The sequence below is a fragment of the Oncorhynchus nerka genome, linkage group LG1, assembly GCF_034236695.1.
Source record: "Oncorhynchus nerka isolate Pitt River linkage group LG1, Oner_Uvic_2.0, whole genome shotgun sequence".
Lineage (NCBI taxonomy): Eukaryota > Metazoa > Chordata > Actinopteri > Salmoniformes > Salmonidae > Oncorhynchus > Oncorhynchus nerka.
Genome location: NC_088396.1, coordinates 28962398 through 29029741, shown reverse-complemented (window position 1 = coordinate 29029741; position 67344 = coordinate 28962398). Strand labels below are relative to the sequence as shown.

At 42.3% G+C, this 67344-nt stretch overlaps 1 protein-coding gene across 2 annotated transcripts; it reads left to right on the top strand.

Moving 5' to 3' along the window:
- Positions 1-7220: 7220 nt before the first annotated feature.
- Positions 7221-27987, top strand: LOC115128933 (insulin-induced gene 2 protein-like). 2 transcript variants are annotated; one of them, XM_029659073.2, is made up of 7 exons: positions 7221-7455; positions 12445-12723; positions 12830-12923; positions 13493-13617; positions 13993-14159; positions 15091-15190; positions 26568-27987. In XM_029659073.2, the coding sequence occupies exons 2-7, from the start codon at positions 12550-12552 to the stop codon at positions 26622-26624; spliced, it is 717 nt and encodes a 238-aa protein (XP_029514933.1). In that variant the 5' UTR covers positions 7221-7455; positions 12445-12549; the 3' UTR covers positions 26625-27987. The 2 variants fall into 2 exon arrangements, with proteins under 2 accessions (XP_029514933.1, XP_029514940.1); XM_029659080.2 differs by lacking the exon at positions 26568-27987 and adding an exon at positions 15311-16460 and having other exon boundaries at positions 7230-7455.
- The last annotated feature ends 39357 nt before the right edge of the window (positions 27988-67344 follow it).

The window sequence follows — 67344 nt, the reverse complement described above, 5'->3', positions numbered from 1 at the left end:
CAGGACAACTGAGGTTTGGAGGAATACGCAGATTTAAAGAGGAGTCCGTAATTTGTTTTCTAATAATCATAATCTTTTCCTCAAAGAAGTTCATGAATTTATCACTGCTAAAGTGAAAGTCATCCTCTCTTGGGGAATGCTGCTTTTTAGTTAGCTTTGCGACAGTATCAAAAAGGAATTTCGGATTGTTCTTATTTTCCTCAATTAAGTTAGAAAAATAGGATGATCGAGCAGCAGTAAGGGCTCTTCGGTACTGCACGGTACCGTCTTTCCAAGCTAGTCGGAAGACTTCCAGTTTGGTGTGGCACCATTTCCGTTCCAATTTTCTGGAAGCTTGCTTCAGAGCTCGGGTATTTTCTGTGTACCAGGGAGCTAGTTTCTTATGAGAAATGTTTTTAGTTTTTAGGGGTGCAACTGCATCTAGGGTATTGCGCAAGGTTAAATTGAGATCCTCAGTTAGGTGGTTAACTGATTTTTGTCCTCTGGCGTCCTTGGGTAGACAGAGGGAATCTGGAAGGACATCAAGGAATCTTTGTGTTGTCTGTGAATTTATAGCACGACTTTTGATGTTCCTTGGTTAGGGTCTGATCAGATTATTTGTTGCAATTGCAAACGTAATAAAATGGTGGTCTGATAGTCCAGGATTATGAGGAAAAACATTAAGATCCACAACATTTATTCCATGGGACAAAACTAGGTCCAGAGTATGACTGTGACAGTGAGTGGGTCCAGAGACATGTTGGACAAAACCCACTGAGTCGATGATGGCTCCGAAAGCCTTTTGGAGTGGGTCTGTGGACTTTTCCATGTGAATATTAAAGTCACCAAAGATTAGAATATTATCTGCTATGACTACAAGGTCCGATAGGAATTCAGGGAACTCTGTATATGGCCCAGGAGGCCTGTAAACAGTAGCTATAAAAAGTGATTGAGTAGGCTGCATAGATTTCATGACTAGAAGCTCAAAAGACGAAAACGTCATTTTTTTTTTTGTAAATTGAAATTTGCTATCGTAAATGTTAGCAACACCTCCGCCTTTGCGGGATGCACGGGGGATATGGTCACTAGTGTAGCCAGGAGGTGAGGCCTCATTTAAAACAGTAAATTCATCAGGCTTAAGCCATGTTTCAGTCAGGCCAATCACATCAAGATTATGATCAGTGATTAGTTCATTGACTATAATTGCCTTTGAAGTAAGGGATCTAACATTAAGTAGCCCTATTTTGAGATGTGAGGTATCATGATCTCTTTCAGTAATGACAGGAATGGAGGTGGTCTTTATCCTAGTGAGATTGCTAAGGCGAACACCGCCATGTTTAGTTTTGCCCAACCTAGGTCGAGGCACAGACACGGTCTCAATGGTGATAGCTGAGCTGACTACACTGACTGTGCTAGTGGCAGACTCCACTATGCTGGCAGGCTGGCTAACAGCCTGCTGCCTGGCCTGCACCCTATTTCATTGTGGAGCTAGAGGAGTTGGGAACCACACGTGGCCAAAAACAAAGAAATAGAAAACATAGACTTTTCCACCCGAGTCACACCCTGACCTACCCAGAATAATAAGGATCTCTAAGGTCAGGGCGTGACAGTCCTGCTCCTCACAGCATGCTCAATCAGTAACATGATCCCCTTCTTTCCCCTGTCATCTTTCATTCACGATGGCTGCACGACTTCTCCTCTCAAGTTTCTTATCACTGTTCACTCAATACATTCGATTTGCTCCAGCATGTGATCTAATAGGCTTATGCTATGGAGGTGACGCAGTCACAGTGTGGAGTGGATCATAGTTAATCCCCATTCACATTTACACTTGAATTTGGTATTCAGTATTCATAAACCATCATGCTGGGGTTTAAAGGATTATACACCTCTCCTGATGCCTTCTCAAAGTCTAACAGACCATCCACGCTCACTCAGTTTATTATGATTTATTGTTATGTTTAATACTACAACTCTGGATTTCATGCAATGGATTTTATGCAATGGATAGACCAACCATGTAAATAGTCCCTAATGACAAGTCAGTACCAATAAAAAGTTTGGACCCACCTACTTTTTTCATTCTTTTGAATATTTTCTACGTTGTAGAATAATAGTGAAGACATCAAAACTATTCAATAATACATAGGAATCATGTAGTAACCATAAAAGTGTTAAACAAATCAAAATATATTTTAGATTTTAGATTCTTCAATGTAGCCATCCTTTGCCTTGATGACAGTTTTGCACACTCTTTGCATTCTCTCAACCAGCTTCATGAGGAATGCTTTTCCAACAGTCTTGAGGAAGTTCCCACATATACTGAGCACTTGTTGGCTGCTTTTCCTTCCCTCTGCGGTCCAACTCATCCCAAACCATCTCAATTGGGTTGAGGTTGGGTGATTGTGGAGGCCAGGTCAACTGATGCAGCACTCCACCACATGGTGGTTGGAACTTTTGCTGTGTTCGGACACACCTACTCATTCCAGGGTTTTTCTTTATTTTTACTATTTTCTAAATTTGTTTAACACCAAAAAAGTTTTCAACAAAAAATATATATTTTACATTTGAGATTCTTCAAAGTAGCCACCCTTTGCACACTCTTGGCATTCTCTCAACCAGCTTCATGAGGTATTCACCTCAAATGCATTTCAATTAACCGGCGTGCCTTGTTAAAAGTTCATATGTGGAATTTCTTTCCTTCTTAATATGTTGGAGCCAATCAGTTGTGTTGTGATAAGGTAGTGGTAGTATACAGAAGATTGCCCTATTTGGTAGAAGACCAAGTCCATACTTTGGCAAGAACAGCTCAAATAAGCAAAGAGAAATGACAGTCCATCATTACTTTTAGACATGAAGGTCAGTCAATTTGGAAAATGTTGAGAATTTTGAAAGTTTCATCAAGCGCTATGATGAAACTGGCTCTCATGAGGATCGCCACTGGAAAGGAAAACCCAGAAATTCCTCCACTACATAGGATAAGTTCATTAGAGTTAACTGCACCTCAGATTGCAGCCAATATAAATGCTTCATAGAGTTCAAGTAACAGACACATCTCAACATCAACTGTTCAGAGGATACTGCGTGAATCAGGCCTTCATGGTCGAATTGCTGTAAAGAAACCACAACTAAAGGACCCTAATAAGAAAAAGAGCCTTGCTTGGACCAAGAAACAAGAGTAATGGACATTAGACCGGTGGAAATCTGTCCTTTGGACTGATGAGTCTAAATTAGAGATTTTTGGTTCTAACCGCTGTGTATTTGTGAGACACAGAGTAGGTGAACGGATGATCTCTGCATGTGTGGTTCCCTCCATGAAGCATGGAGGAGGAGGTGTGATGGTGTGGGGGTGCTTTGCTGGAACTCTTAACCAGAATGGCTACCCCAGCATTCTGCAGTGATACGCCATCCCATCTGGTTTGCGCTTAGTGGGACTATCATTTGTTTTTTTATCAGGAAAATTACCCAAAACACCTCCAAGCTGTGTAACGGCTATTTGACAAAGTAGAGTGATGTAGTGCTGCATCAGATGACTTGGCCTCCACAATCACCTGACCTCAACCCAATTAAGATGTTTTGGGATGAGTTGGATGGCAGAGTGAAGGAAAAGCAGCCATCAAGTGCTCAGCATACGTGGGAACTCTTTCAAGACTGTTGGTAAAGCATTCCTCTTGAGGCTGATTGAGAGAATGCCAAGAGTCATCAAGGCAATGGGTGGCTACTTTGAAGAATCTGAAATATTTTTTTCTCTCAAATCTAAAAAATCTAAAATCTAAAACACCTTTTTGGTTACTACATGATTCCATATGTGTTATTTCATAGTTTTCAAAGCTTAACTATTATAGTAAAATATAAAGAAATATCCTTGAATGGGTCGGTGTGTCCACACTTTTGACTGGTACTGCATGTATTTTAATTTAAACCACTTTTGTGTATTTTATAATTTGATATATCAAAGACAGGCTTTGCTTTTATCCTACCTGGGCAGAGCTTGGACTTTCCCTGTATTCAAAACCAAGTGGGAAGGTGGTATTTACCAGATAAGACTGGGAAGAATCCACTTGAACGCCACTCCAACTGGTAATTAGCTACTAGTGGGAAACTCGTTTATCATCCCTGAGCTCCAATTTCTCTAATGCCGAATTCACACGCTAGTCAGAACTAGGAAACTGGGAAATGTTTGACTTGCTAACTGGTTGTAGTTCATCACAAGTTGGACATTTATGAGTTTACTCGTTCCCACTAGCATCACATGCTGACCTCTGACGACATCTACTCAGGAAATTACCTCGATAACAGCATTTTCGGCAGTTAAATGTTTTTTAAAGCATTATATTAATATGGTTTTTGAAAACTGTAATTTAATAACAAACATGATAGCTGTACTTTTAGTTTATGGTTGACGACGGAGCTTGTTGGCCATTAGCCAATCGGTGTTTCTCAACAAGTTCAAAGCATGTAACTGGTATTTTTCGAATTCACAACGGGTAATTTCCACCTTATGAGGTGTGGGTAAGAGGGTGGACAGGAAAAAAAGGGGAAAAGTGGAACATATTATAAGTAAATATGGAATGTTTGTGCAAGCCTTCTGGAATATCTGATAATGGAGAATATGGCAGACAGGAAAAAGTGAGAAAAGTGGAACATGCTTTCAGTGAATATGGAGAGGTGGATCACACAGAACTTTGGAACAGCTACAGAAGGAAATTGAATGTGACGAGAGTGAGGATGAATTAACTACGGTGGGAGGTGTGGTAAAGACCACAAAGTTTGAGCCTCGTCCTGGTGATGACAAAGATGATTCTGACCCAGTGGGAGTGAGATTTTTGGAGAGAATGGATCTTTGCCTTCTGGCAGATCCTTATGTGGTGTCATTTTGGGTGGAGAAGAGGTTGGGAAATGTTGGGTCGGTGCAAGTGAAACTAAGTGGAATCTTGGAATCGTTTCTGCTAACCAGAGGGAGCGTGCGCACTGCACCATGCAACTGGGAACAAGAACTGTGACTTGCTTTCCTCTCTAGAGCAGGGTTCCATTGAAAGGAGTGATAACTGGAGTTGCATTAAGTGTTGAGGAGGATCAACTGAAGTTGAAGATTCCCAAGGTCTGTGACGTCTGCTGTTTCGTGTGACACAAATGTGGTGGAGAGCATGGCAAAACAGAGAAGACACTGTCTGTACTACTGAGTTTTGATGCCGTCTTTACCAGATCAAGTCAAGTTAGGATGTGTCAGTTATCCCGTGAGAGATTTTGTCCTGAATCCATTACGGTGTTTTAGGTGGCAAGCTTATTGTCATGTGTTAGCAGTGTGTAGGAGGGAGGTTCCAAGATGTGAGAAGTGTGCAGGAGGACATGAGAGAAAGGATTGTGTAGTATCGGTGGGAAAAGTTGTGTGTGTGTGTGTGTGTGTGTGTGTGTGTGTGTGTGTGTGTGTGTGTGTGTGTGTGTGTGTGTGTGTGTGTGTGTTAACTGTAGGGGTACCCATGGTGCTGGAGATCAGAGGTGTCAGGTGAGAGAAAAGCAGGTTGAGGTTCCCAGGATAGGAGTAGTACAGAAGGTGTCATATGCTGAGGCACTGAAGAGAGTAGTAGAAGAGGATGGGTCCAGGGAGAGGGATCCTCTTCATTTAAGAGGCAGAGGGGCGGCAGGGTAGCCTAGTGGTTAGAGTGTTGGACTAGTAACCGGAAGGTTGCAAGTTGTTAAGTTAAGTTTGTTCTTAACTGACTTGCCAGGTTAAATAAAGATAAAATAAAAGAGGCAGAGGCCAATGGAGAGTGATAGGAATAACATGTGCTTCAGTAGGGTTGTTTTTGTGGCGTTCATGGCCATGGTCACAGAGGATAGATGTTGTGGTGGTATCTGCAGAGAAGATATTGGGTGTATGAGATTTTACTGCAGAAGAGTTAAAATATGTTTGTTTTTTCTCACAAAGTGTACTGAATTCATACTACAGAATAATAGGCTGATACAAAGACAATGCATGCACCTAAAATATTTGTTTGCCATAATACCAAAGAAGAAGAAGATGAATTTACGCCTTCCCGCTTGATTATGAACATTTTCAGTGGTGAAAAAGGTACCCAATCGTCATACTTGAGTAAAAGTAAAGATAACTTAATAGAAAATGACTCGGGTAAAAGTTAGTCACCCAGTAAAATACTACTTGAGTAAAATTATAAAAGTATTTGGTTTTAAATATACTTAAGTATCAAATGTAAATGTAATTGCTAAAATATATCAAAGTAAAAGTATAAATAATTTCAAATTCATTATGGTAAGCAAACCAAGTGGCACAATTGTCTAGTTTTTATTTATCGATAGCCAGGGGCCAACACTCAGACATGATTTCCAAACAAGCATTTGAGTCCACCAGATCAGAGGCAGTAGCGATGACCAGGGTTGTTCTCTTGATAAGCGTGTGAATTTGACAATTTTTCTGTCCTGCTAAGCATTCAAAATGTAATGAGTACTTTTGGGTGCCAGGGAAAATGTATGGAGTAAAAAGTGCATTATTTTCTTTGAGAATGTAGTGAAGTAAAAGTAAATGTTGTCAAAAATATAAATAGTAAAGTGCAAATACCCCCAACAACTACTTAAGTAGTACTTTAAAGTATTTTTTACTTAAGTACTTAAACCACTGAAGGCTGCTGAGGGGAGGACAGCTCATAATAATGGCTGAAATGGAGCAAATGGAACGATTCCACCTATTCCGCTCCAATCATGATCACGAGTCCGTTCTCCCCAATTAAGGTGCCACCAACCTCCTGTGCGCTGAACATTGTTTAAGAACAACGTGTCGGTTGGTCAGTGTGTACATGAGAGGTTACGTCATGGTACACATGCAGAGATATTAGAGAAAGGAGATGGATACCTCATTGAGAAATGACTGGTGGAACGTTAAACGCCCCACCCAGCAAACTGTCGACCAATCGCGTTGACATTGTCATTTTACGTTACCAGGTTTCTTAGCGTGTCGTCACGCAGTGCCTTCTCAAAGTCAGGGTATGAGTCGAGAAATCTGACTATTTTCCTCGAAAGTGCGTAATAAAACGACTCTAAAGCTATCGAATATTACAGATAACAAGTTAATTGTCTTATATCTTGGAAAATATTTATAATGTACTTTTTGTTGGGGTTTTGAGCTTGCACCCAATTGACTCCCATTCAACCCTTGAAGGACAGCTCTCCTTGTGCCAGAATAGCCCAGAATGCATTGTGAGGCCCATTGATGACGCACGGGCAACGCACACAGTTGCTGTTAACATGATTTCAATTAAGTTTCTCATCTCCTTGAAAGTATCTCTGGTTTTAGGAGCTGATTGGTTTGGCACCTAGCCAGTGCAAAGCCGGTTCATCGGAAGTTAGCGAGAAGGTTAATTTCGAAGCTAGGTCTCAAACTCCTTCCTGCTAACTACATAAAAACATAACGTGGAATGTGTACTTTACAATTTTTGAAAATATACTTTTGAAACGTTGAAGGTAAGATTCCTTATTTAATTAAAGGCAAATAGCTTGTGGATATCAGTCACATCAGCTGACTGACGAAGCTTGCTGGCGAGCTAACTAGTCAGCCAGCTATACTTATCAACAAAATATGATTATCGTCAATCAACTATGTACAAATGACTAAGTAACCAAATCGATTATGTAATATTACACGATATAGTAAGCTAGTAGTTGTTTGTATCCAACATTGTGTTTTGGAAAGTATAATGCCAGCTAGCTACAGTAGTTGGCTGGCTATCTTCTAGCGTTACAATAGCTAGATAGCTAAGGTCATAACAACGAGTTAACTAGGTAGCTTACTAACGTTACGTTGTTCTGCAAATACAGACGCACGTTACGGTTATATCAACTCTCAGTTCGTAGATGAAAGGTTTATGCATGCATGCATGTAGGTAGCTAGGTATTAAAGTAGCGAGCCATATGGCAAACGTGTTCAATCATTTTCTGAGGCTAAGCATACACTACATGGCCAAAAGTATGTGGGCACCTGCTCGTCGAACGTCTCAATACACAATCATGAACGTTGATATGGAGTTGGTCCCCCTTTGCTACTATATCAGCCTCCACTCTTCTGGGAAGGCTTTCCACTGTTGGAACATTGCTGCTGGGACTTGCTTTCATTCAGCCACGAGTATCTAGTGAGGTCGGGCACTGATATGTTAAGCAATTAGGCCTGGCTCGCAGTCGTCGTTCCATTTCATGGGGTTGATGTCAACCCAGATTCATCTGTCGGACTGCCAGATGGTGAAGCATGATTAATCACTCCAGAGAACGCGTTTCCACTGCTCCAGAGCCCAATGGCAGCAAGCTTTACACCACTCCAGCTGATGGTTGTGTGCGGCTGCTCAACCATGGAAATTTCAGGAGGCTCCAATCCAGACAAACAGTTCTTGTGCTGGTACTCAGTAGTGAGTGTTGCACCCGAGGACAGATACTTTTTACACACTACACGCTTCAGCTCTCGGAGGTCCCTTTCTGTGAGCTTGTGTGGCATACCACTTTGCGGCTCAGTCGTTGTTGCTCCTAGATGTTTCCACTTCACAATAACAGCACTTACAGTTGACCAGGGCAGCTGTAGCAGGGCTGAAATTGTATGAACTGACTTGTTGGAAAGGTGGCATCCTATGACGGTGCCACGTTAAGTCACTGAGCTTTTCAGTACGGGCCATTCTACTGCCAATGTTTGTCTATGGAGATTGCATGGCGGTGTGCTCAATTTTATACACCTGTCAGCAACTGGTGTGGCTGAAATAGAATAATTCACTCATTTGAAGGGGTATACCAGTGGCCATGTACTGTGTGTGTGTGGTTTGGTGTATGTAAAGCCAAATTACTGTAAAGTCTATACCTGTCGTATTCGGTGCATGTGACCAATGCAATTAGATTTTCCTCTTGAGTCTATTAGAAATTAACTGTAGAATATGAATATTCTAGTTAAGGCATTAACATAGATTACCACATTGAATCATAATACCCATAAAACCTAGCGGTCAAACAGGGAAATGGTTCCAGTCATTTGTTCCACCATACATGGCTGTGTTCCATGTAGGTCTACCCTGGTGTGAAGTTTTGATAACTGTGTAAATCTCTAGGACAAGGTGACTTTTATCAATATATTCACCTGTATTTACCCCCCCATAAATGAAACGCTAATTAGCTGCCAATTGTGGCTATCATAACTACAAATGCCATAATGATCTGGATGAGACTGCCAAATTGAGGCAATAGTTAATCCAGAGATTCTTACCATCTGTTAGCCAAATGTGGTACGTTTCTTTTAAAATTACATTTCTGTGTACTGTCTTGTGCATGTTTTAAATTGACACAATACCTGTTAGCAAAGCTGTCTGCGAAAGATGACATGCTGGAGCTTACAGGGATTTGTAGTCTTGCATGACGACTCCACTGTGGGGCTCAATTTACTAGCTAGTCAGGGGAAATTCCACAGTAAGAGGGATGCAGCTGGTTGTATGATATTTGAAAAAGCAAACAGTCAGCGTAATTTTTTAAATGAAATATCTCTATGGCAAGATGCATAATTCACCCAGGTTTTGTCAAAATCTGGCTAGTGGTGTCAGATCACGTGTGTATTCATACCTCTTGTCTTATTCCACATTTTGTGTTACAGCCTGAACATGTTTTCTTTCATCAATCTACACACAATACCCCATAATGACAAAGTGAAAACATGTTTTAGATGTATTGAAAAACAAAATATCTAATTTACATAAGTATTCACACCTTTGAGACAATGCATTTTAGAATCACCATAGGCAGTGATTACAGTTGAGTCTTTTGGGGTAAGCCTCTAAGAGTTTTGCATTGTACAATATTTGCACATTTTTTTTTTTTTTTAATCTTCATGCTCAGAGATTTTCAAGCCGGTTTAAGTCCAAACTGTAACTAGGCCACTCGGGAACATTCAATGTAGTCTTGGAAAGCAACTCCAGTGTATATTTGGCCTTGTGTTTTAGGTTATTGTCCTGCTGAAAGGTGAGTTTGCCTCCCAGTGTCTGATGGAAAGCAGACTGAACCATGTTTTCCTCTAGGATTTTGCCTGTGCTTAGCTCTATTCTGTTTATTTTTATCCTAAAAAAAACTCCCTAGTCCTTGCCAATGACAAGCATATCCATAACATGATGCATCCACCACTATGCTTGAAATTATGACGAGTAGTACTCAGTGATATGTTTCTGGATTTGCCCCAAACAACTTTTTGTATTCAGGACATAAAGTTAATTTCTTTCCCACATTTTTTGTTTACACATAATGTGATTTATTATGGATAGTCAGATTTTTGCACAAAGAATGATTTCCCTAATAATCCTGTTTTTATATGGACACATCTGAAATCCAGCTGCCTGATGGCGCTTTCATAAATGCAGGAAATTGCTCCACAAGATAAACGTTCTACCACAGCGACCATGTTATTTTTGGAAAGTATATTTAATTCTGAGTTCGGACATATAACGTTTGTATGTGTGAACTATTTCTAAGATGCATACATTCAGTGGTTCCGAACTCCCTTCAGTCGCGCTACAGAGGGAGGTTTGCGCTACCGGTGCTAGCACATTTGCAGATCAAATAAACAGCTGGAATGCCAATTTTTAAGGTGTTTACATGTCCTAATAATTTGAAAGATTGCTCAGAATCAAGGTGTTTAAATCGGCATATGCTTACTTTGATTTTGACCTTACACCGATGTAAAGATAACTAAGATAAGGAGTTTACATGACTATATATTTAATTATTCCTGCACATGTAAATGTACTCCGTGTTGTTGATCCATCGTCTGTTTTCTCCTATCGCTGCCATTAAACTCTGTAACTGTTTTAAAGTCACCATTGGCCTTGTGGTGAAATCCCTGAGCAGTTGCCTTCCTCTCCGGCAACCGAGTTAGGAAGGACACCTGTATCTTTGTAGTGACTGGGTGTATTGATGCACCACCCAGTGTAATAAATAACTTCACCATGCACAAAGGGAAATTAAATGTCAGCTTTTCTTTTGTTTTTGCCATCTACCAGTAGGTGCCCTTCTTTCCGAGGCATTGGAAAATCCCCCTGGTCTTTGTGGTTGAATAAGTGTTTGAAATTCACTGCTCCACTGCGGAGCCTTACAATTTTCTGTATGTGTGGGGTACAGAGATAAATCATGCGATAAAACACTTATTGCCCACAGTGAGTCCATGCAACTTATGTGACTTATGCACATTTTTACTCCTGAATTTATTTAGGCTTGTCATAATAACAAAGGGGTTGCTATTTATGGACCCGACATGTGCATTTTTAATGAATTTGTAAACATTTCTAAAAACATAATTCCACTTTGACATAATGGGGTATTATGTAGGCCAGTGACCAATTCTCAATTTAATCAATTTTATATTCAGGCTGTAACACAACAAAATGTGGAAAAGTAAAGAGGTGTGAATACTTCTGAAGGCACCCTTGGGACAATCAATGTAATTTTGTAAATACCAGCTCTTTATGACAAAACTTTTACCCAAATTTAGTCAAAATCGGGGCAGTGGTGTCTGATATCGAGTGGATTAAATACACTCATATCCCTTAGCGTGTGTGCCATGTTTCAGCGCTCTGAGTCACAGATCAAGAGATAAACATGCCCGTTAGAGCATCACCGGGTGGTCGATAAGAATGTTTTTGCATATGTTGAGTCTAACAAAAGGTGTTACAATATGAATATCCTTGACTGCTTTATATGCATTTATGTGCCAGACCACACCCCCTTGTGAATGTTTATTGGTCAATAGAAGCTGTTTTAGGTATTAGTCTAGAAAAAATTGCATTGAGACCTTTGTACCTAGATACAAGATATCAAGGTTTGTGCAGATTGGTCATTCGGTGCCAGAAGACAAGTGTTTTTAAGTGTGTTTTTTTTCTCAATTCAAAATGGTGAAAAGTCTGTCTTGGAGGGGTCCCGGTGGCAAATTTGTTCATTGTGAGAGGGACCTATGTACTGAATTTCATGACTTAGGTCAATCAGGGTGATGGGCATGACCTTTCAAAAGGAGCATTTTAAAACGTATTATAGCGCCACCATCTGGCCAATCAGTGTAATTTTGTAATTGCTGGATCTCTATGGCAAGATGCGTCGTCATCGTGCCAGTGCTATGATATTGCCTGTGACTAACGTACGGCTGGATGGAGACAGATGCATTGTGCCCTCCCCAATTTCTTCTTGGGGGACGACTAAACATACAACTCTATGCACAAGGACGACTTTTCATTTTTATTTTTTACAAAGACCCATTTTGAACAGTGCAGATGGTGACAGTTTGGTGACAGAATGATGGTATAAACAGCACAAACCGTCATTCTGTTACCAAACTTTGCATCTGCACTTCTTGCTCACAGATTTCACAGTCCACACCTCTGGGCTGTCTGTGGTTGGTTGTTGGATGTTAGCCACACTTGAATACATAAATATGTTCTTGTGTTTCAGGGTGTTGGTGATGTCAGTGGACAGTACGATCACTTGAGGATAAAGTTAGCGTTTCCCTTTTCTCCTCCTGTCCTGGCGTCCACGGTTGCTCCGGCCCTGGCAGCGATGGCCGACTCTACAGTGGTCAGCGACCAGCAGCCGCCCGGGTCCGGTCAGACTACTCCTTCCAGAGGACCGTACATCACGGTGATCACAAACAGAAACGCCAATCTGGGGATCCGCGGGTTCATGCTGTTCTCTATAGGAGTGTTCTTGGCTTTGGTGCTCAATCTGCTGCAGGTGGACCATGTTTGTTTTTGTCTTTTAATGATACATCTCTTGATCAAGAAAACATTGAAGGTGACAGAGTACTAAAGTAGTTCCTGATTGTTTTCTCTTGCTGCAGGTACAGAGGAACGTCACTCTGTTCCCCCCTGATGTCATCAGTAGCATCTTCTCATCAGCCTGGTGGGTGCCGCCCTGCTGTGGAACCGCCTCGGGTAGGGCGAACACACACACACAGGTTTTTGCCCGCCAGACTTGACTTCTATAATGATTAAATTGTTGTCCCCTGGGTTTGCAGCACAGAGAGTAGATGTAGCTGCTATTCCCTAGTGGACCAGTAGATGGGCACAACAGCCCCAGGCCTGTTTCCCCCTGAGACTGAGACTCCCGTGCTCCACTGAGTTGGAGGTTTCCGCTGTTACTGCACACTGGGCTGTTTGCATCATGCTGTAGCTATTGGGTTTTATTGACTAGTCAAGACCAGAGCAGCACTTCACGTTTACTGTACATAGTTACTTTAACTTGTCTGTACAGTTCTTGTGTATTATTGAACCTATAACTTTCAAAGGGGTCTAACCTGAAATGTTTTGTCAGAATAGCATTGATGCTATGTGATGGGCTGGCATGGCAGCCTTTCTCTCCACAACAATACTAACAGGAATGTACGGCACGGATTGCTGCTGCAGCAATAAAGCTGATTGTTGATCTCTGATCCTCTCCCTATTTCTGTGCCATCTCACCCTGCAATCCCCTTCCTCTCTCTCCATCTACCGCTCTCTCCCAGCAATGATCGGTCTGTTGTATCCATGCATTGACAGTAGGCTCGGCGAGCCCCACAAGTTCAAGCGGGAGTGGTCCAGTGTGATGCGCTGTGTGGCCGTGTTCGTTGGCATCAACCATGCCAGCGCTGTATCCTCTAGGCCTACCTGCCTGTCTGACACTCACTGAATTGATGTACATACCATAATACAAGATGTGCGTAAAAGCCATGGGGCAAAAGCATCCCATGACACTTCCCCATTCAAATCAAACTTTAAGTGTATTTATAATAGCAACACACTTTACAATCAAATTAATGAAGTAAAATAAAATGAAGTAATAAAGGGGATGAATAAAGTGCATAAAACAAAGGATGTGTAAAACAATAAGATTATACCAAGCTAAAAAAGGTGTGTTTTAAAATGTGATATTCTGTTTACAAGAAAGCACCTTACTCTGAGTAGAAACCATAGTTCCTGTGTGGACTATCCTACTACAAGCTCAGCTGTCCTTAACCCCTCTCAGAAAGTGGACTTTGCGAACAACGTGCAGCTGTCCCTGACGCTGGCGGCCCTGTCCATCGGCCTGTGGTGGACATTTGACCGGTCTCGCTCCGGCTTTGGCCTGGGGGTGGTCATCGCCCTGCTGGCCACTCTGTCCACTCAGCTCCTGGTCTACAACGGAGTCTTTCAGTGAGTACTACTACAATACATTACAGTACAATTTACAGGACATGCATATATTATAATAAGGGCTGTTGACTTTAATTAACGCCTTACATTTATTATGCCGTAAAAAAGTTTGCCGCCGTTAATCTCCATTTCTCTTTTTAATCGCACGTGTTTTCGCACGGACCCTATTCCGCATGGACACTGTACTCTGTGGCAGCTGATGTTATGTAGCGCTGTCTCAAACATCCACTGCGCGCCAGCTCAGAGAAACTATTTTTAAGGAAAACAGAATTAATCCATAAACACATTCCCAGATGTTTCTTTAGATAACAGCAAAAACACCATTTGTACAGAAGTAGCTAGCTAGCTATCCAAATGAATGTTTACAATGCAATGGCTGAATTCCTTTTGATTTAACTCTAGCTAACTTCCCACAATGATTTTAATCCAGACTAGGACATCCATTTAATTTAGCTACTGTTTTATTTCACAGGTCTAAAGAGTTAAGAAAATTATCCCAAGTCTAGTAGTAGCAGCTTGTAACTAGTTAATGTTGAAGTAAGCTAAATCTAATAGCTGTATTACATGAACTTAGACTTGGCTGAGCTATTGTCTTCTGTTAGATTCATAACATTGTTGGACAGGTTTAAATGCTCTTTGTATACATAGAGCCAATTTTTTTTTAGTTTAGAATGCCTGAAGCTTTGTGTGCGTGTCAAACTTCAAGAACATTGATCAGAGGGAGTAGGCCTACTTAAACATTGGGAGCATTTTGTTTCCTCAATTACAATCAAAGCATGGTATAAACTGCATTTTAAATGGAATAATCTTTCTTTAGGGACACTTGCAATTCATGATTTTGTTTTTCAAGAGGCAGGAGATATTTCTGTTGATTTTTCATGCTCATTTTGAGATTGTACTATGTTTTAATAGTTATATTGTTTTGTTCCAGGTATACCTCTCCAGATTTCCTGTACATTCGCTCCTGGTTGCCTTGCATCTTCTTCGCTGGTGTGATAACCATGGGGAACATAGGACGGCAGCTAGCCCTGGTGAGGATCTTTTTTATGCTGAATGAAGTTTGTCATAGGTTGTATATATTCATTCAAACCAGAGCTTTTTACTCTGACTATTCAACTGGCACATCACATTATCCCTGTTCTTTTTTCCAGTATGAATGCAAACGTATGTCAGGAAAGACTCATCAAGACTAAAATAACTTCTGGCTATATCAAACTGTTGCACAGAATATTTAAAGAAAATTGCAACAAAAAGCCAAAAGGAGGATGTAAAAGGACCTCTGTATGCAGCGTTGATGGGGATTGGTCAATCATGGCGGAGGCGGAGCAGTCATGCACAATTATGTGCTTCTGTTTTGCTGAGTGCTGTAGGACAAGACTGTTTCGATTGGTTGATTCCTTTGTGCCTCTTTAGGGCCGAGGTGGACGGACAACAGATAGCTTTATTATAAGCATTCAATGGCTGGCCTAATGAGAGGAATAACAAGAATTGCCGATGTCGTGTGTGTGGTAGGTAGGCTCAATCTACAACGCAATCTGTGATTGCAACTCAACAGGCACCAATATTAGTGTCACTCTGCTGCTGTTCAGGGCACCTCAGCACCAGTGGTGTGAAACCTTTGGCTCCATCGTGCCAAACAGACTTACACACAGGATTATCTGAATTATTTTCTTTATTCATCCATTCCTTATATCCTTGATACATTAGTAGAATCTATATACATTTATTTCATGCTTTTAAAATGTACAATTATATACATACATATAGTCGTTTTTTAAAATTTGTTACATGTGGATAATGTCTTTGCTGGCAGTCAAGAGAAGGGGTGAAGTGTTTATTGCTGCACTTATTTGTGACAACTGGCATACAGGGTCCAGTTGGTATTTCAAACAACCTTACCTACACCTGCTTTTCTACACCTGCCCATTTTGGGTCCATTCAATGTTCATTTGAAATTAAAATGACTGTTTTGTAAAAAATAATAATAATAAAATGCACATAGAAGTTTATGGGCAAATTTCACTTCCTGAATTGAAAACCGAATTGACCTAAACCCCGATCAGTTCAAGTCAGAGACCAGGCTAACTATTTCATTGTCCATCCAGCAGGTGCACACAATAATCCACATCAGCAGTGGTTATTGGGTCAGAGGTACTGCTGATAAGCTATTAGTGCTTATTGAGTTCGGTTTGATTATAAAAATATAAACCATCCAAGTTTTCGGTTTTGATTATTTTTCAACGTTAAATGCGTTGTGGGCTGAATGCTGTAAAACAGAATAAAATAGTAAATGTCCCTTGATGGCTGTCCGTTACTGCATATCACCTATTAACATTTCTTCACATTACTTTACAAAAATATTTCAGTTGTGTATATTACATTTGTTTTATTTGATGACTTTTATTTAATTCCAAGCATCATCTCATCTGTATAGAGCTGATGTCTAACAAAATCACTATTAGTAGTTCATCAAAGTAAATAAGACATACTTTTAAGACTGTTGAATACCAACTATCAGGCACTTAGATCATGCATTTTAAGGTAAAGATACCTCCCGAATCAACTGCTATCTATCCCTCTCAATCGCCATTCTCCCTCCATGTCTGCCCCACACTAGCATAGCGGGGGTAAAATAAACACACAAACCTGACAAGGTGGTGTGGAATGGGTCATTGTTGTTAATTACCAAGTTTCTGCATTAATCTATGTAGAATATTTGCCTGTTGGAAACTACAACTCCCTGCTACATCACACAGTTTGGGCTTGATCTGATTTATCTCTAGAAAAACTGCACATTGAGCACACAGACAATAATTGAACTGACTTCTGCATTGAAAAAAAAATAGAACATTTGATTCGCTAAACGGATATAATAAAGTGTTACATTCCTGTATGCAGTTGTTTTTGAATTAGAGTTGAGGAACCTCACTTCTCGTTTCCAAGTCTTATTGGAAATAGAGAGCAATTAATAAGGGATGGCTTCCTATATCTTGAAATTGTGGGATTTTTTAAATACTTTTGGAAAAACTTTACATTCAATATGTAACATGAAGGGTTGAATTAGAGGAGGCTCAATGTTTTTAGAAATAAGTGTCTGCAGTGTTTTTGTAAAATATTAATTTGACTGGATATGGTAATGCAAACAACCTGCCAATGACTGCATAGGGAAGACCGAGATCAATATTACGATAACTAACTTGAATGTCCTAGCATGTCAGCGTTAAAGCTATGGTGAATTTTTCTAGAAATATGATTGAACAGGTTTTATTTAATGCATCTCTTCAGGAAGTGGAGGGATTATCTGGTTGAGCTGGGATGTTTTCATCTCTAACTGAAACACTTGATCATGATGCTTAGGCTATTCTACATGGTTAGATGAATGTGTATTGACGTGAAAATACTGTACCAGTGCTGCAGTCCAAATATACAGTGGCTGCTATGGCAAGGCTGGCCAATCTAACTGGTGTCTTCTGCTAATGTGGATGGATGTCTTCACCAGCCTCCCACAATAACAGGCTTATATAGACATACAAAAGGAATAATCTGGAGTTGAGTCCTTCATTTGCATGGTTGCTAAATTCCAGCATGTATGGATGTCTTTTTCTTGGGTTTTACTGTATGAAGTAAAACCTGTATGAGGCAATTTACTGTGTGAATGTTATTGTTCAAGGCTTACTAGCTAAAACAATAGATGTGATGTGTCATAGCAGAAAGTGGTGCTGTGAAAGCTAAACTCCCTCCTGCTAATGAATTCATTAATATCTATTTATTCCTGACAAGTAATTATCTCCTCTCAGAGACTGAGGGTCAGGAGGCAAGTTTGAGAGCGATCCGATACACTGCAAGGAAGAAGTAAGATGGCTCTTTTCCCAACCATTCAACAGGCTCCTTAGCATGGTAGTGGATAGTGAGTAGTAGAGAGCTGTTGTCATAACACATTCCTTTGAAACCTTCACCTTACATTGCCCACATATTAGCTATTCTCACTTCTGACACCAGTGTAGATGGTATTGAACCCAGTAGTACCATATTACACTGATCCAGTGTGGTACAGTTGTGTCCAACACCCCTCAAAGCAAGACTGCTATTAACTGGTTGTTGCATTTGCTCATCACTTGAAAACTGTAGGACAAGATTTAACCTTGCACACTGAGGTGTTTTCACACATGGCAGGGCACAAAATCCATAATGTCTCAGTGAAATTGAAAGTGTGTGGGCTCCACTGCCACGTCGCCTGTATGTCTCTGAGGAATGACCGTCTAAATCGGAGCAGAATCCTGTTAAACGGTATCACATGAATCACGGGCTCCACAGACATCCATCACGGCTGCGAAAGTGACCACAAATGATCTGTGAACTACTGTATATTGATTACTCATGTACGGCCAGTGTAAGATTTTAATGTTGTGGCCATGTGATAGTGGAACCTCTGACAGCTGCTGCCCTAACTCTGATAGATTTTAATGGTGAGATATTGATTTCTCTGTGGTCAAGGTCTGCCATCGAGTGCGAGATCATTTGTTGAGGAAATGGAGGACACAGTCTATCACTTTGACCGGGAGCACCAGGAAGAAAATTTAAAAACAATGGACAATTGCTAGGCTACACCAGATATTATCCACGACTGAGATGATTGAACAGAGAGCTACAGTACATTGCTGAGAGCTCCTGCAGGGAACTGAAACTCCAGCTAGATAATATGAATACTAGATGTGTTTCTTGAGTGGGAATGTTGCGCAAATCAAGGTTGACGTGAAATCAGCTAGTCAGAGTGCCTGGAGCAGGGAATGAGGATCTCATGATAGGGTCTATATTTTATTTAAACATCTGAGGCTGCTGGAGACTGTAGCAGGTAATGTGTTGTGTTATAACCCAGTGGCTGGATGGTTCTCTCCACCTGCAGCGATAACACACTATCTAATGGGAAGCCATCAATCACACTATTTCACCAGTGTCTCGATCCACTCTTCCCTACCTACCAGCTCTGTAGCAGGGACAGCACAGATAATAATGGAGTTTTGTGGCATATCATAGTTACAGATATGGCATTTAATGGCTTTGCTTAGTCAGCTTCTCTTCAAAGACTCCGAGGAGGCCTTGAACCAAGGGAGTGAAATTATGAAAACTGGCTTTGTCAAGTGGGACATTATAGGTTGATGTTTAGTTCTGAAATCAACTAATTGTTTTGATTTCATTATGCTATTGATACCAGGGCTTTTAAGACAACTACAAAAATATCTGAACACAAAATGAACACATTGTTGGGATGATACAAGTGTGGTTGTCTTACAATATGCCACATCTGTTGATACATGTTACGGTCTTCCATTACTATTATAGTGATTCATTTAGCTATCACCATGTTTTGTGAATGGGACCTGAATGACCAGAAGGGGGCACAAAACTACAGGATTATTACACCAACCTTGATCTGTATCATACTCAATTGCTTTGTGGTCAAGTTTGTGTGTGTGTTATTGTTTCCCTGTAGATCTAGTTTTTATTATAGATTTATATAGGCCTATGTATAGAAAGGTCATTTAATTGATTTAAAATGTCACATTTGTTCAGGGCTACACAAAAAAAAGAGCTTAGATAAATCATACTACCCTCCCTGTTCCACTTTTTTATATATTTTTCTGTAAATATATAAAATAATATAATGTATATTGAAAGCATACATTTTCCAATGGTGTGGATTGAAATATATTAAGTCATCCTCCCCCTCCTCCCTCTCTTTCCTCTCATTGTCATCATCATTATCAATAAATTACACATCCACTCTGGTGAATGGGCTGCTGTCATATAATATAGCTTACCAAAATGTGTTGCTGTTGACACACACACACACACACACACAGGCATAGCTAGATCTAAACATTGCATCCCTGGAGAGATCAAGGAGAGGTTAAAGACTTGTAACCAGACTAATGGCTGACTTCCTCCCTGTATTGTTTTGTGGCCGCTAACTGCCGTTGGCAGGGAGCATGTCTGTCAATCAAAGGCTTTCCTGTATGTGGCACCATGTTGTCATGGCAACTGGGTAGCATCTGGAACGATGTAGGGAAAAGGGGGCCCTAGCTACTCCACCCCTATAGCTGAAACCAATCAGAGGTCTTTGAATGAATTGAATGTTGATGATCAAAGTTGGGTAGCTCTTTGGTGTGTTTTTTAAATCCACCCTAACATTTCACAGAGAATCAGCCCTTAATATCAAATGAATTATCTTTATTAAGGTAAGGTCCCATTCACAAAACATGGTGATAGCTGGGTCTCAGCGTAGCATGGAGAGCCCAGTTTGTTTTGAGACTGACACTGAGCAAAGAGGACCGCACATCAAAGTGAGCACTTTGTGTGAGAGGAACAATATCTGCGTCACACATGAGGGTCTGTGTATTGTGCTGGATGTGAATCCCTGAGTCTCCATGGAAACACAGTTGCTAGAGGCTAACAGGCAGGGATACTTTGACTAAGATCAAGACCAAGGTTAACAGTTTGGGGGAAAGTGGCTGTCCAGCCCCACTTGGTTCGCACATGCACATATGTACACACTTACACACACACATTTACACATATAATATAAATAATAATAATATAAATATAATATAAATCTATGTTTTTATTGAATGTATTTGTGATGGGAAACCAATCACACACAAAACATTCACAATCAAAACATTCACACTAACACTAATGATTATTATTTATAATTATATAAATATAATTATTTAAATACTTTACTAAAATCCCCTTTTCAAGGGAGGCATACCACCATTATAACAGTCAATAATGTTACTGTCTGAGGACAAAGGCTGTATTCTGTAGCTAAGAGACAGTGAGTTTATGTCTAATCACATATGGCATTGTCATCACACAGTGATTTCCTGCACTTACACAGACTCTACAGTGATTCTGTCACGGGGTCAAACAGAATTTTCGCAAGATTCAAAGCACTGTCATGGTCCCCTTGGTGATACGACATCTCCCTCAGGAAAGATCCAAACTACATTTTCAAAGGAAAATAAAGCTCTCCATTGTAGGAAAGGCATGGGTAGCATGCAGGGTAGTGGTTACAAAGCTAGTCTTCAAGCCCAATAGGTCCACATGAGAAGGGATATTGCAACCACACATGACAAACTAGAATTACAACACCATTTCAAATGATTTTTTTCCCCACCCCAGACACTTTGTTTACCCTGTAGATAGTTTTCCATTTCTAACTTCATCTTGACACTTTCATTCCATCTTTGAATTTTCTTTGGTTAGTAATTAGCACAGCCTTTTCATCATGGATTGACATCGCTAACTGTCTTAGGTGTAGCCAACTATCAGTAGCCTAAACCCTTTAAAAAGGGTTCCAAAAGGGTTCTGTGGCTGTCACCATAGGAGAACACTTTTTGGTTCCAGGTAGACATTTTTTGGGGTTCCAAGTCGAACACTTTTGGGTTCTGTGTAGAACCCTCAGTTCTACATGGAACCCAAAACGGTTCTTCAAAGGATTATCCTATGGGGACAGCCGAAGAAACTTTTTTCCATTACTAGATAGCACCTTTTTTCTAAGAGTGTACATGTAAACTCAGCAAAAAAATAAACGTCCCTTTTTCAGGACCCTGTCTTTCAAAGATAATCCGTAAAAATCCAAATAACTTCACAGATCTTCATTGTAAAGGGTTTAAACACTGTTTCCCATGCTTGTTCAATGAACCATAAACAATTAATGAACATGCACCTGTGGAACGGTCGTTACACACTAACAGCTTACAGACGGTAGGCAATTAAGGTCACAGTTATGAAAACTTAGGACACTAAAGAGGCCTTTCTACTGACTCTGAAAAACACTAAAAGAAAGATGCCCAGGGTCCCTGCTCATCTGTGTGAATGTGCCTTAGGCATGCTGCAAGGAGGCATGAGGACTGCACATGTGGCCAGGGGAATAAATTGCAATGTCCATACTGTGAGACACCTAAGACAGCGCTACAGGGAGACAGGACGGACAGATGATCGTCCTCTCAGTGGCAGACCACGTGTAACAACACCTGCACAGGATCGGTACATCCGAATATCACACCTGCGGGACAGGTACAGGATGGCAGCAACAACTGCCCGAGTTACATCAGAAACGCACAATCCCTCCATCAGTGCTCAGACTGTCCGCAATAGGCTGAGAGAGGCTGGACTGAGGGCTTGTAGGCCTGTTGTAAGGCAGGTTCTCACCAGACATCATCGACAACAATGTTGCCTATGGGCACAAACCCACCGTCGCTGGACCAGACAGGACTGGCAAAAAGTGTTCTTCACTGACGAGTCGCAGTTTTGTTTCACCAGGGGGGGATGGTCGGATTTGCGTTTATCATCGAAGGAATGAGCGTTACACCGAGGCATGTACTCTGGAGCGGGATCGATTTGGAGGTGGAGGGTCCGTCAATGTCTGGGGGCAGTGTGTCACAGCATCATCGGACTGAGCTTGTTGTCATTGCAGGCAATCTCAACGCTGTGTGTTACAGTGAAGACATCCTCCTCCCTCATGTGGTACCCTTCCTGCAGGCTCATCCTGACATGACCCTCCAGCATGACAATGCCACTAGCCATAGTGCTCGTTCTGTGCGTGATTTCCTGCAAGACAGGAATGTCAGTGTTCTGCCATGGCCAGCGAAGAGCCCGATCTCAATCCCATTGGGCATGTCTGGGACCTGTTGGATTGGAGGGTGAGGGCTACGGCCATTCCCCCCCAGAAATGTCCGGGAACTTGCAGGTGCCTTGGTGGAAGAGTGGGGTAACATCTCACAGCAAGAACTGGCAAATCTGATGCAGTCCATGAGGAGGAGATGCACTTCAGTACTTAATACAGCTGGTGGCCACACCAGATACTGACTGTTACTTTTGATTTTGACACCCCCCCCTTTGTTCAGGGACACATTATTCCATTTCTGTTAGTTACATGTCTGTGGAACTTGTTCAGTTTATGTCTCATTTTTGAATCTTGTAATGTTCATACCAATATTTACACATGTTAAGTTTGCTGAAAATAAATACAGTTGACAGTGAGAGGACGTTTCTAGTTTATATGAGTTTTTCATACTGACTCTGTCTTTGCGGCACGTCATTACATCTGGTGTCAATTTGAGCTGAAGACCAGAGCACTTCAATTCAACCTCCCTCAGACTGAGTTCATATTTCTCTCTCTCATACATTACAGACAGTACACAGTCTCTATCTATCCCATCCTGTTGGTTTACACGCTGACAGACACATATGACATGCTAAATCACCCCCACCATTAGCCATGGTTGCTGACCAAACGGATGACATGCTAGAATCCTAATCCTGGGTTTGAATTGCTGTGCGCTCCGTGACTAAATGCTTTTGGTCAAACACAAATCATCAGTGTGTAATCCACTTAGCTGTGTGTGAGACTGTGTGTGTGGTCCGACATATCACAGCCTAGCAGAGGTACTAAAGCAGCCATACATGAGCGTTGGTGGTGTGTGGGCCGTAGGTCATGGGATGAGCTAACCCACAGCAGAGAGGAGCAGCCAGGGTCCACTCTAGCAGAGGCCTGCTGCAACTTACAGTGCAACATTTTTTAACAAATTCATAGTTATATTTTCTTAATAGCTCTAAATGAAAAATATGGACAATGTTAATATTGAGGTAGTGGTCTTCTTTCTCACTTAGCGTTACCATGCTATTACTTAGTTACCCACACACAGATAGACATGCAGTGTGTATGTCCTGCATTCATGAATATCTTGGTATTCCTGAACCTTTAAATGTAGACTCAGTGAAATGACTTTGCCACGAGCAGCATCACAGATATTGAGATGAGTGAGATTCTAGACTTCAGTCACACACAGTATCTGCTCATGTGAACAGGTTCGCTTCATACTGTTGCAGCGTGGCAGCTACGGGACCAAAACAGCAGAGAAGTTGAACCTCGCGCTTCAACACTCTTAGCTGTTGCGAAAATCGACCCATTATGCTGTTTACTTTTTACGTCATATCGCTGAGTCTACCTTTAACACTGCGTAATCTCCCATAATCCCCCAGAAAAAAACTATAACTATAACTAGCTTCCATAAAAGAGCTGCATTTACTTAGCCTTCCTGTGTCCACACACACACACACACACACACACATACACAGACCCTCTGATAATGGAGATTAGGGTTATTAAGAGTTTTTTTGTCTGTGGTGTCATGGATACCAAGTGATTACATACCACATGGCTGCTCCTCCTCCGTTCAGGTTCAAACCTCTGGGGTATCTCTCGCTGCCAAAGTCAAATCAATTACTTTCCACATTCATCCCTTATATTGTGTGCAACTATGGTGCGCTGTGCTATCGACTACAGATATGGTGTTGTACACAAAATATTGAAGGTAAAGAAACGTGCTGAAAGGCTTACAGTGGACTTTGAAAGGTCATATACTATTATAAACAAATATTACAGCCATGGAGTCATGACCATATGTGCATCGGTAGATTATAGGATTCATGTTGGGAATGGAGGAGGGGAGTTTCCCCCAGAAAATGTAAAGCACTTTGAACATCTGGTGGAATGTGCTATATATATATATATATATATATATCCATTAACATTATTATGTTTATATTATCTATTGATATTGTCTAAAGAGGATTGTAGGAACTCTGTGGCAGACAGGGCTAGAGAGTAGGTTGTGATTTGTGTTCTCCTGGAAGCCCCATGGAGTCCCAGCAGTGTTTCTAAACCCCGGACATTAAGCCCCGTGGGTACCTCTGTACCCTCAGGAGATCCACTGGTCTTGGCCTGGGGGCCCGAGGGGTTTTAGATGTTCCCTTTGCAGCTATTGCAATTGACCCTGGCTGCCCTGAGAGCACCGGTTCAACAGTGATGTCATGTTACACCGCTGTCAGTGTTGTGAGTTTTTCAATGAGGCTGAGGGCAATAAAACATTGAGCCAGTGAGTGCAAAAGGCCTTGAAACTAAACATATGGGCAAGCAGTTAGGCCTCAACTCTCACTTGGCGCTCAAACACCTTTTGCAGGTCACACAAATCATCAGGCTGAGAGGGAAATTAACACAGGGTCAAAATAGGTAATGTTTTCCAGGAACTAGTTGTTGTGTGGGTGTGTTTGTTATGGTAACGTATGTTCTGTATGTGTGGGACGGCCCACAGGGTCTGAGTCAGAGTTCCTGCTCTAGATCCCCTTACACCAACCAGGTGCCACCGCAGCCACAACTTGTCCACATAAATGTAAGGTATCTGAAGGGAACAGATTGACTGATGTTGAACTGTGAGCTGTGAACTGTGAACTGTGAACTGTGAGCCGTGAGCTCCCCCCCCCCAATGCCTCAAGTAGCACACACTTGTGTAATAAAACTTGTAATGAAAACAAAAGCTTCTAATAGCGAGCCTGAGAATCCTGACAATCTTTACTGATGTTCTTGTGATTTTTGGCTGCATCTTGACCACACCTCGTTGGTTGAAACGCTGTCTACACCCCTCTGAGAAATGAACAATTAAGAATTTTTGGGGAGATAGGAGTGAGAGAATCTGTATAATTGAGGTTGTGAGAGAGACAGGTGATCATCTTCAGTCAATAGATCTTCCATAACAAAGGTGCTGCTCTGTATGTGTAAAAACAGCAGTGCCAGGAGCCTGGGGGTGAGAAGAGACAGAGAGGTCAGAGACCAGGCCACTGATAGTCCCTCAGCAAGCCTCTTCAGCCGGTTAGCTTTGACATAATTAAAAAGATAAACCTTATGAACAGGGCACAGAGATGAGATAAGGCTGTAGTGAGAGGGAGACGTAGAGAGTATAGAGAAGGTTGGGGGGATTGGAGGGGTACCACCAGGGAAATAAAACCCCAACCTGTCAATCATTTTCTCCAGATATGGATGGATGGATAGATGGGGAGATCTGTCTGCTAACTAGGCTTGATCTGTACCTTGACTCACAGAATGTACGGATTATTACAATGAGGTAGCCTACATTTTAAACAAATCGGATAATCTTTGTGCCTGATCATATCTAAGACATACACCCTTCAACAGATGTTGCCAATAACAAGGCATTTGATCAGATAACTTGTACAAAATGCCCGACCACTCAAGAGCTTTGATTCGCATTCTGTTTTGAACAACAACATAATACAGTTATACTGGTGCTGTCTTTTTGGGTGATGACTGATGACTGAAACACACTTATAAGACCATGGGTAATGGGAAAATCGTGATTGTGTGTGTAGAGCTTGGAGATTGGCCACACAACAACTATTGATTTAAATGTAGGCCTATCAATTATTGTCTTGTTAATTTCAGTCTTGATGAGAACTGCTTGTTGCTCTGCTGTCTCTGGGGACATGTGGTGAAGCTCTCCAACCAACTTGAACTCTTCTCTCTTGTTATGTTTCTACTTTATTTAGAAGTCTTGTAACATTGAACCAGGAAGGACCTCCGCATTAGACCAACCCTTTGTGTGAACCACGGATACCATGGCCTAGCTAGCTGATTCAGAACAGGGACGGAACTAGACCAACCGTGGCTGCTACTGCTGCATAGGTAACAGATATTCCTACTGCAAATAATTCCTACCCTTCAGAACACACATATAACAATCTGTTCCAGCTGCAGACGTACCAGTCTCTCTCACTGGAGTGTGTAAACGATCTCAGAGCACATGGTCTTTTCCTCCTCCGGTAATGCCAGCCTTACACAGGCGGGTGCCTCCAGATTGACAGGTAGCTCTTCTCTGCGACACTCGGCTTCTCATATACAGAGTTAAAGCCGTGAGCACGAGGTGCGGTGTGCAGCCTGTGTCTCCTGTGAGATGCTCTCACTTTTTCTGACACCCCCGATTAGAAGGCAAACCTGCGTGGAGAGAATGCCTTTCTAACTGGCACAGTGTTTGTGTGTGTGTGGGTGTGTGTGTGTGTGTGCGTGCATGCGTGGGTGTGTGTGGTGCTGTGAGGTGGAAACACAGCTCTTTTGTTATGGGGTCCGTGGTGCAGGTTGGTTACATGACTACCTGAGGAGGAACGATGTACAGGCTGACAGGCAAACAGTGTTACTTCCTTTTCAGAGCTTCCTTTCGAAATAGGAGTAAATAACTGGGTGCCACACGATGAAGCATATCTGAAGATTTGTCCTAAATATACTGACACATAATACATAGAAGTATGACTGTCAGTCTGCTATTGCGTCAATGTAATTACTCTAATCACTTTTGTCCCTATAATAATACAAAGAAAAGACACCTCCACGTCATAGATGCTTAGTGCTAAATTCCAAACCGACCCCCAGCCCTTACACCCATAGGCACTACTTTAGACCTGAAAGGAGTGGATAGAAATCAACATTGTAGTAATAGCATCATTTTACCTTCTGATTGGCTTGGTAGAAATGCCACCATGCTGCTTCCACCTATTTAATCCTCCCAGATCTATGTTTGTTGGTGAAACAATGAAATGTTGTCACGATCCAACCATATGAATTGAGCTAAATTATAATTTCACAATGCATGGTTAAAAATCTTTCATAAATATGACAACGCTAGGGATGGGGGTATATGAGCAGGTGGGTCTGGGCAGATGAGATGTAGGAATTGTTTGTGTGTCTGTAAATTGTCGTTCGTATATATACGTTTTGTTCTTGGAATGTAAAAAAATATATATATTATATAAAAATGAAATGTAACACAGACAATGTACCCACTGTATGTTAATGTTGCAGCTCCAAATGTCTACATCATTCTAGTGTAATATCTAAATGTATTCTCTGCACACATATAGGACACATGGCACAATAAGCACATGATCATAACCTAGAATACATTTGATGACTTTTAAAAAAAAATATATATATATATATATAAAAAAATTGTCCAAAAAAGAGTTGTATCCCTTCATTGATTTGTTGTTTCTTTGTAAGCACTTCCAAGCTATATTAATCTGAGAGCTGGTGAACAGAAGCAGTCTGTGTAATTAGCAGATGTGTACTGTTTTATAGGCTTGGCACAGCGTCGCTGACAGCAGCTGAAAATCTCTCTCTCTTTTTTCTCTTTCTCTGTGTTGGGAGGTCTTCTTCCCCTTGAGGACAACTGTACCAAAGGAAAATGCCTGGCACAGTGGCACAAGTCTTGATTTGCGTGGACAAATATAATCGGAGCCATTCTACATTTCTGAGTTAGGACTGGAATTACATTCTCGACACTTCTTGTACATGAATAATCCTAATGCTACTTTTTAAATGTTATTTCGTTACAATATTGTCTAGAACAAGGTCTCTGTTTAGAAATGAGAGAGGTATGTTTTTGAACGGTTCATTCCGAGTTCAATGTGTCCTCTGTCTTGTTAGTACTGCTTCTGGATGCGTGTTCAGCCAATCAGTGGACATCAGGACATTGGTTACACCAACACTGCTTCGGCCATAGCTGCCATATTAGCGCCCCAAACTTCAGATTTCACACCAAAGGGTCTGAGGATGACATAGCCAACGCACTATGCAGCCGCTCACCATGACAATACACAATAGCATGGAGCGCTTTATAATTTATCTTCTCTTAGCAATCGCCACTTCCAGAGAGCAGAGCTCCATTCACTGGCTCCGTTGTGAGCCGAAGACTAATGCATTATGAATCTGGATTTATGTTGTTGCTGTCCCTGGTTTGGCAGAGGACACCATATCCAATAACTTATTTTTACAGAGTGGACCAGCGTAGACAGCACAGGAAGGGGAACATATACTGTAAGTTCTCAGGACTTCTAAGGACTTCCCCTGAATAAAATAAGCAATGTCCTTGGATGGATTGCAGTTAGGTTGATAGTGCTATACAGTGGTGAATGACCCTGTTGGGGTGATGATGTATCTGAAAAGATAAGCCATGTGAGAAGACAAAAATATTGGAGTGGAGGTTCTTTGGAGATCTATTGCGCTTGGTCGGCTCCAACATGTTAGTCCTCTGCTACTCTCTTTCACTCACGCTCTCGCTCTCTCTCTCTCTCTCTCACACACACACACTCTGGCTCTCTCTCTCACTCTCGCTCTCTCTCACTCTCTCTCTCTCTCTCTCTGTCTCTCACACACACACTCTGGCTCTCTCTCTCTCTCTCACGCACACACACACACACACACACACACACACACACTCTGGCTCTCTCATTCGCTCTCTCTCTCTCTGCAGACCTTCAAGACAAAGCTCTGCTTCTAATTTGTTAAGGAGGAGGGAAAGAATGTGATTTAGAGCTGTGAAGAGCAGCGTACCATCAACACACTCAAACTCTCAGGGGTATCCTGGGGGTCTTAGGGCTGGTCTGGGGAAAACACACAGGATGAATAAATCACAGAGACATACAGTGTCACATACCACCAATACGATACATCAATGCTCATAGTCCATACCCATTGATTGTGTGTGTGTGTGTGTGTGTTCGCTAACCGTTTAAAAACAACCCTGAACAAACCTCTGACATCATCAATAACCTCCCTTCTGATTGGACTATCGTGTCCATATATATCAGGACCTTCATGCATGGGGTGTATTTGTAAGAATGTTAAATGTGTGTGTATGTGTGTGTGTGCATGTCGACCCCGTATCTCGACAGTGTAATAAATGTTAATGACACATCAAGAAGACATTAGGGAGTCATGGTAGACTGAGTCACCATTAGGAGTCATCTATGAGAGAAACTAAGGGACCAACTGTTTTAGGTGTCATGTCTGCTGACCTATAATGGCCAATCCATCCTACTTAAATGAGACTATTTAACAAGCTCTTAAATCTTTAGTGAACATTGAATTTTAGTTATAGGTGTGGTCCTCAGGGAGAGAGGGGGTGTTAGGGTATTCCCTCCACTGGGTCCTGGTTGATTAGTCCAGGGGCCTCTGCAGGGCCCCTAGAGAGCACTGGGTCTCCCCATGGAGTCACAGTAACAGACTGGGGTTGAATCTCTACAAAAGAGGCCTGTTCTTAGTCTCAAAAGCCAGAGTGAGTGCCAGATTGCAGTTAATTGAAAATAAAATGTTTAAAAAACAAAAGACAGGGAGAACTTCTTGCAATGCTTGTATTTGGCACAGGACTTTCACTTTTGTCATTTTCCATTTTTGAAGGGACAAGAAAAAGCAAAGAATGTCAGGCAGACAACACAAATTGATTGATTATTCATTACAACCTTTAGATCAATAGGTTCATTTTCATTATTCAGATAGGGTAGGTGAGAGAATTTACGGGTATTTCAGAATTGTAAATGTACTGAATCCTTTTCACTAACGTATCATAATGCCTGGTTGTGGTAGAGGCACCAAGCAGCATATTGTCTGGTTGTGGTAGAGACTCCAAGCAGCATATTGTCTGGTTGTGGTAGATACCCCAAGCAGCATATTGTCTGGTTGTGGTAGATACCCCAAGCAGCATATTGTCTGGTTGTGGTAGAGACTCCAAGCAGAATATTGTCTGGTTGTGGTAAAGACTCCAAGCAGAATATTGTCTGGTTGTGGTAGATACCCCAAGCAGCATATTGTCTGGTTGTGGTAGAGACTCCAAGCAGCATATTGTCTGGTTGTGGTAGAGACTCCAAGCAGCATATTGTCTGGTTGTGGTAGAGACTCCAAGCAGCATATTGTCTGGTTGTGGTAGAGACCCCAAGCAGCATATTGTCTGGTTGTGGTAGAGACCCCAAGCAGCATATTGTCTGTTTGTGGTAGAGACTCCAAGCAGCATATTGTCTGGTTGTGGTAGAGACTCCAAGCAGCATATTGTCTGGTTGTGGTAGAGACTCCAAGCAGCATATTGTCTGGTTGTGGTAGAGACTCCAAGCAGCATATTGTCTGGTTGTGGTAGAGACCCCAAGCAGCATATTGTCTGGTTGTGGTAGAGACCCCAAGCAGCATATTGTCTGGTTGTGGTAGAGACTCCAAGCAGCATATTGTCTGGTTGTGGTAGAGACTCCAAGCAGCATATTGTCTGGTTGTGGTAGATACCCCAAGCAGCATATTGTCTGGTTGTGGTAGAGACTCCAAGCAGCATATTGTCTGGTTGTGGTAGAGACCCAAGCAGCATATTGTCTGGTTGTGGTAGAGACCTCAAGCAGCATATTGTCTGGTTGTGGTAGATACCCCAAGCAGCATATTGTCTGGTTGTGGTAGATACCCCAAGCAGCATATTGTCTGGTTGTGGTAGATACCCCAAGCAGCATATTGTCTGGTTGTGGTAGATACCCCAAGCAGCATATTGTCTGGTTGTGGTAGATACCCCAAGCAGCATATTGTCTGGTTGTGGTAGATACCCCAAGCAGCATATTGTCTGGTTGTGGTAGAGACTCCAAGCAGCATATTGTCTGGTTGTGGTAGAGACTCCAAGCAGCATATTGTCTGGTTGTGGTAGAGACTCCAAGCAGTAAATGTGCTGATGGATTCAATTACCTCTCCTTTGTCCACTCAACAAAGAGCATAATTTGTGCTAATGGTGATAGCACACTCACACAGAGACACACACACACACACACTTACCCTATGAATCTTGAATCAACGACAGTTAAAACGGAAGATGGACAAAGAAATACTTGGAAAGTCTTTCAATAAATATATTGGCAAAATCACTTCAGTTTTACACATCATTCTGGGAATTACAAAATCGAGCCAATGATTAAAATCAGCGACCTAACTGATCTCCTTTCATTCTCATTCTGAATGACTCATCCCTTTTCAGGCAGGGATACCTAGGTCTTTCACTGAGTGGCATAATAGCCCTTCTCACAACCCGTTAATTACTCTGATGAGAAGATATGGGTATGAGACTATATGGATGGTAATTGAGTAGATGTGTGTAGATGTGTGTAACCACCCTCGCCGTTATTAAACTCATAAGTTCCTCTTTTATTTGGAATTGATTGGAATACATTAGCCTCATAATAGAATAATCTATATACAAATATATATCATTCTAAGATCGTCTCTTCAGGTTCAAATGAATTAAATTCCTTTTTAGCCATATTTGATTCAATTGCTCTCGTTTTCCCAGTATCGGACCTACACCATTCATTTTAGAAATGCATAAATGAAGAAAATGTAAAAAGGTTAATTATTTGAGAGAAGCCAACTGTCAGTGAATTCGGACCAAGTTCATTATTTCAGCCTGATAACCCTTCTCATCTCTTTGACCCACTTTATAGAGAGAGCCAATGAATTATGTCAAACATGCTCTCTTTCTTTCTTGAGAGTGGCCAGGCCCAGGCAGGCTGGTGGGGGTGTTACTGTACGAGGGATGGGGGAAGGGGGTACAGGAGGAGTGAGGGAACAGCCCTCTCTAATCTCGACACACCTGTCAGACATACAGATCGTTATCTTGCCACTGAGAGGCCAAGCTGGTTTTGTCAAGAGAAGCAGCTCTAACAACCACAGCATCCAGGGGAGCTCAGAGCTGAGCTGATCAGCCCACTGTTCTCTCTGGTAGACAATTTACTCAATTAACCAACAGCAGTCAGCAATGGCTGTAATGAGCTGGTAACAGGCAATGAGTTGGGGTCAATGACTGGAGATCCTCAAATCTCATCTAGCTTATTAATAAGGGATATCGACTTCATCTCCTTCAAGGACATTTGACCATTCCCTTCTTGTGGCTGCATGAAGCAGTGTTTGGGAATAGCAGGGACAACCAGTAACGTCTTCCAATGAGAGGGTGCCTGATCATTCTAATGTTGAGTGAGGGACATCAGCGTGACACCAAAATGAAAGCATGACCACATGGCCATGTCCTCAGAGTTAGCTTGTGTCCTGTCTGAGCATGTGGGCCTACTGTGATACCTCGAGATGGGGTGGGTTTAAGAATTTATCACTATTGGAGGGAAGTGGGTACCTACGGCATAGCTACCAGCGCCGTTTCATCAACAGGAACACACCGAGGAGCCAAAAGTCTCTAGAAAATGCATGGTGTGTAATCCATCTCAGGAAAAAGGGTGGAAAATCACGCCCTCTGTCCGAAGGGCCCGCTGCATAGTCACTACGGGTGGTGACAGTCTGTCTGTCATTGGTCTGAGATGAGAGGGTGACATCGGGTAACAGTTCTGATGGCTTTAGGAAACGTGAAGTTGTGGCACAAGGTTCTGGAAGGGACCTGATAATAAGTCATTTTGAAGAGTTTGGTCTTCAAGCGTTTGATCTTTGCGTGTTTGCTAAGTTTCTTTATTTGACTTTATACAAGTTGCCTCTTCCTCATGAGAGATTTGAGTGAGTATGCATGAGCACAGCTGCCCCTCTGGCTGTAGCCACAGATATGAGTACAGACCATGTTAGCAGTGTATTCAACCCTGACATCAAAGAGATGGAGGACTGGTTGGAAGTTTAGTTTAGATACAGCAGCTACTCTTCCTGGGGTCCACATCAAACATACAAATACATGACTCAGTACAGAACATTAATAGACAAGAACAACATAAAATATTACATTCAATTCAAAATAAAGAACAATATAAGAGTTAGTGTGTATATATAGGAAAAACAATATTTACACACTTTACATATTCATATTTCACTGGTCTGTATTCGGCGCATGTGACTAATAACATTTGATTTGATTTTATATTTGTATATACAGTGCAGTTAAATTAGATCTTTAGAAAGAGGAGAGGCTATGTGATGCAAGTTTTATCGTTTTTTTTATAGCCAAACTTGCTTTTTGCCTGAGTAAGAGAAGGAGAGAAGTCGTTGAGAAACTGGAGCTCTGTGCAGCTCAGCATGAGTGTCTGACCTCCCACCTCTGACAACAGGCCTGCCAGGTAAATACACTGTCTATCAGCAGGGGATCAGACTGCTGCTGGAGAAACACGTAAGCTTCACTTACAGCCTAGACATTAGCTAGTGGTGTACCACGTATACGTGTGTGTGTGGGCGTACTTGTGTGTGTTAGCATGAGCATGCATGTGTGAGAGTGAGCGTGTGTGTGTGTGCTTGCATCTGTATGTGTGATGCCTGTCAGTTGAGTAAAAAGTAATTCTCTTTGATTCGTTCCCAGTCACACATCCAAATGAGTCGGGATGAGAAAGACAGCAGGGAGTCTCTTGGCAATGGAATTGGCCTCTCTGTTTGGATTTATTCATTTTGATATGTGGAACCTGATATTCAAATGAATGGCTTTAGACTGGTGTTAAAACAAATAGAAATACTGGTTTTAACCATTTTTATATTGACTCTTCAGGGAGTATTCAGTTCTATGTCTTTTCAAATCCAAATAGTTGTTTAAGCCCCAAATTCTAGTTCAATTCCAATTTGACTGGTACTGCTGCTACATGTAGTCCATGTGAAACACTGCTCCAGTACTGCAGGTGTACTGTCTGTGTACACATACAGAGCATGCCAATGTGTTGAGGGTGTCATGGACAGCTCAGTCACCTGGTCTCTGGAGGTCATCCCAGAGAGCTCCGGTGTCCAGAGCGGCCTGAGTGGTGACCTACCAGTCAGCGGACAGCAGTCAAAGGCAACATGTTGACCACATTTCACGGCCAGCTTGTGCAGGTGCCTCTGAGGTCAAGGGCCAGGGGTCTGTAACTTGGGGTGTCACATAGTCTGTTTTATAATGGTAGTATCCTCCTCTTCTCCCCCCTCCTCTCTGGCCACCTGTCCCGAGTCTGGGAGGTTTGATGTGCCAGGAAGAGTGTCTGTCTGTATGCTGAGCCATAAAAAGACTGATAGTAAAAGAAAAGCCTCCTCGCTATGGAACAGTACATTCAAATCAAATTGTCACATGCTTCGTAAACAACAGGTGTAGACTAACAGTGAAATGCTTACTTACTGGTCCTTTAGACTGGTGTTAGTGCTTACTTACATCACTTACTTACTGGTCCTTTAAACTGGTGTTAGTGCTTACTTACATCACTTACTTACTGGTCCTTTAGACTGGTGTTAGTGCTTACTTACATCACTTACTTACTGGTCCTTTAGACTGGCGTTATAGTGCTTACTTACATCCCTTACTTACTGGTCCTTTAGACTGGTGTTAGTGCTTACTTACATCACTTACTTACTGTTCCTTTAGTCTGGTGTTAGTGCTTACTTACATCACTTACTTACTGGTCCTTTAGACTGGTGTTAGTGCTTACTTACATCACTTACTTACTGGTCCTTTAGACTGGTGTTAGTGCTTACTTACATAATTTACTTACTGGTCCTTTAGACTGGTGTTAGTGCTTACTTACATCACTTACTTACTGGTCCTTTAGACTGGTGTTAGTGCCTATTTACATCACTTAATTACTGGTCCTTTAGACTGGTGTTAGTACTTACTTACATCCCTTACTTACTGGTCCTTTAGACTGGTGTTAGTGCTTACTTACATCACTTACTGGTCCTTTAGACTGGTGTTAGTGCTTACTTACATCATTTACTTACTGGTCCTTTAGACTGGTGTTAGTGCTTACTTACATAATTTACTTACTGGTCCTTTAGACTGGTGTTAGTGCTTACTTACATCACTTACTTACTGGTCCTTTAGACTGGTGTTAGTTCTTACTTACATCACTTACTTACTGGTACTTTAGACTGGTGTTAGTGCTTACTTACATCACTTACTTACTGGTCCTTTAGACTGGTGTTAGTGCTTACTTACATAATTTACTTACTGGTCCTTTAGACTGGTGTTAGTACTTACTTACATCATTTACTTACTGGTCCTTTAGACTGGTGTTAGTGCTTACTTACGTCCCTTACTTACTGGTCCTTTAGACTGGTGTTAGTGCTTACTTACATCACTTACTGGTCCTTTAGACTGGTGTTAGTGCTTACTTACATAATTTACTTACTGGTCCTTTAGACTGGTGTTAGTGCTTACTTACATAATTTACTTACTGGTCCTTTAGACTGGTGTTAGTGCTTACTTACATCACTTACTTACTTCCTTTACTGGTGTTAGTGCCTTACATCGATTACTTACTGGTCCTTTAGACTGGTGTTAGTGCTTACTTACATAATTTACTTACTGGTCCTTTAGACTGGTGTTAGTACTTACTTACATCATTTACTTACTGGTCCTTTAGACTGGTGTTAGTGCTTATTACATTACTTACTGGTCCTTTAGACTGGTGTTAGTGCTTACTTACATCACTTACTGGTCCTTTAGACTGGTGTTAGTGCTTACTTACATAATTTACTTACTGGTCCTTTAGACTGGTGTTAGTGCTTACTTACATAATTTACTTACTGGTCCTTTAGACTGGTGTTAGTGCTTACTTACATCACTTACTTACTGGTCCTTTAGACTGGTGTTAGTGCTTACTTACATCGATTACTTACTGGTCCTTTAGACTGGTGTTAGTGCTTACTTACATCCCTTACTTACTGGTCCTTTAGACTGGTGTTAGTGCTTACTTACATCACTTACTTACTGGTCCTTTAGACTGGTGTTAGTGCTTACTTACATCATTTACTTACTGGTCCTTTAGACTGGTGTTAGTGCTTACTTACATCACTTACTTACTGGTCCTTTAGACTGGTGTTAGTGCTTACTTACATCATTTACTTACTGGTCCTTAAGACTAGTGTTAGTGCTTACTTACATAATTTACTTACTGGTCCTTTAGACTGGTGTTAGTTCCTACTTACGACTGGTGTTAGTGCTTACTTACAGCACGTACTGGTCCTTTAGACTGGTGTTAGTGCTTACTTACATCACTTACTTACTGGTCCTTTAGACTGGTGTTAGTGCTTACTTACATCACTTACTTACTGGTCCTTTAGACTGGTGTTAGTGCTTACATACATCATTTACTTATGGGTCCTTTACACTGGTGTTAGTGCTTACTTACATCACTTAATTACTGGTCCTTTAGACTGGTGTTAGTGCTTACTTACATCCCTTACTTACTGGTCCTTTAGACTGGTGTTAGTGCTTACTTACATCACTTAGGTCCTTTAGACTGGTGTTAGTGCTTACTTACATCCCTTACTTACTGGTCCTTTAGACTGGTGTTAGTGCTTACTGGTCCTTACTTACTGGTCCTTTAGACTGGTGTTAGTGCTTACATACATCATTTACTTACGGGTCCTTTAGACTGGTGTTAGTGCTTACTTACATCCCTTACTTACTGGTCCTTTAGACTGGTGTTAGGTCCATCCCTTAGGTCCTTTACTGGTGTTAGTGCTTACTTACATCACTTACACTGGTCCTTTAGACTGGTGTTAGTGCTTACTTACATCACTTACTGGTCCTTTAGACTGGTGTTAGTGCTTACTTACATCACTTACTGGTCCTTTAGACTGGTGTTAGTGCTTACTTACATCACTTACTGGTCCTTTAGACTGGTGTTAGTGCTTACTTACATCCCTTACTTACTGGTCCTTTAGACTGGTGTTAGTGCTTACTTACATCATTTACATCCTTTAGAATGGTGTTACTTACATCATTTAATTACTGGTCCTTTAGACTGGTGTTAGTGCTTACTTACATCACTAACTTACTGGTCCTTTAGACTGGTGTTAGTGCCCTACATCACTTACTTACTGGTCCTTTAGACTGGTGTTAGTGCTTACTTACATAACTTACTTACTGGTCCTTTAGACTGGTATTAGTGCTTACTTACATCACTTACTAACTGGTCCTTTACTGGTACTTACATACATCATTTACTTACGGTCCTTTAGACTGGTGTTAGTGCTTACTTACATCACTTACTTACTGGTCCTTTAGACTGGTGTTAGTGCTTACATACATCATTTACTTACGGGTCCTTTACACTGGTGTTAGTGCTTACTTCACTTACTGGTCCTTTAGACTGGTGTTAGTGCTTACTTACATCCCTTACTTACTGGTCCTTTAGACTGGTGTTAGTGCACTTACTGGTCCTTTAGACTGGTGTTAGTGCTTACTTACATCACATACTGGTCCTTTAGACTGGTGTTAGTGCTTACTCACATCACTTACTTACTGGTCCTTTAGACTGGTGTTAGTGCTTACTTACATCACTTACTTACTGGTCCTTTAGACTGGTGTTAGTGCTTACTTACATCACTTACTTACTGGTCCTTTAGACTGGTGTTAGTGCTTACTTACATCCCTTACTTACTGGTCCTTTAGACTGGTGTTAGTGCTTACTTACATCCCTTACTTACTGGTCCTTTAGACTGGTGTTAGTGCTTACATACATCATTTACTTACGGGTCCTTTAGACTGGTGTTAGTGCTTACTTACATCCCTTACTTACTGGTCCTTTAGACTGGTGTTAGTGCTTACTTACATCACTTACTTACTGGTCCTTTAGACTGGTGTTAGTGCTTACTTACATCATTTACTTACTGGTCCTTTAGACTGGTGTTAGTGCTTACTTACATCACTTACTTACTGGTCCTTTAGACTGGTGTTAGTTCCTACTTACGACTGGTGTTAGTGCTTACTTACAGCACGTACTGGTCCTTTAGACTGGTGTTAGTGCTTACTTACATCACTTACTTACTGGTCCTTTAGACTGGTGTTAGTGCTTACTTACATCACTTACTTACTGGTCCTTTAGACTGGTGTTAGTGCTTACATACATCATTTACTTATGGGTCCTTTACACTGGTGTTAGTGCTTACTTACATCACTTAATTACTGGTCCTTTAGACTGGTGTTAGTGCTTACTTACATCCCTTACTTACTGGTCCTTTAGACTGGTGTTAGTGCTTACTTACATCACTTACTTACTGGTCCTTTAGACTGGTGTTAGTGCTTACTTACATCCCTTACTTACTGGTCCTTTAGACTGGTGTTAGTGCTTACTTACATCCCTTACTTACTGGTCCTTTAGACTGGTGTTAGTGCTTACATACATCATTTACTTACGGGTCCTTTAGACTGGTGTTAGTGCTTACTTACATCCCTTACTTACTGGTCCTTTAGACTGGTGTTAGTGCTTACTTACATCCCTTACTTACTGGTCCTTTAGACTGGTGTTAGTGCTTACTTACATCACTTACTTACTGGTCCTTTAGACTGGTGTTAGTGCTTACTTACATCACTTACTGGTCCTTTAGACTGGTGTTAGTGCTTACTTACATCCCTTACTTACTGGTCCTTTAGACTGGTGTTAGTGCTTACTTACATCATTTACTTACGGGTCCTTTAGAATGGTGTTAGTGCTTACTTACATCATTTAATTACTGGTCCTTTAGACTGGTGTTAGTGCTTACTTACATCACTAACTTACTGGTCCTTTAGACTGGTGTTAGTGCTTACCTACATCACTTACTTACTGGTCCTTTAGACTGGTGTTAGTGCTTACTTACATAACTTACTTACTGGTCCTTTAGACTGGTATTAGTGCTTACTTACATCACTTACTAACTGGTCCTTTAGACTGGTGTTAGTGCTTACATACATCATTTACTTACGGGTCCTTTAGACTGGTGTTAGTGCTTACTTACATCACTTACTTACTGGTCCTTTAGACTGGTGTTAGTGCTTACATACATCATTTACTTACGGGTCCTTTACACTGGTGTTAGTGCTTACTTACATCACTTAATTACTGGTCCTTTAGACTGGTGTTAGTGCTTACTTACATCCCTTACTTACTGGTCCATTAGACTGGTGTTAGTGCTTACTTACATCACTTACTGGTCCTTTAGACTGGTGTTAGTGCTTACTTACATCACTTACTGGTCCTTTAGACTGGTGTTAGTGCTTACTTACATCCCTTACTTACTGGTCCTTTAGACTGGTGTTAGTGCTTACTTACATCACTTACTTACTGGTCCTTTAGACTGGTGTTAGTGCTTACTTACATCACTTACTTACTGGTCCTTTAGACTGGTGTTAGTGCTTACTTACATCACATACTGGTCCTTTAGACTGGTGTTAGTGCTTACTCACATCACTTACTTACTGGTCCTTTAGACTGGTGTTAGTGCTTACTTACATCACTTACTTACTGGTCCTTTAGACTGGTGTTAGTGCTTACTTACATCACTTACTTACTGGTCCTTTAGACTGGTGTTAGTGCTTACTTACATCACTTACTTACTGGTCCTTCAGACTGGTGTTAGTGCTTACTTACATCACTTACTTACTGGTCCTTTAGACTGGTGTTAGTGCTTACTTACATCCCTTACTTACTGGTCCTTTAGACTGGTGTTAGTGCTTACTTACATCACTTACTTACTGGTCCCTTAGACTGGTGTTAGTGCTTACATACATCCCTTACTTACTGGTCCTTTAGACTGAACTAAATCACTTACTTACTGGTTATTTTCCAACAATGCACAGTTAACATAAAGATGCAAAATACATTTAAAAAATTGAAAAAGTGACGCAAGTAATAAATACACAGGGAATAATGAATAGCAATAACTAGTAAAAGTTACATGGCTATATACAGGGAGTACCAGTACCGAGTTGATGTACAGGGGTACGAGGTAATTGAGGTAGTAGCTATGTACATATAGATATGGGGTAAAGTGACTAGGCAACAGGATAGATAATAGACAGTAGCAGCAGCGTGTGCGCCTGTGTGCGTGTTGGGATGTCACCATTATTTTGTTTCTTTCCACAGTTTCAACCAGCAAAATAAAGTCCTGAAGCGGTTTGAACCCAAAACAAGTATTGGTTTATATCGTTCCTTTCTGTTACTTTTTTAACCTGTGAAATAAACAGTTTTTTTACATTTAGCTCATTAAATTACTTCACCAATCAGTGCGGATAGAGCAGGCAAGCTAGTCCTTTACATGCATGATGGACAGACAAGTGTAGTCTATGGCCCAAGATGTGACAGAATTTTGCAGGTGGCGAGAGAGGGTTGAGGAGAAGGCTTGAAGCTCCGGGCATCTTGTTATGACATGCATTATATAAATTAGGTACACAGAATTATACCTAGGATGAACCGCTTCTATGGAGGAACTTTGAATGTCCTTTGAGCTAGCTAGCCAACAAGCTTGAGCTAACTACCTAACAAACTTGTGTGTGCAGAGCAGCACCAGAATAATAAACACATCTTACCTTTTTGTAGTTAATAAATCCAACATGAAACGAGATATTTAGGCCCATAGTACCCTCAACTAGCTTTGAAAAGGTTAACCCATTCTTCGCTAGCTAATTAAATATCTCTCTCCCTACCTTCTGTAATGTCAGTACAGTAGCCTATGCTTCAGAGGGGGAGGGGCAGGTAGCCTAACCACGCACAGGCAAATACTTTCAGCTTGCAGGCAGACACTGGAATAAGTTTGAAAGTGACAGAGTGAGGGCTTTGCATAAGCGCTTTGTTGCATTTTGTTGTGGGACTAGAAAAGAGTGCCTTGAACGTAAAATAACGTTATTAACCTGTTCCCATGCTTTTAAAATAATGGTTCTGTTGGATCACTTTCATTCCAGGTTTTGTTTCTGTTCCTTGAAAAATGTCCTTATTTTCCAGTTTTCTGACCTCCCTCCTCTACCCTGCCTCATCGTCATCTGTGATCAGTTCTACCCCTGTGGTGTCGTCAGCAAACTTGCTGATGGTGTTCTGATGAAGACTATTGCAGCTGAAAACCTTGTCCATGTTTGTGGATGGGGAATAGCATGGGAGCAACATATAGTTCCATGAATACCATGCGCAGGTTTTTCTGTCTTTACTATGGGTGTGATGAGCAGCCAGCCAGGGTCAGGGAGAGTGGTCAGCAGCCTATCCAGTCTGGATGGACACCAGCAGGGGTAGGCAGGGGATATGTGAGGAATGTCCAGACTGCAGGCCACTCTACACCACGCAGTGTGTGCTATGTACAGTATATGTGATGGAAGGGAAGACCAGCCGCACCTTACATCTTTAGGCGATGCACACAGACACTTATAAATGATGACCTGATTTGTTCTGACAGTGCTGTGTCTTTCAGTGCCACACACACACACACACACACACACACACACACACACACACACACAGGAGTAGCAAGGCCAGGGGCAGCCCTGGAAACTGTGGCATAATAGAGAGAGTGAAGAATGTGGAGAGGTCAGGGACAAGGTCAGGGATTAAGCCAGGCCAGGGCTCACACATACTCTACAATCGGGTGAGCCTCACTCCACTCCAGACAGACAGAGCCTTCTCTAGGCCTAAAAACCAGCATGGCTGAGAAACAGGTTCCATTCTACCCATAGTGTTACCTTGTCAATACCCATTGTTAAAAGTATTTTAGGAGTTTACACCCACCTATCATCAGAGTTATTGAAATAGTCAGTGGGCAGAGCTGTCACCATAGTTTGGTTAGTGTCTAAACAGAGAGTAGAGAAGTTAGAATGGCCTCCAGATTGTCTTCACTTATTCAGAGTGTTGAAATGCTCTTCTAAAGTCCTAACAGACGCCACAAATAGACCTGTTCACTGCTGCTCTCCTTGTCACACCAACAGCCTGTCCTCTCTTCTCAGCCCAGTGTCCAGCAGCCAATATTAGCCCTGGCCCCCTGCTAGAACTGTCTGGCTGGGTGACCAACAATATTCCGAGTGATAACAGCCATGCTGATGTCACTGTCGAGACTCAGAAGACACATTTAGTCGGTCTGTTTGAGAGAGAAAAGAGAGTGAGGGAGGGGGGAGAGAGAGTATTCCTAATAGATGTAATTACAAGCTTATTGTAAACTCTTCTCAATGCCAAACCAACATGGAGTCAGACAGTATTTTACAGCTGTGAGTGAATACCAGGAGAATAACATTGGTCTGATGGCTCCACATCAATAACTATAAAAACAATCATCTGCTTTCAGGTTAAATCCTTTCAATACCCTCGCTATTTATAAGCAGTGCCTCTCAAATATTTAGAAGCCAGTGTAAGCGGGTAATTTGTGACTGACTAATGATCCTTACAGTCTGTCTAATTACAGCAGTTGAAAAGGGATTAGTCAGTTTTCATTTCTTAAAGGCCCACGTTAATAAAAGTGGCAGCCCACGTTAATAAAAGTGTGTAGTTTAATTAAGGCTAACGTTTCTTCACATAATATAACACCGCACTGAAGGCCGCAAGCCTGATGTATCTGAATATTTTCATTACACCCCCGCAGTGTAATTAATAAGACAACAATATCGGTGTGCAGTGCCCGTGGTTTGGAATGCGAATGGCAAACCCATGCAGCTAATGTACAAAGCCACTAATAAACAATATGGAAATAGAGGGACCCAGATGGCCCCTGAGGGCCAGACCATTCTAACACAATCACAATAACAGTGCATTAATGAACACAGAATGCTTCTTCTTCTCTGAAATGTGAGAGAGAACACCAAACTGGATTACATAGAGAGAGCAGACAGAGCCCAAAGCCAAGTCCTTCAGCACTTTGGGGAAATGGTTCTGAATCGGAGAGAGGATACACTGCGGCCTCCTATACATTACAGACAGAAGGTTATTGCTGATATGGAGAGGCTTTGAGAGCTATTATCAGGCAGCACAAACAATTATGGGTGTTGATAATGAGAGAATGAGAGCGGCCTTTGTGGGCGGGGGTCTCTGTAGAGGGAGCCCCTCTAGTGTGAATAGAGCCAGGAACACTGTGGCTCCTCCCTCTGGCTGGTGTGGCCGTGTAGTCATTAGCTTGTGATAAGACAGGACAACAAGGAGGCAGGGAGGAGGAGAGGGGGATGTTTACTGGAACAGAGCTGGCTCTGACTGGAATATAGGAGGAAAGCAGTGAATCTCAACCTAATGCTCAGGTATGATTTGTGACCAGAATCCTGAACGATTTCACCTTTGAGTGAAGCATTCCATAAAATCACTACCCTGGCAAATGTGTGTGTTGTGGGAATGCATGCCATGTCAACATTATGTCGGCCATGATAGCAGCAAATATATATTCAGTCTGCAGTCATGATGTTGTTTTCTGTGTGATTGACAGCTGCATCTGCCAGCCCTATGAGTGCAGCCAGGCATTCTCTTGTGTTCCTGCCCTGCATGAGCGATCATGGGGTCCGCCCCCGACCCTGGGCTTGCTGGGTCAACGGGGCATTTCACTATTCTGACACGTTTCGGAAGTGGCGGCGGCCAGGGATTGTCTCTGGCCAGCAGGGAAGATGGAGAGCCACCAGGATAGACAAAAGGAGGAGAGGATGAGCGTGAGGGCGGAGGCCTCCATCTCTTTCATTGAGAGGAGCCGTCTAGACATCAATGTTCCACAGGAGAGCAGGGCCTCTTTTAAAGATGACTTTGAGAAACTCTTTGCTGGGAAAATAGAGGTGGGGGTCAGAGTCAGTGATCAGTGGGATTGAAATAGACCCTGACCTTAGTGGTATAACAAGATGTAGGTTCACTGACGACAGTCATTGTCATTTATTTACATGTTACATCATGCACTGATTCTATGCACTGCTGGGAAAATAGAGGTGGGGGTCAGAGTCAGTGATCAGTGGGATTGAAATCTAGACCCTGACCTTAGTGGTATAACAAGATGTAGGTGAACCTCCAAGATGTAGGTTGATAAGAGACTGTAACGTTCTTTACTTCACGGAAACATGGCTCACTCGAGACACGCTATCGGAGTCGATACAGCCAGCTGGTTTCTTCACGCATCGCGCTGACAGAAACAAGCATCTTTCTGGTAAGAAGAAGGGCGGGGGGGTATGCCTTATGATTAACGAGACGTGGTGTGATCATAACAACATACAGGAACTCAAGTCCTTCTGTTCACCTGACTTGGAATTCCTCACAATCAAATATCGACCGCATTATCTACCAAGAGAATTCTCTTCGATTATAATCACAGCCACACAATATTCTCCCCCAAGCAGACACATTGATGGCCCTGAACAAACTTCATTTGACTCTATGTAAACTGGAAACCACATATCCTGAGGCTGCATTGATTGTAGCTGGGTATTTTAACAAGGCTAATCTGAAAACAAGACTCCCTAAATTCTATCAGCATATCGATTGTGCAACCAGGGCTGGTAAAACCCTGGATCATTGTTATTCTAACTTCCGTGACGCATATAAGGCCCTCCCCCGCCCTCCTTTCGGAAAAGCTGACCACGACTCCATTTTGTTGCTTCCAGCCCATAGACAGAAACTAAAACAGGAAGCTCCCGCGCTCAGGTCTGTTCAACGCTGGTCCGACCAATCTGAATACACGCTTCAAGATTGCTTCGATCACGTGGACTGGGATATGTTCTGCATTGCATCAAACAACAACATTGACGAATACGCTGATTCGGTGAGCGAGTTTATTAGCAAGTGCATTGGCGATGTCCTACCCACAGCAACTATTTTTTATTTTTTTTATTTTACCTTTATTTTACTAGGCAAGTCAGTTAAGAACAAATTCTTATTTTCAATGACGGCATAGGAACAGTGGGTTAACTGCCTGTTCAGGGGCAGAACGACAGATTTGTACCTTGTCAGCTCGGGGATTTGAACTTGCAACCTTTTGGTTACTAGTCCAATGCTCTAACCACTAGGCTACCCTGCCGCCCCAAATGATTATTAAAACATTCCCAAACCAGAAACTATGGATTGATGGTAGCATTCGCGCGAAACTGAAAGCGCGAACCACTGCTTTTAATCATGGCAAGGTGACCGGAAACATGACCGAATACAAACTGTGTAGCTATTCCCTCCGCAAGGCAATCAAACAAGCTAAGCGTCAGTATAGAGACAAAGTAGAGTCGCAATTCAACGGCTCAGACACAAGAGGTATGTGGCAGGGTCTACAGTCAATCACAGATTACAAAAAGAAAACCAGCCCCATTGCAGACCAGGATGTCTTGCTCGACCCCGCCCTGTGCAACTGGGTGCTGGACTTCCTGACGGGCGTGAGGGTAGGTAATAACATCTCCACCCCGCTGATCCTCAACACTGGGGCCCCACAAGGGTGCGTTCTGAGCCCTCTCCTGTACTCCCTGTTCACCCACGACTGTGTGGCCATGCACGCCTCCAACTTAATCATCAAGTTTGCATACAACACTACAGTGGTAGGCTTGATTACCAACAACGACGAGACGGCCTACAGGGAGGAGGTGAGGGCCCTCGGAGTGTGGTGTCAGGAAAATACCACACACTCAACGTCAACAAAACAAAGGAGATGATCGTGGACTTCAGGAAACAGCAGATGGAGCACCCCCATATCCACATCAATGGGACAGTAGTGGAGAGGGTAGTAAGTTTTAAGTTTCTCGGAGTACACATCACGGACAAACTGAATTGGTCCACCCACACAGACAGCGTGGTGCCAGCGCCTCTTCAACCTCAGGAGGCTGAAGAAATTCAGCTTGTCACCAAAAGCACTCACAAACTTTTACAGATGCACAATCGAGAGCATCCTGTCGGGCTGCTGGTACGGCAACTGCTCCGCCCACAACCGTAAGGCTCTCCAGAGGGTAGTGAGGTCTGCACAACGCATCACCGGGGGCAAACTACCTGCCCTCCAGGCAAACTACCTGCCCTCCCTACACCACCCGATGTCACAGGAAGGCCATAAAGATCGTCAAGGACAACAACCACCCAAGCCACTGCCTGTTCACCCCGCTATCATCCAGAAGGCGAGGTCAGTACAGGTGCATCAAAGCAGGGACCGAGAGTCTGAAAAACAGCTTCCATCTCAAGGCCATCAGACTGTTAAACAGCCACCACTAACATTGAGTGGCTGCTGCCAACATACTGACTCAACTCCAGCCACTTTAATAATGTAAAAATGGATGAAAAATGTATCACTAGCCACTTTAAACAATGCCACTTCATATAATGTTTACATACCCTACATTACTCATCTCATATGTATATCCTGTACCCGATACCATCTACTGCGTCTTGCCTATGCCGTTCTGTACCATCACTCATTCATATATCTTTATGTACATATTCTTCATCCCTTTATACTTGTGTGTGTATAAGGTAGCTGTTGTGAAATTGGTTATTACTGCATTGTCGGAACTAGAAGCACAAGCATTTCGCTACACTCGCATTAACATCTGCTAACCATGTGTATGTGACAAATAACACTTGATTCGATGAAATAATAATAATAACTGCTGTTGGATTGAACGATTTTCATGTTTGAGTTACAGGGAATTACAAGATAATACTTTTTTCTAGATTTAAATGACAACACCGTTTTAGACAGCAACGTTTTAATTGTATATTTTTAAATTAAAATAAGTTTCATTATTTGTTATTTAAGTACTTATTTTTTGTGTTTTTCAGTATTTTCAAATAATATGGTCAAAATCAAATACTTCTATTGGAAGTTTTTGAAAGCATGATCAAATAATGTCCTATAAAGCCTACTATTTAAAAAATATATATATACTTATTTCCAAACACATTATTTCAAATACTCCTAGGACCTGGGTTCAAATGCATGGGAGTATTTATTTGTATTTTCAAATCCATGCCAATATTCAACTACTTGTATTTTCAAATAAAAATGTATGTACAAGTAATTTGAATAATGTAAATAGTATTTGGACCCAGCTATACTTACAACATCTACACAAATCTCAAATCACATTCTGTGGTCACTGGTACAAAGCTATGAAAATATTGTGTTTATGGCAATGTTTGTTCTATGTACAGTGTGTGTGTTTTCTGTTGTCTTCTCCACCACAAATTGACAGTCTGTGTGCGTCTGTGTGCCTTCACGTGCTTTTGTGTCTGTTCTTCCCTTCCTCTCCACAGCAGCTGTACAGGGAGCAGGTGGGGGGTCAGGAGAGGAGAAGGTAATGGTCCACGGCTATGTTTTGAACACATACTTACTGGTTCTTTAATAAATCTTTGACCCCCCCATGGGGTCATATATCCCAAAACAACTGTGCAGCCCCGCCACCCACAGTGCCTGCTGCCTGGCTGTCACAGTCACAGAGAGGAGAGCCTCTGTCACCCACCAACTGCACTCTACCCAATACCCTTGAGCCCTCATATAATTAGTGGTGGTATGGTTCCAAGGGGTTCTCTCTCTTTTAACCCCTGCTCCTTTACTGCATGTTGAGTGGAACTGGACAACCATCTGCTCTCCTATAAAAATGTGGGTATTTACACTCATGCATACTGTGTACTGTAATGTATTGTTATACAGTGAGGCCATATATCTTTCCCAGCATGATGATATAGCACCACAGCACTGTTTATGCTATTTGTTTGCCTAATTCAATGATTCCGTACTATTATGATGGTGTTACATTTAGTCACATTCCTTCCTGTCTTAAAGATACACTCAGACATAAAAACCTATAATTATATGGAACCTTTGTCAGTCTTGTCTTCTTATCAGTGTTCTCCAGTAGTGCTTGAGCCAAGTATTATCTAGTAAAAACCATTGAATTCACAAGAGTATAAAACAGCAAATTAAAAACATTGACAGGTCAGGGAATCAGCCTCAAAATCCTTCATCAGTGATTTAAAAACACCAATCGGGACAAGTTCTTCCAGTTTTAAAGTATTTTGTAAGGTGTTCCAAGACGATGGCGCAGAGTACATAAAAGCCCTTTTACCAAATTCAGTTCGGACATTTGGAACAGTTAGCAGGATAATTCCAGCGAACGAAGAGAGTACCCACCACATTTCCGAACAATAAAAATGCACAAATGAAAAGGTAGTAAACCCAAAATGGCTTTTTAAATAAAAGTATACTAGTGACTGAGCCTACGAGTGACTAGAGAAGGCCAGTCAACCCTGGTATACAAAGTGCAGTGGTGCGTAGGGGTTTTGCAGTTTAAAATAAATCTCAAAGTGCCATGGTAAAGAGTGTCAATTGATCTCAAAGACTGAGCGGAAGCATTCATATATAAAATATCCCCATAGTCTAGTAAAGGCATAAATGTAGCTGATACTAGCCTCCTGGCTTCAAAAGAAAAACAGGCCTTATTCCTAAAATACACATTTTTTGTAAGTTGTTGAATATGCAATTTAAAAGAGAGGTCGTCATCAATTAAAATTCCAAGATATTTTTTGAGGTTACAACCTCAATCTCCTTGCCCTGACAGGTAGTAATAGGTGAAAGGTTCAGAGGTATATTTCTTGCATTAGAAAACACCATTAGTTTAGTTTTGTTAGTATTGAGGATAAGCTTCAATTGACACAAGGTATGTTGAACAGTATAAAAAGCAGTTTGCATGTTCTGGAAAGCTTTTGTAAGAGATGAGGCACAACAGTAAATAGCAGTATCATCAGCATAAAAATGAAGTTGTGCATTTTGGACATTTTTGTCTAAATCATTTATATAAATAGTGAATAAGAGAGGACCAAGTACAGAGCCTTGGGGCACACCATTAAAAACAGACAATTTAACAGACATAAGCCCATCAAATTGAGTGCACTGAGTTCTATCAGACAGATAGTTAGCAAACCATGCAACTGCATGCTCCGAAAGACCTACACTCGACAATCTCTACCTTTAGTATAGCATGAACAACTGTATCAAAATTATTAGAGAGATCAATAAAAAGTGAGACACAGTGCTGTTTTTTGTCAATGGCTTCAGTGATATCATTTAAAACCTTCATGGCTGCTGTAATTGTGCTATGCTTCTTCCTGAAGCCCGATTGGTACATTGTTAAAATAGAGTTAGTAAATAAAAACTATTTTAGCCGTTCACTTACACGGGTTTCAAGTATTTTCACCAGGGGTGACAGCTTTGAGATTGGCCTATGATTATTTAAAAGAGTCGGATCTCCCCCTTTTAAAAGTGGTAGGACAAATGCTGATTTCCAGATCTTTGGAATTTCATTACATTCCAGGGTTAGATTGAACAGAGATGTAAGTGGTTCAACTATGATATCAGCTGCCAGATTTAAAAAGCAGGGATCCAAAACATCAGGACCTGCAGGCTTTCTCTGATCTAAGGATTTCAAGGCTTTATGTACCACCTGCACTGAGAATGGTAAAAAGCTAAAGGTTTGACCAGCTCTCACTGGTTCATCCACACAGGGTTGTACAGAGACAGAGGACACTGAATCAAACAGCCTACCAGATGATACAAAGTGCTCATTGAAACAATTCAGCATTTCAGTTTTGTCATATACAGCAACAGAGTCCTTCAAAACACATGACGGTAATTCATTAACATTACTGTTACCAGACATAGACTTAATAGCCTTCCAAAACGTTCTAGGGTCATTCAGGTTATCAGTGGTAACAGACATAAAATATTCAGACTTGGCCTTCCTGAGAAGAAAAGAACACTTGTTCTTAGATTATTAGATTTGACCTAATAACCTTGTATAAACGATTGAATATACAGTAAACTGGGTAGAGAAATGCTCTACAGCGTGCGCCCATTTCAGATATTCCTGTTCCAAGAAGACGGTGTTGTTTGCAAATGCTTCCTCTCCTTCCCTGCACTTTAGTCCCTATATCTAACGCTCACTGAAAATAGAGTAAACCCGAAGGCAGATGGGTCACTCTCCTGTTATTTAGTTGTTGATGGAACATTTGTTCATCCTTGTCGTTTGTTCATCTATTGAGCCTTGGTGTTGGGCTGAGGAGGGGGTGGAGGGGACCAGACGGAGGCACATTTGCATGAGAAAGTATTTATGGTCCCCTATCTCTCCCCTCTCCTCTCAAGCAGTGCATTTTGAATCCATCTGGTTTGCTCCCTGGCCCTCTAGATGAGGGAAGCGATCAGGAGGGCAGCCTATTACAACGCCCCCTATCATTTCTATGTCACTCAGACCCCGTCAGATGACCCTTTGTCAACCAGAACTGCGACAGCCCTCTTAAGAATAATCAAATTAGTTATCAATAAGCTCAATAGCTCCGGATGTAATTGCCTTTTTATGGACAGAGGAGGAGGTGGTGGCAGTGATTGAGGTGACACACACACATACACACACCACACTCAAGGTGTGTGAAGGAATGATGAGATGGAGAATAATACAGTATCTAATGGGGTGGCATTAGACATGGGGCCCTAGTGGTTAGAGCGTTGGGCCAGTAACCGAAAGGTTCCTAAATCGAATCCCCGAGCTGACAAGGTACAAATCTGTCATTCTGCCCCTGAGCAAGGCAGTTAACCCACTGTTCCCCAGTAGGCCGTCATTGTAAATAAGAATTAGTTCTTAACTGACTTGCCTAGTTAAATAAAGGTAAAATTTAAATAATGGGTGCTCTCTCTTCAGATTCTCAAACAAAATCCTTACTGGTTTAGTGGAGCTACAATGAGAGAAGTGGGGGACTGTGTATCACCTTTTTTGGTCAAAAATGAGCTCAAAGTAGTTCAGTAAATGCTTGATCGTGACATGCTTTTAACATTTCCTCTGACAGAATTGTCTTGAATCTTTTAATATACACAACAAAGAACTGACCCTTAAGGTCCCTCCCCTGACATGTCAGGTATATCACCCTCACGTATATTCTCATATTATATGTAAAATGCACCAATCCTCCTAGCTGCTATCAGACAAGTCACACCTCTGAATAGTTCTTTCCCAGCTATCAGTTATCCTCACCCTGCAGAATCCTTCTCCCTAGAGCTCCTGGCCACAGCCACAGTGCTGCCTCGCTACATTAACTGAGCGTCCAGCGCTGATGGCCGGGCCCTCCTAATGATATGGGGACATGGGGCCCTGTAGCTCATTCATCATCCTGCTCCCTCCAATCCCTACACCCTTTTATCAGGCCCCGGCTGGGCCCCCGTCTTCTCCACTGACATTAATCAGCTGTCCTCTGAGGCACAGGCTCTGATAATGCCCTATTAGCCACCGCGCTGCAGAATCATTACGGGCCAATGAAAAGGCCAACGATTGCATCCCCAAGACTCTCACAGAGAGAAAACTGCAGATCATAGCATTAGCTAGCAACAATGGCTCAGGTTCTGAGAGAGGAGATGGCTTGATTGCTCTCTCTCTCTCTCTCTCTCTCTCTCTGGTAAATACTCTTCTGGTATTACTGAGGGGATGGGGATATTTCAAGTCAAGACCTACCAACTAAAGAATATGAACCAAAAGCCAAAAGCTAACCCTGGACAGACATAATTTGCATCCCCATGTTATCAGGCAAAACAAAACAAAGTGTAAACAAGAAAAATACAATGAGCTCCAAAAGTATTGCGACAGTGATATTTTTTAAAAGTTGTTTTGGCTCTTTACTCCATCACTTAAAGTGCAGACTGCTAGATTTAATTTAAGGGTGCTTTCATCCATATTGGGTGGACCTTTTAAAAATTACAGATCAAATCAAAATCAAATCAAATTTATTTATATAGCCCTTCGTACATCAGCTGATATCTCGAAGTGCTGTACAAAAACCCAGCCTAAAACCCCAAACAGCAAGCAATGCAGGTGTAGAAGCACGGTGGCTAGGAAAAACTCCCTAGAAAGGCCAAAACCTCCAAGACAGGATTGTGACAATTAATCTTAATGGTTGTACAGTCGTCTCAAATAAAACTGAAGGACCTCGGCATTACTCTGGACCCTGATCTCTCTTTTGACGAACATATCAAGACTATCAAGGCTTTTTTCCAGCTACGTAACATTGCAAAAATCAGTAACTTTCTGTCCAAAAACTATGCAGAAATATTAATCCATGTTTTGTTACTTAGGTTAGACTACTGCAATGCTCTACTTTCCGGCTACCTAGATAAAGCACTAAATAAACTTCAGTTCGTGCTAAATATGGCTGCTAGAATCCTGACTAGAACCAAAAGAATTGATCATATTACTCCAGTGCTAACCTCCCTATGCTGGCTTCCTGTCAAGGCAAGGGCTGATTTCAAGGTTTTACTACTAACCTACAAAGTATTACATGGGCTTGCTCCTACTTATCTCTCTGATTTGGTCCTTCCGTACATACCTACACGTACGCTACGGTCACAAGACACAGGCCTCCTAAATGTCCCTAGAATTTCTAAGCAAGCAGCTGGAGGCAGGGCTTTCTCCTGTAGAGCTCCATTTTTATGGAATGGTCTGCCTACCAATGTCAGAGACGCAAACTCGGTCTCAACCTTTAAGTCTTTACTGAAGACTCATCTCTTCAGTTTACTACTAACCTACAAAGCATTACATGGGCTTGCTCCTACCTATCTCTCTGATTTGGTCCTGCCGTACATACCTATATGATTGAGTGTAGTCTGGCCCAGGAGTGTGAAGGTGAATGGAAAGGCTCTGGAGCAACGAACCTCCCTTGCTGTCTCTGCCTGGCAGGTTCCCCTCTTTCCACTGGGATTCTCTACCTCAAATCAAATCAAATCAAATGTTATTTGTCACATACACATGGTTAGCAGATGTTAATGCGAGTGTAGCGAAATGCTTGTGCTTCTAGTTCCGACAATGCAGTAATAACCAACAAGTAACCTAACTAACAATTCCAAAACTACTGTCTTATACACAGTGTAAGGGGATAAAGAATATGTACATAAAGGTCTGCAAACCGTAGTCTGGCCTTCAGGCATTTGGAAATTGCTCCCAAGGATGAACCAGACTTGTGGAGGTCTACAATTTTTTTTCTGAGGCTTTATTTTGATTTCCCATGATGTCAAGCAAAGAGGCACTGAGTTTGAAGGTAGGCCTTGAAATACATCCACAGGTACACCTCTAATTGACTCAAATTATGTCAATTAGCCTATGAGAAGCTTCTAAAGCCATGACATTTTCTGGAATTTTCCAAGCTGTTTAAAGGCACAGTCAACTTAGTGTATGTAAACTTCTGACCCACTGGAATTGTAATACAGTGAATTATAAGTGAAATAATCTGTCTGTAAACAATTGTTGGATAAATTGCACAAAGTAGATGTCCTAACCGACTTGCCAAAACTATAGTTTGTTAACAAGAAATGTATGGAGTGGTTAAAAAACGAGTTTTAATGACTACAACCTAAGTGTATGTAAACTTCTGACTTCAACTGTATGTTTGTCAACACTTGTACATTAATGTGGATGCTACCATGATTAAAGATAATCCTGAATGAATCTTGAATAATGATGAGTGAGGTAGTTACAGGCGCACAAATATCATACCCTCCATAAATGCTAACCTCCCCTGTAATTGTAATGGTGAGAGGTTTGCATGTCTTGGTGCTATGCTATTTGTGCATCTGTAACTTTCTCAGTCTGATCCCCTAAAATGGGGGGACTATGTACAAAAAGTGCTGTAATTTCTAAACCATTCACCCGATATTGTTGAAAATACCCTCAAATGAAACAAATGAAACAATATCATAGTCATTGTATTATTTAAAATCCAAAGTGCTGGAGTACAGAGCCAAAACAACAACAAATGTGTCACTGTCCCAATACTTTTGGAGCTCACTGTATGTCCTTTCATTTCTATACTGCAGCCTTCCCCATCCATCTTACAGCTCTCTGCCATAACTCATTCGTCATCACCACTAGGATATCCACTATTATCACTGGCTGAAATTAGAGCCATGCCGAACACATCCCCACGGTCATAATATGGTGGTATAGATCTTAACTGTAATTATGAGATATGTGTTCACTTCCCTTTATGATTATCCCTCTGCGTGCATGACTGATCTGGAATTAGAGGTACCATAACATCCATCATGAGGAGACACGGGGAGATTATCAGGGTTTTGATTGATAGCCAATGATAGGCTAACGATTAGCTTCTTACTGTCCATGTAGCCAGCCTCGACACCCTACACTCCACTAGTCATGCAGTAGCGAGAGTAGAGAAGATGAGAGCCCATTTGTATTCAGACCATGGAGGCACTTCATTAAATATCCTCTGTCTCTCTCTTCTCTCTGTGAACATAAACATATCATTCAGAAGGTACACTATATATACAAAATAATGTGGATACCCTTTCAAATGAGTGGATTGGGCTATTTAAGCCACACATATTGATGACAGGTGTATACAATTGAGCACACAGCCACGAAATCTCTATAGAGAAACGTTGGCAGTAGAATGGCCTTACTGAAGATCTCAGTGACTTTCAACTTGGCACCGTCATAGGATGCCAACTTTCCAACAAGTCAGTTCGTCAAATTTCTGCTCCGCTCGAGCTGCCCGGGTCGACTGTAAGTGCTGTTATTGTGAAGTGGAAACGTCTAGGAGCAACAACAGCGAAGTAGCGAGGTGATATGCCACAACGTCAGCACAATAACTTTTTGTTGGGAGCTTCATGGAATGGGTTTCCATGGCCAAGCAGACACACACAAGCCTAAGATCACCATGCACAATGCCAAGCTTCGGCTGGAGTGGTGTAAAGCTCGTCGCCATCGAACTCTGGAGCAGTCCGATAGGCAAATATGGATTTGGCGGATGCCAGGAGAACGCTACCTGCCCGAATGCAAAGTGCCAACTATAAAGGTTGGTGGAGGTGGAATAATGGTCTGGGGCTGTTTTTTCATGGTTCGGGCTAAGCCCCTTAGTTCCAGTGAAGGGAGATCTTAGCTCCACAGCATGCAATGACATTCTAGACGATTCTGTGCTTCCAACTTCGTGGCAACAGTTTGGGGACGGCCCTTTCCTTTTTCAGCATGACAATGCCCCTGTGCACAAAGCAAGGTCCATACATAAATGGTTTGTCGAGATCGGTGTGGAAGAACGTGACTGGCCTGCTCAGAGCCCTGACCTCAACCCCATCGAATACCTTTGGGATGAATGGTAACACTGACTGCAAGCCAGGCCTAATCGACCTCACTAATGCTCTGGTGCCTGAATGTAAGCAAGTCCTTGCAGCAATGTTCCAACATCTAGTGGAAGCCTTCCCAGAAGAGTGAAGGCAGAAAAGGGGGGACCAACTCCATATTAATGCCGATGATTTTGGAATGAGAAGTTTGTTGGGCAGGTGTCCACATACTTTTGGTCATGTAGTGTAAAATCTCTGAGAAAATGTTATCAGCCCATAGTTCTAGAAAACATACAAAACACAAATTCCTGGAAGACACAAAAAAATGAAGGTGTAAGTTCAAATTTCCCAGGTAGACTTTCCTGAGAAACGGTGTTGCCATCTATGTCAAAATGCAGCCTTTAAGTCTAGACTGACTGAGGATATCTCTTCTCTGGCCTTGGAGATGAATCATGTGAACCTGACAGCTCAGCTTGTTCTGAAGGCTGATAGCATCTCCACCCGGCTCAGGCCTGGAGGTGAGGTGAGTCTACACTACAGTATGTCAGGCTGCTGTTTTGACACTGAACAGAGTACTGGCTGCAGGCTACGTGTCCAGTCACGTGCCACATGCAGACGAACACACCCCGACTCTTAAAATGTTAGTCAACTATGGTTCATAAGATTCACAATCGTTGTGACCTTACAACCGCTGGCAGAGGACTGAGCCATAGGAAGTATCTCATGAGGCTCAATATAGACAACACAGAGGGAAATGACTGTGTATTCATCTCTGCTCCAATCCATAAATGTTCATTGTTGATTTAACAATGAAACCAGGCAACATGTTGCTCAATTAACTAGCTGTATTGTGATTCAGACGGTAGACAACCAGTTAGATAACGTGTGATATTCTAATTGGTCCAGGAGGGTATTACAACATGTTGGTTCCAAACAGTTACCTCTGACGACAGGCACAAACACACAGTAGCTAGGTCCCTTTCCTAATGACAAGGTACAAACACAAACCACTGTTACTGTAGGCTAGGTCAATTTCTTAACTGCAGCAACAGAGAAAAGCCCCAACCATCACATTTTTTGAGAAGAACCATTTCTGAGTGAACAGGTTGTTTATCATTTCATCGACACAGCCAATCCCGGCCAGGTGATTTATGGGACATCAACAGCGTAGGATGTGGCATCGTCTGCAGACAGAGGAAAAGCGATTATCTGCTGCTGTCTGGATGAAGGGGAGGGAGGGCAAGATGCTCGGCTCGGCTGTAACTGTCCGGTGTGATCTTTAATATACACCCTTCTGACAGCTTGGGTCTGTCCTCCAGACCTACTCTGACGAGGCCAACACTGAGATCATAGTGAACTGAAGTACCAGATTCCAAAAGGGCAGTAAATGAGTGAAACAATCCTTCTCTCTTGGCTTATTCTATGAAAATTCCAGACAGCTGAAGCAAGTCTTCTTCGTCAAAGGAGGTTTCCTCAGAGGCCAGTGTGAGGCAACGTTACCTTGTGGCCTGAAACCCAGTCGAGAGGAGTCCTCTATCTATCTTCCTGTGTATGTTTAGTGTCAGGGTGTGTGATGGAGGGTATTAGTCATGACCTCTGTGGAGGAGAACTGGAGGTCTGTCATTACCACAGAACCAGGAAGACATTGCCACGCCTGAATTACCTGCACTGATACTGTAATGATAAGGAAAGAAGGATGAGCCACAGACATCTTCCACTCTGGCCCTGTTACCCCCGTACAGACCAGGGTTAAACCTCAGATGTACAACATACACTACATCACTGAAAGTATGTGGACACCCCTTCAAAATAGTTGATTCGGCTATTTCAGCGACACACGCTTCATGAAATGGGTTTCCATGGCCAAGCAGCCACACACAAGCCTAAGATCACCATACGCAATGCTAAGCGTTGGCTGGAGTAGTGTAAAGCTCGCAACCATTGGACTCCGGAGCAGTGGAAACGCGTTCCCTGGAGTGATGAATTACGCTTCACCATCTGGCAGTCTGACGGACGAATCTGGGTTTGAAGGATGCCAGGAGAACTCTACCTGCCCCAATGCCTAGCGCCAATTGTAAAGTTTGGTGGAGGATGAATAATGGTCTGGGACTGTTTTTCATGGTTCGAGCTAGGCCCCTTAGTTCCAGTGAAGGGAAATCTTAATGCTCCAGCACACAATGACATTCTAGATGATTATGTGCTTCCAACTTTGTGGCAACAATTTGTGGAAGGCCCTTTCCTGTTTCCGCATGACAATACTCCCGTGCACAAAGCAAGGTCCATACAGAAATGGTTTGTCGAGATCGGTGTGGAAGAACTTGACTGGCATGCACAGAGCCCTGACGTCAACCCCATCGAATACCTTTGGGATGAATTGGAACACCGACTGCGAGCCAGGCCTAATCGCCCAACATCAGTGCCAGACCTCACTATTGCCATTGTGGCTGAATGGAAGTAAGTCCCCGCAGCAATGTTCCAACATCTAGTGGAAAGCCTTTCCAGAAGAGGGAAGGCTGATATAGCAGCAAAGGGGGGACCAACTCCATATTAATGTCCATGATTTTGGAATGAAATGTTTGACGAGCAGGTGTCCACATACTTTTTGTCATTTATTTTATTGTGGTTGTGTGACAGTGGATATTTTTGATGAGTGTGTCTGTCAAAAGCAAGAGATGAAAGCACTCAAATATCAGATAGACACCATAGCTGTATCTCCAAACCCAACCTAGTTGAATTACCCAAATGCCCAAAACCAAATAGCAACACACAGATTACTTGCATCATTGGATCGAATAACAGAGATGAGCTGCAGTGTGAATGCCACGACAGATGTATGTGACGCAGTCGAGAAGCGATGCAAGACAAACAGGCCAACATGGGGATAGAGAAGCGCCGAGGGGAAATGGTGCTCTAATCATATCATCCAATGGTTCCTGACGAAGGAAGGCCTGTCTGTGTTTTTCTGGCTTCGGCTGTGCTGTGAGCCGCCATTCTGCAGCACTGTCATACGCCATGGGAGGAGACAGACCCCCATTGTCTGCCTCCTCGGTATGTCTGAATGCTCCGTCGCCCGTCCTTCCCCACCATAGCCCCTCTTTCCCCCACCATCGCCCGTCCTCCCTCCAGCTCGCCCCGGATAAGTCCTCCGAGGTAGTCTTCATATGTGCCACCAATCACAAAAACCCTGCGTGTGATACATTTATTTTTGGAGCTGTTTTATTGAAGGTGGTAAAGTTTTGTTTGTATGTTTGTGTTTGTATTTAGCTGCTCTTTGGTCAATGAACTGCTTTGTTTTGGCTCGTTGTTTATGTTTTGTCTGGGTTTCATTTGTTGCGTCTACATTATTTCTCTGGTATGTATCTATGGCATCCAATGTATTATAAAATAACCATAAGTTGTAAAACCTTTAGATTTTTAAACAAAAACAAAAAATATATATATTGTAAGAAACAACTTTAAACTTATGAACAAAAAATTAATCAAAAGGTATTGCAAACCAGAAAGTAACGATATCAATGATCAAAAATGAAACTGATAGGATATGGGCCCAACTCTTGCATCTTTTTTTCTACACACTTTCATCTTTTTTTACCAATGTTTACGTGGGGTGGGGTTTAGAAGGGGACAAACTAAATTGGTTACTATTGGTCAATATATTTGTAGTGACAGTTCAACAACCACACCTTCAGAACACCCGTCAACGGGTGTCACCACACTACCCGTCAACGCTGTCACCCCACTACCTAGCTACTTGGTAAGGACACTCCGAAAGACACTGTGCCCCAGTGTCTTGTTGCCGGTGTTGTGCCGAAAAGCTCCCCCTGCCAGAAATCCCCCCCGCCCTTCACGTGAACGCACTCAATTCTTCATTGCTGCAACTAGCTTGCTAGTTGGGATTTCTGATCACGTTAGGCTGCGTTTCATTTTATTTTTAATGTTGGTTTGATGACGGGGGAGCCATTGGTAATGTCTGCAGTTTTCGGGTTTGGCTATTTGTTTCAAGTGTATTAGTCTATAAATAAATCTCTTCATCATCTCTCCCATGTCTTCCCATGTCACGGTTGACAACTCCATTGTGTCCTCCTCCCAGAGCGCTAAGAACCTTGGCGTGATCCTGGACAACACCCTGTCGTTCTTAACTAACATCAAGGCGGTGGCCCGTTCTTGTAGGTTCATGCTCTACAACATCCGCAGAGTACGACCCTGCCTCACACAGGAAGCAGCGCAGGTCCTAATCCAGGCACTTGTCATCTCCCGTCTGGATTACTGCAACTCGCTGTTGGCTGTGCTCCCTGCCTGTGCCATTAAACCCCTACAACTCATCCAGAACGCCGCAGCCCGTCTGGTGTTCAACCTTCCCAAGTTCTCTCACGTCACCCCGCTCCTCCGCTCTCTCCACTGGCTTCCAGTTGAAGCTCGCATCCGCTACAAGACCATGGTGCTTGCCTACGGAGCTGTGAGGGGAACGGCACCTCAGTACCTCCAGGCTCTGATCAGGCCCTACACCCAAACAAGGGCACTGCGTTCATCCACCTCTGGCCTGCTCGCCTCCCTACCACTGAGGAAGTACAGTTCCCGCGCAGCCCAGTCAAAACTGTTCGCTGCTCTGAACCCCCAATGGTGGAACAAACTCCCCCACGACGCCAGGACAGCGGAGTCAATCACCACCTTCCGGAGACACCTGAAACCCCACCTCTTTCAGGAATACCTAGGATAGGATAAAGTAATCCTTCTCACCCCCCTTAAAAGATTTAGATGCACTATTGTAAAGTGGCTGTTCCACTGGATGTCTTAAGGTGAACGCACCAATTTGTAAGTCGCTCTGGATAAGAGCGTCTGCTAAATGACTTAAATGTAAATGTAAATGTCTTATTCGACTAGTAGTTGTTCTGAAATGTTTATTGCCTACATTTTACTCCCTCCTATGTTTAATATAACACACATACATACATTATTAATTTTGGTTGCCTAACCTGATGTGAAGTTTGTTATATAGAAAGTATTAGATTCTGATATATGCCACAGAAAGTATTTATTAGAACGTATTAGAAAGTATTAGTCACAAAATTAAGGAAATTAGAAGGGGCGGGGGGTTCGGCAAGGCCATTTTCTTACCTGCCGAAATTCTCTCCCTCCTTCTATCTTGGGACTGCAAGGCCTGGCACACTTCAGAATCATTTTGGTAGCTCATGTTGAACAGTAGTGTGTGCCACAGAAATTATTTGATTCTAGCGACAAAATTAAGGAAATTAGAGGGCGATTTTGTCAAGGCCATTTTCTTGCACACACTTTTATCTTGAGACATCAAGACCTGGCACACTTCAGAATCATTTTGGTGACCTATCATGCCCTCTGATGTGTGCCACAGGATATATTAGACTCTAGTCACAAAAGGAAGTGGTTATTTCAGTAATAAAAGTTTTCAGAGCCCTCTACTGTTCTCTACCCGTCCCTCAATCCCCCATCCCATCGTGCTTTTCACTCTTATGGCTTTTCCTACATTTTGTTTTACACTTTTCCTTTTTAGTTTTTATGAATGTAGGTACAGTAGTAATAATAAAATACAAATTTTAAAAAAAATTAGTTAAAAGAAAGTTAAAATACATAAGTCAACATGAGTGCATATCCATAATCACAGTAAACTGTTAAAAAATAAGAATAAATAAATAAATGTATAATTAAATAATTAAACTATGACTGAATGTGCCTCCATGAAGAATCCCCCCCAATAGGTCCCTTCTCCCTCAATAGGACACCCTCAGCACCTTCACCATCCCCATCAACCTCCCCCCAACCCTCAACCACAAAACAAACTAATGATAATAATAATTTAAATTAAAACATTATAAAGATATACCAAGATATATATACACATACACAAAGATGTACAGTACATATATATAAACATATTCACAGGACAGTCAACTTATCTCTTATCTCTTTTCCTACATCAGATATGCAGGTGACATTTCCACCTGGATGACAGCACCTAATCAACAAGACGGAGATGCTCTACATCCGAGGGAATGCCTGCCCATTCTCAGATGTTAGATCATCTGAGATGATCATATGTCATTTACATTCATTCCAGCCCTAACCTGAACGTTCTGCTTCTTCCTTCACACCACCCAGCGATGCCCCCAAGATGCTAAATCAGAGTCTTGTCAGCTCCAGACTTGACTACTTCATCTCACACCCTGCTGGAATCCCTGCATTCTCAGATTCCCCTCCACTGATTTGCACCCTGGACGGGCTCCCTATTGCACCTCACATTATGTTCAGGATTATAATTCTAACCTACAGGGCCAGAAAATGACCAGCTCCTTAATACCTCTCGGCCTGGATAAAGTGCTGTTACTGTTGTTATTTTTCTGTGATCTACAATTGTGTCATTCTTGAAGTTGTCTTCTCTGTAAGGATTCAGTGGACAACCACCAGTACTTGGCTGTGTACTGTTGCCTAATTGGTTGATTGAGTTGAGCTGCAGGCATCATAACTGCAAAGTCCCTTGTTATTAGTAAATGCTGATTCAATAACCACCTGTTCAAAAAGGACTTTGATACTGGTTTACTGTTTTTTTACAAGGAATAGATTTCTTCCTGTTTCTCTATGTTTATAATAAAAATACATGTTTGTTACTCTTGCAGTGAACAGGTTAGGTAGCAGTTTTCTACTCATCATATTGCATATAATATACTGTATATGTTACATTTTAGAATATGGTCATTTCCATCATGTAATACGACATCTACCATAACATGTATTTATGGTTTCAGCATATACTGTAAAAATTGATAACTTTAAAATAAATTTGATTTGCTAAAGGTACATTGATTCTCCCCTGATCCTCTGTTCTTATTTCTACATTTTGTTAACCGAAAATGACACAACAGGTTTGATTTGTCTTTTAATCATAACATATGGTATTGTCTTGCCTCACAGATATCATGATATACACTAAAGACAGAATGATCTGATTTATTTCCATTACTGTGGCTTGTCCAAAATCCAACGTATACCAGATACACATACGGACACACTCATTCTTCTATGACTCTATGGTGATATGAAAAACATACGGTATATTATTAGCGTCACAGTTGTGGATTGTAAAGACTGTAATGATACATTTGTATTTACACGTCACCATGTGTTTTGCAAAACAATATATAAACGTGGGCGTCTTTCTGTGGGGTTGCTAAAGCCTCTCTTTTTTTGTGAAAGAGTGCTTCATTTGAGTGTTAATCTGTGTATTTATAAGGAAAACCTAAATGGTTGTTTTTCCATGTCCATGTTTTCAATGCCCACATGTTGCATCTGGTGCAGAATTTAGGCCTGTTGTAAGGCAGGTCCTCACCAGACATCACCGACAACAATGTCGCCTATGGGCACAAACCCACCGTCGCTGGACCAGACAGGACTTGCAAAAAGTGCTCTTCACTGACGAGTCGCAGTTTTGTCTCACCAGGGGTGATGGTCAGATTTACGTTTATCGTTCAAGGAATGAGCGTTACACCGAGGCTTGTTCTCTGGAGCGGGATCGATTTGGAGGTGGAGGGTTCGTCATGGTCTGGGGCGTTGTGTCACATCATCATCGGACTGAGCTTGTTGTCATTGCAGGCAATCTTAACGCTGTGCGTTACAGGGAAGACATCCTCCTCCCTCATGTGGTACTCTTCCTGCAGGCTCATCCTGACATGACCCTCCAGCATGACAATGCCACCAGCCATACTGCTCATTCTGTGCGTGATTTCCTGCAAGACAGGAATGTCAGTGTTCTGCCATGGCCAGTGAAGAGCCCGGATCTCAATCCCATTGAGCACATCTGGGACCTGTTGGATCGGAGGGAAGGGCTAGGGCCATTCCCCCCAGAAATGTCCGGGAACTTGCAGGTGCCTTGGTGGAAGAGTGGGGTAACATCTCACATCAAGATCTGCAAATCTGGTGCAGTCCATGAGGAGGAGATGCACTGTAGTACTTAATACAGCTGGTAGCCACACCAGTGTTTTAGAATCGAGAATATAGGCTACTAACCTGCTGCCGACTGGGAAAAGCATTGTTCGTTGGATCTAGTCACCGTATCTGCCATCTGTAGTGTATACCGGCCTGTTTTTAACCTCCATTCAGGGGCCAGGTCTTTAAATATATGTATTTATAGAGTAATACAAATGAAACAAATAGCCAAACCGAAAACCGCAGACATTACTAGGCCTCCCCCGCCATCAAACCGACATAAAAAATCAAATGAAACACAGCCTAACGTGATCAGAAGTCCCAACCAGCAAGCAAGTTGCAGCAATGAAGAATTGAGCGCGTGCGCGTTCACGCGAAGGAGGGGGGGCACAGAGAATTCTGGCAGGGGGGAGCTTTTTGGCACAACACTGGCCTGCACAGCATACTCTCACCATAGAGCTGTAGACTGTATCATGGTGGCATCCAGGAGTTTACTACCAATATTACAAGTTGTTTATTGGGTAGGCTGCTATCCAACTGGAAATCAAATCAAATGGGATGGAACAAATTGACCACATTAGGCTGTCATTGTAAATAAGATGTATAATGTGTTTTAACTGACTTGCCTCGTTAAATAAAAGTTCAATATATATATATATATTTTTTTTTTTAATTAGCTACCGCCAGAGAGGTGATACAGCTGCCCAGCGGGAATTCACGATGGGAAACACCTCAATACAACACTGGTATTGAGAGGGAAAAAATACATGTTTTTGCTTACAATATGTATTTTTTCCCTGACAATACTTTTTGGACTCTACTAATATATATATTTTTTCAATAAAAAATCCCAACGTTTTGCAACTTGATAATGTACAATAATGTTTTAATCAAATATGATGCCATACATAGCTAGCCCATGTTCAAACGCACCCCAAGCATATTTGGTGTGAGAAAATGTACATGTCCCTCTCAACCTGATCTCTTTCTACCACACACACCTCTACATAGAGCTCTTGACCTACCTCTGAATGTCAAATCTAATGAAAGGCAACGGCACTGCGATCAAGGGATGTTCACAGCTGCTTTTGGCTAGAGTTCGATGTGCTTTGAATCACAACCACCAAAGGACGCTGGCTATTAGATTCCACACACACAGTCCCCAAAGGCTCTCTGGCATTTTAGATTTTTTTCATATATTTTCTCTCCACATGAGCGAGGGTCACGGGAATTCTACGCCAGAGCTTTTATTGATTCTGAGAGCAGTCTATTGGAACCCCCGCTACTCTTAACATTGAGTGCACTTGAACCAACACTGGCTGGAGCTGCAGTTTTTCATTATGTGAAATGTTGCTTGATGTGATTGAGAAATTTTCTCCAACAATTCTCAGTTGCCGAAAGGGGTCGTAACCACAAAAATATGAAACCATATGAGAAAATATACGAAAAAGTACAAGAAAAAAAGAGGAAGAAATAATATTTTTACCAGATGTTAGATATTGTATGTATAAGACAGACACAGTATGGCACAGTATGAGCCCTCACCAGTTAACAAACAGCTCTCTGCATCTATGATGTCAACATAGTGTCATGCTAAACATTCTCTCTGACAGGTTTGTATGACTTCCCGTAATCTAGTAGGTGTAAGAGACACACATATATACGGCTCTGGTATGGCTATTCTATGGACATTGACCGACGTGTCCCCTGGATATGGCCAAGTAACTTGGATAAGTGTCAGCCTAAATTCGCAAATGGTTGGCAAAGAGTTCTATGTGTTGATAAGAGAACGGCAGTGAACGACAGGTCCACTTGTACTATTGGCTAGCTCTAAGTGCGGACCAGAAGTGTCTTTTAGATCAGTGTACATTTTGTGGAGGCAAAATTGGCCAGTTTATGTCCCTAGTTGGCTTATCTTCTGTCGCTGATAATAGTTTCTTTCAAGGTTCCTGAGAAGGACACAGAGTGGCACTTGGTCCCATCTCCCTCTCCAATGTTAACTCTGAATGTGTCTTGAACTGGACATATATCTTGTTCTCATTATATCTTATTTACTCTGTATGGGCGAAACTCTGGCAATTGCAAGCAATGGCATGCTATCTGGGGGGTCATAGGTGGAGTAAAACATGGGTCTGCTGATATCTACCTCATATAGGATTGTGTATGAGGGGTGTATAAACCCTTCAGGTGAAAATGACCTATGAGCTTGATGCAGCACTTTTCATCAAATGTCTTTTTTTCTGCCCAAGTACTCTTAAATGGCCAAAGTTCTTGGGCCAAATCACTTTGAACAGGGTATCTATGAGAACCAGGCATACTGTGGAATCCAAGCCTCTACAGCTTCTGAGTAACAGAGAGATATTTTACATTTACATTTAACATTTAAGTCATTTAGCAGACGCTCTTATCCAGAGCGACTTACAAATTGGTGCGTTCACCTTAAGACATCCAGTGGAACAGCCACTTTACAATAGTGCATCTAAATCTTTTAAGGGGGGTGAGAAGGATTACTTTATCCTATCCTAGGTATTCCTGAAAGAGGTGGGGTTTCAGGTGTCTCCGGAAGGTGGTGATTGACTCCGCTGTCCTGGCGTCGTGAGGGAGTTTGTTCCACCATTGGGGGGCCAGAGCAGCGAACAGTTTTGACTGGGCTGCGCAGGAACTGTACTTCCTCAGTGGTAGGGAGGCGAGCAGGCCAGAGGTGGATGAACGCAGTGCCCTTGTTTGGGTGTAGGGCCTGATCAGAGCCTGGAGGTACTGAGGTGCCGTTCCCCTCACAGCTCCGTAGGCAAGCACCATGGTCTTGTAGCGGATGCGAGCTTCAACTGGAAGCCAGTGGAGAGAGCGGAGGAGCGGGGTGACGTGAGAGAACTTGGGAAGGTTGAACACCAGACGGGCTGTGGCGTTCTGGATGAGTTGTAGGGGTTTAATGGCACAGGCAGGGAGCCCAGCCAACAGCGAGTTGCAGTAATCCAGACGGGAGATGACAAGTGCCTGGATTAGGACCTGCGCTGCTTCCTGTGTGAGGCAGGGTCGTACTCTGCGGATGTTGTAGAGCATGAACCTACAAGAACGGGCCACCGCCTTGATGTTAGTTGAGAACGACAGGGTGTTGTCCAGGATCACGCCAAGGTTCTTAGCGCTCTGGGAGGAGGACACAATGGAGTTGTCAACCGTGATGGCGAGATCATGGAATGGGCAGTCCTTCCCCGGGAGGAAGAGCAGCTCCGTCTTGCCGAGGTTCAGCTTGAGGTGGTGATCCGTCATCCACACTGATATGTCTGCCAGACATGCAGAGATGCGATTCGCCACCTGGTCATCAGAAGGGGGAAAGGAGAAGATTAATTGTGTGTCGTCTGCATAGCAATGATAGGAGAGACCATGTGAGGTTATGACAGAGCCAAGTGACTTGGTGTATAGCGAGAATAGGAGAGGGCCTAGAACAGAGCCCTGGGGGACGCCAGTGGTGAGAGCGCGTGGTGAGGAGACAGATTCTCGCCACGCCACCTGGTAGGAGCGACCTGTCAGGTAGGACGCAATCCAAGCGTGGGCCGCGCCGGAGATGCCCAACTCGGAGAGGGTGGAGAGGAGGATCTGATGGTTCACAGTATCGAAGGCAGCCGATAGGTCTAGAAGGATGAGAGCAGAGGAGAGAGAGTTAGCTTTAGCAGTGCGGAGGGCCTCCGTGATACAGAGAAGAGCAGTCTCAGTTGAATGACTAGTCTTGAAACCTGACTGATTTGGATCAAGAAGGTCATTCTGAGAGAGATAGCGGGAGAGCTGGCCAAGGACGGCACGTTCAAGAGTTTTGGAGAG

Coding starts and splice junctions, on each gene's coding strand:
- LOC115128933 (XM_029659073.2), top strand. CDS start 12,550: ATGGCCGACTCTACAGTGGTCAGCGACCAGCAGCCGCCCGGGTCCGGT. Junction 13,618..13,992: donor GCATCAACCATGCCAGCGCT/GTATCCTCTAGG, acceptor AACCCCTCTCAG/AAAGTGGACTTTGCGAACAA. Junction 15,191..26,567: donor TAGGACGGCAGCTAGCCCTG/GTGAGGATCTTT, acceptor TACTTTATTTAG/AAGTCTTGTAACATTGAACC.